Source organism: Labrus mixtus, chromosome 10, assembly GCF_963584025.1.
Source record: "Labrus mixtus chromosome 10, fLabMix1.1, whole genome shotgun sequence".
NCBI classification, from domain to species: Eukaryota; Metazoa; Chordata; class Actinopteri; order Labriformes; family Labridae; genus Labrus; species Labrus mixtus.
This window is the reverse complement of record NC_083621.1, coordinates 160,725-227,500: the sequence shown is the minus strand read 5'-3', so window position 1 is coordinate 227,500 and position 66,776 is coordinate 160,725. Positions and strand designations below refer to the sequence as shown.

General features: G+C 42.7%; 1 protein-coding gene across 3 annotated transcripts; it reads right to left on the bottom strand.

Annotated features, from left to right (window-relative positions):
• Positions 1 to 7,291: 7,291 nt before the first annotated feature.
• Positions 7,292 to 45,501, bottom strand: bod1l1 (biorientation of chromosomes in cell division 1-like 1). 3 transcript variants are annotated; one of them, XM_061047505.1, is made up of 28 exons: positions 45,239 to 45,501; positions 43,222 to 43,346; positions 42,949 to 43,139; positions 42,389 to 42,832; positions 40,695 to 40,844; positions 40,472 to 40,617; positions 38,860 to 38,956; positions 38,654 to 38,780; positions 38,503 to 38,563; positions 36,580 to 38,431; positions 36,442 to 36,509; positions 22,234 to 22,318; positions 22,072 to 22,134; positions 21,948 to 21,991; positions 21,807 to 21,852; positions 20,084 to 20,139; positions 19,507 to 19,714; positions 18,463 to 18,509; positions 17,916 to 18,057; positions 17,760 to 17,830; positions 17,580 to 17,682; positions 17,374 to 17,426; positions 15,475 to 15,544; positions 14,373 to 14,449; positions 12,730 to 12,808; positions 12,456 to 12,591; positions 7,907 to 7,978; positions 7,292 to 7,745 (listed from the first exon to the last, which is right to left on the bottom strand). In XM_061047505.1, the coding sequence occupies exons 1-28, from the start codon at positions 45,353 to 45,355 to the stop codon at positions 7,625 to 7,627; spliced, it is 4,851 nt and encodes a 1,616-aa protein (XP_060903488.1). In that variant the 5' UTR covers positions 45,356 to 45,501; the 3' UTR covers positions 7,292 to 7,624. The 3 variants fall into 3 exon arrangements, with proteins under 3 accessions (XP_060903488.1, XP_060903490.1, XP_060903491.1); XM_061047507.1 differs by having other exon boundaries at positions 12,730 to 12,805; XM_061047508.1 differs by having other exon boundaries at positions 17,380 to 17,426.
• Between the last annotated feature and the right edge of the window lie 21,275 nt (positions 45,502 to 66,776).

The following is a 66,776-nucleotide window of genomic DNA, read 5'->3' as shown; positions in this document are numbered from 1 at the left end:
GTAGAAGCACCCTTTTGAGCTAGTACAGCCATGAGTCTTCTTGGGAATGATGCAACAAGTTTTTCACACCTGGATTTGGGGATCCTCTGCCATTCTTCCTTGCAGATCCTCTCCAGTTCTGTCAGGTTGGATGATGAACGTTGGTGGACAGCCATTTTCAGGTCTCTCCAGAGATGCTCAATTGGGTTTAGGTCAGGGCTCTGGCTGGGCCAGTCAAGAATGGTCACAGAGTTGTTCTGAAGCCACTCCTTTGTTATTTTAGCTGTGTGCTTAGGGTCATTGTCTTGTTGGAAGGTGAACCTTCGGCCCAGTCTGAGGTCCTGAGCACTCTGGAAGAGGTTTTCTTCCAGGATATCTCTGTACTTGGCCGCATTCATCTTTCCTTCAATTGCAACCAGTCGTCCTGTCCCTGCAGCTGAAAAACACCCCCATAGCATGATGCTGCCACCACCATGTTTCACTGTTGGGATTGTATTGGGCAGGTGATGAGCAGTGCCTGGTTTTCTCCACACATACCGCTTAGAATTAAAGCCAAAAAGTTCAATCTTGGTCTCATCAGACCAGAGAATCTTCTGTCTCATAGTCTGGGAGTCCTTCATGTGTTTTTTGGCAAACTCTATGCGGGCTTTCATATGTCTTGCACTGAGGAGAGGCTTCCGTCGGGCCACTCTGCCATAAAGCCCCGACTGGTGGAGGGCTGCAGTGATAGTTGACTTTGTGGAACTTTCTCCCATCTCCCTACTGCATCTCTGGAGCTCAGCCACAGTGATCTTTGGGTTCTTCTTTACCTCTCTCACCAAGGCTCTTCTCCCACGATTGCTCAGTTTGGCTGGACGGCCAGGTCTAGGAAGAGTTCTGGTCGTCCCAAACTTCTTCCATTTAAGGATTATGGAGGCCACTGTGCTTTTAGGAACCTTGAGTGCTGCAGAAATTCTTTTGTAACCTTGGCCAGATCTGTGCCTTGCCACAATTCTGTCTCTGAGCTCCTTGGGCAGTTCCTTCGACCTCATGATTCTCATTTGCTCTGACATGCACTGTGAGCTGTAAGGTCTTATATAGACAGGTGTGTGCCTTTCCTAATCAAGTCCAATCAGTTTAATTAAACACAGCTGGACTCCAATGAAGGAGCAGAACCATCTCAAGGAGGATCAGAAGAAATGGACAGCATGTGAGTTAAATATGAGTGTCACAGCAAAGGGTCTGAATACTTATGACCATGTGATATTTCAGTTTTTCTTTTTTAATAAATTTGCAAAAATTTCTACATTTCTGTTTTTTTTCTGTCAAGATGGGGTGCTGAGTGTACATTAATGAGAAATAAAATGAACTTTTTTGATTTTAGCAAATGGCTGCAATGAAACAAAGAGTGAAAAATGTAAAGGGGTCTGAATACTTTCCGTACCCACTGTAATTAGGGAAACAAATCTGGTGCCGAATCCGAACCTTGACAAGGCCGAGAAGAGGTAGTCCCATTTGACCCTGTCGAAGGCCTTCTCCGCATCCAAAGATATTAGTATCTCGGGAAGCTGGTTGTTTGTTTCCTGGGTGTAAATTATATTAAATAACTTTCTGATATTGAAATACAACTGTCTATCTTTTATGAATCCAGTTTGATCATGAGAAATTATTGTTGGAAGGATATCTTCCAATCATGTAGCTAAAATTTTAGCAAGAATCTTATTATCAACGTCCAGTAAGCTCACTGGTCTGTATAAACCTGGTTCCAGTGGATCTTTATCTTTTTTATAAATTAAGGAGATGCTGGCATGATAGAAAGTAGGTGGTAGACAGCCTTTGATCAGTGCTTCATTAAATACTTCTAACAGTATCGGTGATAATTGGTTTTTAAATGCTTTATAAAATTCTGTAGTGTAGCCGTCTGGGCCTGGGGCTTTGGAGCTTTGCATGTTTTGTATTGCTTTTTCTATTTCCTCTTTTGTTATGGGTTTTTCTAACTGTTGTTCGTTTTCCGAGCTTATTGTTGGGATGTTCAATTTATCAAAGAAGTTATCAATTAATGTTGAGTCTTCTTTAGATTCTGTGGAGTATCATTTTATATAAAATTCTTTAAAGGTATTATTAATCTCTACAGGATCTATTGTAGTTTGTCCTGACTCTGTTCTTATTTCCGAAATTAATCTTGTTGCCGCTTGTTCTCTTATTTGATGTGCTAATATCTTTCCAGCCTTTTCTCCGTATTCATAATGTTTATGTCTTATTTGGGTAAGGAGTTTAGTTGTTTCTGTTGTATACAGTAAGTTGAGTTCTGATTGAAGATATAGTTTTCGTTTATGCAAGTCTGGTGAAGGGGAGATTGAGTATTTTTTATCTATTTCTGCTATTTCCTTTGTAAGTTTGTTTTCCTTGTCTCTACATTGTTTATTAATTAAGCTGCTCCATGAAATTATCTGTCCTCTCATATATGCTTTTAGAGCCTCCCACAGTGTAGATCTTGATATTGCTGGTGTATCATTAGTAAATAAATACAGATCCATTTGTTTTTTTATTTCCTCTACAGATTTTTTATCCGACAACAGCAATTATCATGTTTGTGTCCAAGAGCTAAATGGAGAGCTACAGGACTATGATCAGAGAGTACTATTGTTTCATATTCACAGCTTTTAACTGATGATAACAGTTTGGAGTCTATCAAGAAAAAATCTATTCTGGAGTAGGAATGGTGGACTGGAGAGAAGTAAGAGTATTTATGTGTATGAGAAAACAAAGCTCTCCATGGATCTGTTATTTTATATGTTTGCATAAAATTATGAATAACTTTTGTTGATTTTGATATAGCTATTGGCCTATGTGAAGACCGGTCCAAACTTGGGTCTAATACTAGGTTGAAGTCACCCCCAAGAATGAGCTGATGAGATTCCATATCCGGTAATTTGGAAAAGAAAGATTGTATAAACTGCTCATCATCTACATTGGGAGCATATATGTTTGCTAGTATTACTGGATTATTATACAAGTTCCCTGTTACTATGATATATCTTCCTTGAGGGTCTGATATGATTGTAGATGCCGTGAAAGGGATTGCTCTCTTAATTATTATTGCTGTGCCTCTACTTTTAACATAAAATTTGGAATGGAATACTTGTCCTACCCATTTGCAACGGAGTCTGTTATGATGTTGGTTTTTCAAATGTGTTTCTTGTAGAAACCCAATTTCTTTTTAGCGCATCTGGAATTCAGTTTTTCCAGATGCGCTAGAATATTGCCTCGCTTTACGGCCCCATTGAGTCCCTTACAGTTCCATGTAATGAATTTGACCAAGTTCTGCGACACTGCTTTGCTAAGGTTAGTGTTTTTAGCCATCATTATAGCACTTTATGGTAAATCAATCAATCAATCAATCAACTTTTATTTGTATAGCGTCAACTCATAACAAGTGTTATCTCGAGACACTTTACAAAAAGCAGGTAAAAGACCTTACTCTTTTTTATGTTACAAAAAGCAGGTAAAAGACCTTACTCTTTTTTATGTTACAAAAAGCAGGTAAAATACCTTACTCATTGTTATGTTACAAAAAGCAGGTAAAAGACCTTACTCATTGTTATGTTACAAAAAGCAGGTAAAAGACCTTACTCATTGTTATGTTACAAAAAGCAGGTAAAAGACCTTACTCATTGTTATGTTACAAAAAGCAGGTAAAAGACCTTACTCATTGTTATGTTACATAAAGCAGGTAAAAGACCTTACTCATTGTTATGTTATATAAAGCAGGTAAAAGACCTTACTCATTGTTATGTTACATAAAGCAGGTAAAAGACCTTACTTATTGCTATGTTACAAAGATCCGGTCTATCCATCATGAGCACTTTAGCAAAGCAGCAAAAGTTACAGTGGTAAGAAAAAACTGTCTTATTAAAAGGCAGAAATCTTCGGCCGGATCCCCGGCTCATGACGAAACAGTCTTCACAGGTCTAGACTGCACCGGGCTTGGAAAGGGATAGGGGGAGAGATGGGATAAGATGCAGGAAGAGGGATAGAGAGCAAGGGGGTGGGGGGAGGTAGACCGTCCATCAGCAATCCGGTGGGGAGGGGAGGGGGTGTGGGGGGGTTGTTCTGGCAGGCCGCCAACCCACGATCCGGTGGGGAGGGGGTAGTGGTGGGGTGGGGGTTGTTCTGGCAAGCCGTCAACCGACGATCTTGAGGAGCCTAGGAGAGCTCAAGAGCTCCCAGGAAAGTAGGTGGTTAGTGACTGAGATTTACAGATAGATACATGCAGTAATATGATGCACTGTATATGCAGAGAGAGAGAGAGAGAGAGAGAGAGAGAGAGAGGAGCTCAAGGTGCCAGTTCCCCCGGTAGTCTAAGCCTATAGCAGCATAACTAAGAGCTGGTCTACACCAGCACCAGCCCTAACTATAAGATTTATCAAAAAGGAAAGTTTTAAGTCTAATCTTAAAAATACAGACTGTGTCTGCCTCCCGGACCCCGGCTGGAAGGCGGTTCCAGAGGAGAGGAGCCCGATAACTGAAGGCTTTACCCCCCATAGTACACTTGGAGACTGTAGGTACCACCAGCAGGCCTGATAACTGAAGGCTTTACCCCCCATAGTACACTTAGAGACTGTAGGTACCACCAGCAGGCCTGATAACTGAAGGCTTTACCCCCCATAGTACACTTGGAGACTGTAGGTACCACCAGCAGGCCTGCACTCCGGGACCACAATGTTCTCGAGGGACAGTACGGCACTAGTAGCTCCTTAAGATAAGATGGTGCCTGGCCATTTAGAGCTTTGTAGGTGAGAAGAAGGATCTTGAATTCTATTCTAGACTGTATAGGGAGCCAGTGCAGAGAAGCCAGGACAGGAGTGATGTGGTCCCATTTCCTGGTTCTGGTCAGTACACGAGTTGCAGCGTTCTGGACTAGTTGAAGAGTCTTTAGAGATTTGCCAGAGCACCCTGACAAAAGAGAGTTACAGTAATCCAGTCTGGAGGTAACAAATGCATGAACTAGTTTTTCTGCATCACTTTGCGACAGGATATTCCTGATCTTGGATATATTACGAAGGTGAAAGTAGGCTGTTCTTGAAACTTGACTGATGTGAGAGCTAAAAGACATGCTCCCATGTTTATGGTTTTAAATGCTCCCATGTTTATGGTTTTTGTAGACACCCTCCATGGTAAAAGAAAAAAAAAAGCACATGAATAAAAATGAACAACAACACAAATACCCCCTTGAAACTTAACTTAGACCTCACTCTGTCTTTCCCCAAACGAAAGACATACCCGGCAAAACCAAAAAGAAAGTGCTTACCACACAAAACGTTGTCCAACTTTAACTTCAAGAGGTACATGGACATATGACTTACCACTTAGCTCCATTAAGTGTTTTATCTTTTGTTTCTAGACCAGCTTATGACTACAAACAATACTTTCTAAGAACCTTCTCCGCTTCATTCTCAACGAGAATGTATTTATGAGTGAGTACGAAAATTAAATTAAATTCCTTTACCCCAGTTTCCTATTTTGATCTTGACAAAAAGTAAATCTGGTATGTAAATTTAGTATTATTTCTAACATAATTAGTGACTTATCCCAAAGATAAATAATAGCATAATAAATTTAATTCTTCAATTCCTCCTTATTGGGAAAGGATAAGTGGGAAAAGGAAAGCAATAACGATTTGCAGAAACAAAAAAAATATTTTTGTCAACTAACCTGACAGGGACATCTGTCTGAAACTCACATGTCTGCAGGGAAATCCAACCTGTATGATGTTCATATATTCAGTCTGATAATTAACAAATTGGTTGGTCTCCTCTTACTCCGTTCCCTCAACAGGTGTAGTGGAGATGCTTTTGATGAATTTGTCGGCTACTTGTGGGTCGCTGAATGTGTGCCTGGTGCCGTCCACTGTTATTATCAGTCTCGCTGGATAGTACAGGCTGTATGGGACTCCAGCGGTCCGCAGCTTGGCTTTTACCTGGTTGAAGGATGCTCGCAGCCGGCCGACCTCAGGGCTCATATCGGGGAAGATGTGGACGGGGGAACCTTTATAATGAAGACGTCCTTTATTCCGGGATAACGTTAGGATCTTTTCCTTGTCGGAGTACTAGTGTAGGCGAATAATCATGGCTTGTGGGCGTTCGTCTTTCCGCGGCTTCGGTGTGAGGGTCCGGTGAGCCCGGTCTATGATGATAGGTGATGCAGTTTTCCTCACCGAGCACGTTGGCGAGAAACTCCGCTGCAAACCAGCTCGGGTTGCCGGCCTCAACGCCCTCCGCCATACCAATGATACGTAGATTTTGTCTGCGGCTTCTGTTCTCAAGATCTGTGCATTTATCCTGTAGCCTCTTTAACTCCTTCGTGCGAATCCTGCAGAGTTACAAGTCTGTCAGAGGCGTCGTTGAGTGATGTTTCCATTTCTTTTTACGTGTTTGCAGTCTCAGCGTGTTTTTTATAGCATTTGTATTTTCTGAGAGAGTTCATCTCGTAGCGCTTTGGTACCCGCTTTAGCTTCTTCTCAAAGAGATGACATATCTTTACATATCTCATGCTGCATGTTTTCGATTTGTGTCTTTATGTCTTTCATCATACCGTCTCGATAAGCCTGTAGCTCGTTCCGAAGAGTTCTCACAGAAATAGGCAAGTCATCTTCTTGTTCCCCGCCCGCCATCTTGCGACTTTCACCGTTGGGGGCCGAGGCCGGAGAAGAAGTTTTTTGCGTGAATCTTCGACTGCTCTCCTTTTTCATGGCAGAATATGTTTTGTCTCGTCGTCCGATGTCAGAATATGTTTTGTCTCGTCGTCCGATGTCAGAATATGTTTTGTCTCGTCGTCCGATGTCAGAATATGTTTTGTCTCGTCGTCCGATGTCAGAATATGTTTTGTCTCGTCGTCCGATGTCAGAATATGTTTTGTCTCGTCGTCCGATGTCAGAATATGTTTTGTCTCGTCGTCCGATGTTCTTAAATATGTTTTATAGTTGGTCTAGAAAGTTAAATGTTCTAAGGTTGTACGGAGCTGCTTCTACCTGCTGCTCACTCTGAGGGGAAAACACATTTGATATAAATAAAACTCAATAGACACAAGACAGAGAAGATAAGACACAAATAAAAACTGTTGTTTTATAGTGAACAGGTTTTTTTTTGATATTGTGGAGATTTCTTAGCGTACGACCGGTGGGTGAGACGAACTCCACGGTCATCAGTGACCTTTGGATCAGTTCAACGTGTTTGAGATTTTGGGGAAACTCTCCGAGAAGTTTTTTCCTGTTCTAAAAAAGAGACGTTATTTTAAAGTATCGGAAGAGGAGAATAAATGAAGCAGAGTTCAGTTTGTTTGTAAGAAAGATTTCTAACAGTTTATTCTAAAACAGTAAAAAACGACGACATCACCTCGCTGTAGGTACAAACAGTCGTTAGCGTGCAGCAGGTACGGCGCACCTCGCCGCCGCTCTCACATCAAAAAACACGTTTTAAAGAGTAAAACCAGCGACTCCTTTCATTCACAGAATGAAAACAACGATTCACCACGACCTCCTCGTGTGTGTGACGGCGGCGTCTGCCGAGAGGAAGGCGTTCCAGACGTCATCTCAGAGCTTCAGGCCTCTGATTGGCTCAGAGGAATGATGATGTCGTCTGCAGTCGGACGCCGTCTTCACGTTGTTTTAGCGTTTGGCTCTCTTGGGGGGGGGCTCGTCTGGTTTCCCCCCCCGCGTCCGCACAGCAGGGGGGCTGGCCTCCCTTTTGCGGCCCCCCTTGGCCGCTGCAGCCTGGCCCCTCGTCCCGCTGTGGGAAGAAAACAAGGAGGAAGTGTGAGATGTGACCTTTTGTCTCTGTGGATTCACGGCAAGCACGGCGAGGATCAAACACGAGACGGATTTCTAAACGTGACGACACACACGACGAGTTCCTGAAGTTCTGCTGAAACATCAAAGAGTCAAACTCACCGCGTGCCCGCTGCGGTCTCCTCTTTACCCGTCTGACGACTTGCCCGGGTCGACGGTTTGCTCGGCTTGTTTCTGAAAAACAACCAAAAATAAACATGAAACAACAGTCGCTGCTCGGTCTGGATCCCTAAAGGTCTCGGTCTTGGGGACTCTGGTCTCTGGTCTCTGTGTGGTCTGGTCTCTGGACTCTGGACTCTGGTCTCTGGTCTCTGGGTGGTCTGGTCTCTGGTCTTGGAGTCTCTGGACTCTGGTCTCTGGTCTCTGGGTGGTCTGGACTCTGGACTCTGGTCTCTGTGTGGTCTGGTCTCGGTCTTGGAGACTCTGGTCTCTGTGTGGTCTGGTCTCTGGACTCTGGTCTCTGTGTGGTCTGGGGTCTCTGTGTGGTCTGGTCTCTGTGTGGTCTGGTCTCTGGTCTCTGTGTGGTCTGGTCTCTGGTCTCGGTCTTGGAGACTCTGGTCTCTGTGTGGTCTGGTCTCTGGTCTCGGTCTTGAAGACTCTGGTCTCTGTGTGGTCTGGTCTCTGGTCTCGGTCTTGGAGACTCTGGTCTCTGGTCTCGGTCTTGGAGACTCTGGTTTCTGGTCTCTGGTCTCTGCGTGGTCTGGTCTCTGTGTGGTCTGGTCTCTGGACTCTGGTCTCTGTGTGGTCTGGTCTGTGGACTCTGGTCGCTGTGTGGTCTGGTCTCTGTGTGGTCTGGTCTCTGGTCTCGGTCTTGGAGACTCTGGTCTCTGTGTGGTCTGGTCTGTGGTCTCTGGTCTCTGTGTGGTCTGGTCTCTGGTCTCGGTCTTGGACTGGACTCTGGTCTCTGTGTGGTCTGGTCTCTGGTCTATGGTCTCTGTGTTGGTCTGGACTCTGGTCTCTGCTCTCTGTGTGGTCTGGACTCTGCTCTCTGTGTGGTCTGGTCTCTGGTCTCTGTGTGGTCTGGACTCTGGTCTCTGTGTGGTCTGGTCTCTGTTCTCTGTGTGGTCTGGTCTTTGGTCTCTGGTCTCAGTCTTGGAGACTCTGGTCTCTGTGTGGTCTGGTCTCTGGTCTCGGTCTTGGAGACTCTGGTCTCTGTGTGGTCTGGTCTCTGGTCTCGGTCTTGGAGACTCTGGTCTCTGATCTCGGTCTTGGAGACTCTGGTTTCTGGTCTCTGTGTGGTCTGGTCTCTGGTCTCTGTGTGGTCTGGTCTCTGTGTGGTCTGGTCTCTGGACTCTGGTCTCTGTGTGGTCTGGTCTGTGGTCTCTGGTTTCTGTGTGGTCTGGTCTCTGGTCTATGGTCTCTGTGTTGGTCTGGACTCTGGTCTCTGTGGTCTGGACTCTGGTCTCTGTTCTCTGTGTGGTCTGGTCTCTGGTCTCGGTCTTGGAGACTCTGGTCTTGGTCTTGGAGACTCTGGTCTCTGTGTGGTCTGGTCTCTGTGTCTCTGTGTGGTCTGGTCTCTGGTCTCTGTGTGGTCTGGTCTCGGTCTTGGAGACTCTGGTCTCTGTGTGGTCTGGTCTTTGTGTGGTCTGGTCTCTGGTCTCTGTGTGGTCTGGACTCTGGTCTCTGGGTGGTCTGGTCTCTGGTCTCTGTGTGGTCTGGTCTCTGGTCTCTGTGTGGTCTGGTCTCGGTCTTGGAGACTCTGGTCTCTGTGTGATCTGGTCTCTGGTCTCTGTGTGGTCTGGACTCTGGTCTCTGTGTGGTCTGGTCTCTGGACTCTGGTCTCTGTGTGGTCTGGTCTGTGGTCTCTGGTCTCTGTGTGGTCTGGTCTCTGGTCTCGGTCTTGGACTGGACTCTGGTCTCTGTGTGGTCTGGTCTCTGGTCTATGGTCTCTGTGTTGGTCTGGACTCTGGTCTCTGCTCTCTGTGTGGTCTGGACTCTGGTCTCTGTGTGGTCTGGACTCTGGTCTCTGGTCTCTGTGTGGTCTGGACTCTGGTCTCTGTGTGGTCTGGACTCTGGTCTCTGTTCTCTGTGTGGTCTGGTCTCTGGTCTCAGTCTTGGAGACTCTGGTCTCTGTGTGGTCTGGTCTCTGGTCTATGGTCTCTGTGTTGGTCTGGACTCTGGTCTCTGCTCTCTGCTCTCTGTGTGGTCTGGACTCTGGACTCTGGTCTCTGTGTGGTCTGGTCTGTGGTCTCTGGTCTCTGTGTGGTCTGGTCTCTGGTCTCGGTCTTGGACTAGACTCTGGTCTCTGTGTGGTCTGGTCTCTGGTCTATGGTCTCTGTGTTGGTCTGGACTCTGGTCTCTGTGTGGTCTGGTCTCTGGACTCTGGTCTCTGTGTGGTCTGGTCTGTGGTCTCTGGTCTCTGTGTGGTCTGGTCTCTGGTCTCGGTCTTGGACTGGACTCTGGTCTCTGTGTGGTCTGGTCTCTGGTCTATGGTCTCTGTGTTGGTCTGGACTCTGGTCTCTGCTCTCTGTGTGGTCTGGACTCTGGTCTCTGTGTGGTCTGGACTCTGGTCTCTGGTCTCTGTGTGGTCTGGACTCTGGTCTCTGTGTGGTCTGGACTCTGGTCTCAGTCTTGGAGACTCTGGTCTCTGTGTGGTCTGGTCTCTGGTCTATGGTCTCTGTGTTGGTCTGGACTCTGGTCTCTGCTCTCTGCTCTCTGTGTGGTCTGGACTCTGGTCTCTATGTGGTCTGGACTCTGGTCTCTGTGTGGTCTGGACTCTGGTCTCTGTGTGGTCTGGACTCTGGTCTCTGTTCTCTGTGTGGTCTGGTCTCTGGTCTCAGTCTTGGAGACTCTGGTCTCTGTGTGGTCTGGACTCTGGTCTCTGTGTGGTCTGGACTCTGGTCTCTGTTCTCTGTGTGGTCTGGTCTCTGGTCTCTGGTCTCAGTCTTGGAGAGTCTGGTCTCTGTGTGGTCTGGTCTCTGGTCTCGGTCTTGGAGACTCTGGTCTCTGTGTGGTCTGGTCTCTGGTCTCTGTGTGGTCTGGACTCTGGTCTCTGTGTGGTCTGGACTCTGGTCTCTGTGTGGTTTGGTCTCTGGTTTTTGTGTGGTCTGGTCTCTGGACTCTGGTCTCTGTGTGGTCTGGTCTCTGGTCTCGGTCTTGGAGACTCTGGTCCCTGTGTGGTCTGGTCTCTGGTCTCTGTGTGGTCTGGTCTCTGGACTCTGGTCTCTGTGTGGTCTGGTCTATGGTCTCTGGTCTCGGTCTTGGAGACTCTGGTCTCTGTGTGATCTGGTCTCTGGACTCTGGTCTGGTCTATGGTCTCTGGTCTCTGGTCTCTGTGTGGTCTGGTCTCTGGTCTGTGGTCTCGGTCTTGGAGACTCTGATCTCTGTGTGGTCTGGTCTCTGGTCTCTGTGTGGTCTGGTCTCTGTGTGGTCTGGTCTCTGTGTGGTCTGGTCTCTGGACTCTGGTCTCTGTGTGGTCTGGTCTGTGGACTCTGGTCGCTGTGTGGTCTGGTCTCGGTCTTGGAGACTCTGGTCTCTGTGTGGTCTGGTCTCTGGACTCTGGTCTCTGTGTGGTCTGGTCTGTGGTCTCTGGTCTCTGTGTGGTCTGGTCTCTGGACTCTGGTCTCTGTGTGGTCTGGTCTGTGGTCTCTGGTCTCTGTGTGGTCTGGTCTCTGGACTCTGGTCTCTGGTCTCTGTGTGGTCTGGTCTGTGGTCTCTGGTCTCTGTGTGGTCTGGACTCTGGTCTCTGTGTGGTCTGGTCTCTGGACTCTGGTCTCTGTGTGGTCTGGTCTGTGGACTCTGGTCTCTGTGTGGTCTGGTCTGTGGACTCTGGTCTCTGTGTGGTCTGGTCTCTGGTCTATGGTCTCTGTGTTGGTCTGGACTCTGGTCTCTGGTCTCTGTGTGGTCTGGACTCTGGTCTCTGTGTGGTCTGGACTCTGGTCTCTGTGTGGTCTGGACTCTGGTCTCTGGTCTCTGTGTGGTCTGGACTCTGGTCTCTGTTCTCTGTGTGGTCTGGTCTCTGGTCTCAGTCTTGGAGAGTCTGGTCTCTGTGTGGTCTGGTCTCTGGTCTCTGTTCTCTGTGTGGTCTGGTCTCTGGTCTCAGTCTTGGAGACTCTGGTCTCTGTGTGGTCTGGACTCTGGTCTCTGTTCTCTGTGTGGTCTGGTCTCTGGTCTCAGTCTTGGAGACTCTGGTCTCTGTGTGGTCTGGTCTCTGGTCTATGGTCTCTGTGTTGGTCTGGACTCTGGTCTCTGTGTGGTCTGGACTCTGGTCTCTGTGTGGTCTGGACTCTGGTCTCTGTGTGGTCTGGACTCTGGTCTCTGGTCTCTGTGTGGTCTGGACTCTGGTCTCTGTGTGGTCTGGACTCTGGTCTCTGTTCTCTGTGTGGTCTGGTCTCTGGTCTCAATCTTGGAGAGTCTGGTCTCTGTGTGGTCTGGTCTCTGGTCTCGGTCTTGGACTGGACTCTGGTCTCTGTGTGGTCTGGTCTCTGGTCTCAGTCTTGGAGAGTCTGGTCTCTGTGTGGTCTGGTCTCTGGTCTCGGTCTTGGACTGGACTCTGGTCTCTGTGTGGTCTGGTCTCTGGTCTCAGTCTTGGAGAGTCTGGTCTCTGTGTGGTCTGGTCTCTGGTCTCGGTCTTGGACTGGACTCTGGTCTCTGTGTGGTCTGGTCTCTGGGTAAACCGCGAACGTTTGAAATGTAAAATGTGAGCGGTGACCTTTCAGCCTCCAGACGAGACGCCGCCCGTGTGGTCGCTCTGGTAGCCTTTCCTTTTCCCTCCTCGTCCCTCTCGCCGTCGTCCTCGTCCTCGTCTTCGTTCTGCTCGCTGTCTTCGGCCTTTTTGTCTTTTTTATCTGGAGGACGGAGAGTTTGAATTCAAACATGACACGGTCTACTTTATCACCACTGTACTGGGCCAGCAGGATCAGCTGTTTCATTACTGGGAGTACTGGGAGGTCTGGGAGGTCTGGGAGGTTAGAGAACTTCCTCACCTGAGTCCTCTGCAGCTGATGCTCCCTTCGCCGGTCGTCCCCTCCGACCTGATCTCTTTGGAGTCGTCTCCTCCTGCTGCTGAAAAAACAACAAATATGAAAGTTCTTTAAATGTGAAGCTCTGAAGTCTGTCGTGTGTTTCAGTCTCTACAGAGAGACTTGGAGGTCAAGTCCATTATTACATCACATACACAGACTTCACAATGTTTAAACAATGAATCATCAGATCTCTATGTGAAGTGTAAAACACAATCACTGTGTATAATAATGAATCATCAGATCTCTATGTGAAGTGTAAAACACAATCACTGTGTATAATAATGAATCATCAGATCTCTATGTGAAGTGTAAAACACAATCACTGTGTATAATAATGAATCATCAGATCTCTATGTGAAGTGTAAAACACAATCACTGTGTATAATAATGAATCATCAGATCTCTATGTGAAGTGTAAAACACAATCACTGAGTATAATAATGAATCATCAGATCTCTATGTGAAGTGTAAAACACAATCACTGAGTATAATAATGAATCATCAGATCTCTATGTGAAGTGTAAAACACAATCACTGTGTATAATAATGAATCATCAGATCTCTATGTGAAGTGTAAAACACAATCACTGTGTATAATAATGAATCATCAGATCTCTATGTGAAGTGTAAAACACAATCACTGAGTATAATAATGAATCATCAGATCTCTATGTGAAGTGTAAAACACAATCACTGGCTGTTTTCGAAACCACATACTATACTACTAGTACATACTGATTTGGTCAAAATGCAGTAGGCAGTAGACAGTAGGCAGTAGGCAGTATGCAGTAGGCAGTAGGCAGTATGCAGTATGCAGTAGGCAGTATGCAGTAGGCAGTAGGCAGTATGCAGTAGGCAGTATGCAGTATGCAGTAGGCAGTATGCAGTATGCAGTATGCAGTAGGCAGTATGCAGTAGGCAGTAGGCAGTAGGCAGTATGCAGTAGACAGTAGGCAGTAGGCAGTATGCAGTAGGCAGTAGGCAGTATGCAGTAGGCAGTAGACAGTAGGCAGTATGCAGTATGCAGTAGGCAGTATGCAGTATGCAGTAGGCAGTAGGCAGTAGGCAGTAGGCAGTATGCAGTAGGCAGTAGGCAGTAGGCAGTAGGCAGTATGCAGTATGCAGTAGGCAGTAGGCAGTAGGCAGTATGCAGTAGGCAGTAGGCAGTAGGCAGTAGGCAGTATGCAGTAGGCAGTAGGCAGTAGGCAGTATGCAGTAGGCAGTAGGCAGTAGGCAGTAGGCAGTAGGCAGTAGGCAGTATGCAGTAGGCAGTAGGCAGTAGGCAGTAGGCAGTATGCAGTATGCAGTAGGCAGTATGCAGTAGGCAGTAGGCAGTAGGCAGTAGGCAGTAGGCAGTATGCAGTAGGCAGTAGGCAGTATGCAGTAGGCAGTAGGCAGTAGGCAGTAGGCAGTATGCAGTAGGCAGTAGGCAGTATGCAGTATGCAGTAGGCAGTATGCAGTAGGCAGTATGCAGTATGCGAACAACTGCGTATATATATATATATTTTTTTTTTCGTCTGTGCTGTCTTGTTCTGTGTTTGTTGTGTGAAAAATGAATAAAATATATATAAACCATTCAGAGCCACTTGTTTGTGAGTCACACCTCGTCTGGGGGCTTCTCGCTGCTCGTCTCCTCAACCTCCTCCTGACCTTCAGCCTGGACAGCAGACGGCGAGCAAACTAGAAGAAGATCAACATTAATGATAAAATCATTTTAAACTCGATGAGAAGAACACACACTGGAAGTTTTAAAAAATGTGTGTGTGTCTGTGTGTGTGTGTGTGTGTGTGTGTGTGTGTGTGTGTGTGTGTGTGTGTGTGTGTGTCTCTGTGTGTGTGTATGTGTCTCTGTGTGTGTGTATGTGTGTGTGGTCTCTGTGTGGTTTGGTCTCTGGTTTTTGTGTGGTCTGGTCTCTGGACTCTGGTCTCTGTGTGGTCTGGTCTCTGGTCTCGGTCTTGGAGACTCTGGTCCCTGTGTGGTCTGGTCTCTGGTCTCTGTGTGGTCTGGTCTCTGGACTCTGGTCTCTGTGTGGTCTGGTCTATGGTCTCTGGTCTCTGGTCTCGGTCTTGGAGACTCTGGTCTCTGTGTGATCTGGTCTCTGGACTCTGGTCTGGTCTATGGTCTCTGGTCTCTGTGTGGTCTGGTCTCTGGTCTGTGGTCTCGGTCTTGGAGACTCTGGTCTCTGTGTGGTCTGGTCTCTGGTCTCTGTGTGGTCTGGTCTCTGTGTGGTCTGGTCTCTGGACTCTGGTCTCTGTGTGGTCTGGTCTGTGGACTCTGGTCGCTGTGTGGTCTGGTCTCGGTCTTGGAGACTCTGGTCTCTGTGTGGTCTGGTCTCTGGACTCTGGTCTCTGTGTGGTCTGGTCTGTGGTCTCTGGTCTCTGTGTGGTCTGGTCTCTGGACTCTGGTCTCTGTGTGGTCTGGTCTGTGGTCTCTGGTCTCTGTGTGGTCTGGTCTCTGGACTCTGGTCTCTGGTCTCTGTGTGGTCTGGTCTGTGGTCTCTGGTCTCTGTGTGGTCTGGACTCTGGTCTCTGTGTGGTCTGGTCTCTGGACTCTGGTCTCTGTGTGGTCTGGTCTGTGGTCTCTGGTCTCTGTGTGGTCTGGTCTCTGGTCTCGGTCTTGGACTGGACTCTGGTCTCTGTGTGGTCTGGTCTCTGTGTGTGTGTGTGTGTGTGTCTCTGTGTGTGTGTGTGTGTGTGTTCTCTCACCTCTATCTTCATGAGGTCGTTGTTCACTTTGGTCCAGCTGTGTGTCTTCTTCTTCTTCAGTTTCTGTTTCCTGTTGTAAATATTTGAATGATTAAAGTGACTCAGGTTTATCTGGAGGATTAGAAAACAGGACTAACTCAGATCAATGTTCAGGCTGCAGTACCTGTTTCAACCACTAGGTGTCTGCACAGGATATTCAGCAGCACTTTGTTTAACACCTCCATGATACATTTTCTATCGCTCCCCCCCTCTGATACATTAGAGGGGGGGGCTGATACATTAGAGGGGGGGCTGATACATTAGAGGGGGGGCTGATACATTAGAGGGGGGCTGATACATTGGGGGGGGGGGGGGGGGGGGGGGCTGATACATTAGAGGGGGGGCTGATACATTGAGGGGGCTGATACATTAGAGGGGGGGCCTGATACATTGGGGGGGGCTGATACATTAGAGGGGGGGCCTGATACATTGGGGGGGGCTGATACATTAGAGGGGGGGCCTGATACATTGGGGGGGGCTGATACATTAGAGGGGGGGGCTGATACATTGGGGGGGGCTGATACATTGGGGGGGGGGCCTGATACATTGGGGGGGCTGATACATTGAGGGGGCTGATACATTAGAGGGGGGCCTGATACATTGGGGGGGGCTGATACATTAGAGGGGGGGCCTGATACATTGGGGGGGGCTGATACATTAGAGGGGGGGGCTGATACATTGGGGGGGCTGATACATTGGGGGGGGGGGGGGGGGCTGATACATTAGAGGGGGGGCTGATACATTGAGGGGGCTGATAAATTAGGGGGGGGGGCTGATACATTAGAGGGGGGGCTGATACATTGGGGGGGGCTGATACATTAGAGGGGGGGCTGATACATCAGGGGGGGCTGATACATTAGAGGGGGGGCTGATACATTGAGGGGGCTGATACATTAGAGGAGGGGGCTGATACATGGGGGGGCTGATACATTGGGGGGGCTGATACATTAGGGGGGGCTGATACATTAGAGGGGGGGCTGATACATTGGGGGGGGCTGATACATTGGGGGGGGGCTGATACATTGGGGGGCTGATACATTAGAGGGGGGGGCTGATAAATTAGAGGGGGGGCTGGGGGGCTGATACATTAGGGGGGGCTGATACATTAGAGGGGGGGCTGATACATTAGGGGGGGGCTGATACATTAGAGGGGGGGGGCTGATACATTAGAGGGGGGGCTGATACATTGGGGGGGCTGATACATTAGAGGGGGGGCTGATACATTAGGGGGGAGTTGATACATTAGAGGGGGGGCTGATACATTAGGGGGGGGCTGATACATTAGAGGGGGGGCTGATACATTGGGGGGAGTTGATACATTAGAGGGGGGGCTGATACATTGGGGGGGCTGATACATTAGAGGGGGGCTGATACATTAGGGGGGGGCTGATACATTAGAGGGGGGCTGATACATTAGAGGGGGGGCTGATACATTAGAGGGGGGGGCTGATACATTAGAGGGGGGGCTGATACATTAGAGGGGGGCTGATACATTAGAGGGGGGGGCTGATAAATTAGAGGGGGGGCTGATACATTAGGGGGGGGCTGATACATTAGAGGGGGGGCTGATACATTAGGGGGGGGCTGATACATTAGAGGGGGGGCTGATACATTAGAGGGGGGGGCTGATACATTAGAGGGGGGGCTGATACATTAGGGGGGGCTGATACATTAGAGGGGGGGCTGATACATTAGAGGGGGGGCTGATACATTAGGGGGGGGCTGATACATTAGAGGGGGGGCTGATACATTAGGGGGGGGCTGATACATTAGAGGGGGGGCTGATACATTAGAGGGGGGGCTGATACATTAGAGGGGGGGGGGGGCTGTGATCTGTTTCTCCACTTCTTAAATTCTCACCTCAACATTTTCCTCCTCTTCCTCCGACCGCTTCCTCTTCAGCGTTGGTCCACCTGGAATCAAAATATCATCGACATGTTAAACACAAGAACGACCTTTACAAACGTCTAACCAACGGGTCAGCAAGGGGCGGGGCTTAATATGCATACAGCAATGCATAAAGAAAGAGGACCACATGAGACCTGAACCTGGACTTTGTATCGTACCGGTCTCTGTGGCGTCCGCAGCTTCACTTCCTTCAGGAGCAGCAGACGACACGTTCACCTGACGGCGCCCGCTCGTCTCTGATGCGCTCTCGTCCTCCGCTCGCTGCAGGTCAGTAAACAAAAGGATTCAGAGTTCATGTCCTGCTCGTGACGACGTCACGTCTGTGTTTGTTTACATACCGCTTCGGTCGGCGCCGCTCGATTGGGTGAACCGTCTTCATCCTCGTCTTTATTCTCCGTCTTCTGATCGTCTGAGGTGAAAGAAAAGTGACATCACACTTCCTCATATCTGACCAATCACACCCCTTGTTCAGAGTCTAAAGGCACCAGTCTTACCCGGACTCTTACTCGCCGCTGCCGCTCCTGAACGTCTTCCCCAACGGCTCCGAGGCTCCTCCTTCTCCACCTCCTCTGTGGTTTTGGATGATCGCCCCCTGCGTGGCGTTCTCACTTCCACAGCGTTCCCCTCATCAGGTTCCTGGGAAGTTAAATGTTTTTAAAGCTCCGTCTCTCTTTACACATTTTGAACATTTGATTATTTGAATAGATCAATAAGAATCATGTAATCAAAGTGTCTTTTAAAGGGTTAAATTCAAATGATTGAATGTTTGATGGTTTTGAGCAGAGCTGAAGATGTTTCAGAGATTTATGCAGAAAAAAGTAGAAAGAAGTTTAGCAGTTTTCTAGAAGTGGACATGTTTGTCCTTGTTGACTTCAGAGGGTTAAGAAAGTTCAGCAGCTCACGCTGAGGCGTGATGGCGTGATGGCGTCTGGGGGGGTAACATGGTTGATGATATCTGCGGTCTGTTTAGTGAACATGTAGACAATAAAGAAAAAGACATGCTAACACTTAGCTTAGCATACGGAGACTGGCTGAACGTACCTCTGCAGGCGCCGTCTCTTTACTTCCCCTCTCGTCTTTCTCGTCACCTGGAGAACAGGAAACATGCAGCAGCAGGTTGATTAGAGCACGGAGATGGTAGAGGTGGCGTGCAGACAGTCTATGGTCGTGCAGCGATCACAGGGAATAAAGGTCACCACCCCCTCCCACTGGCCCCTCCCACTGGCTCCAGGTGAATTCTCCTGATTATATCCTGCTGCGTTGTCACATCAGATCACTCTCAGATCTGAATACGAGGAGGCTGGAGGAGAAACTCTGAGTGAAGAGATTAGTGACAGCGACCTTCTTGTTCAGTCTTGATTATGGGGACGTGCTTTATTTGAGTGCATCATCCAAATGTCTCAAGTCCTTGGACACTATTTTTCATTCAGCACTGAGATTTGTCACTGGCTGCAGTCGTCTCACCCTCCATTGTGAATTGTATTTGAAATCCAACTTGCCTCCTTTGAGTGCACGCAGATACACACATTGGTCTAATTGATAAGGCTTTTTTATATTTGTGTTCTTTATTACGGAGAACAAGCAGTCGCTATGCCCTGTGTTCTTGTACTACACTTGTTCTATCTGTTCCTCGGGTAAGGACTGAATCAGGAAAAAGAGCTTTCAGCTTTGCTGCCCCCTCGGCACGGAATACTCTACAGACTGAACTAAAACTACCTGAACTTATTCCACTTGGAGCCGTTCTGTCTTGAGGGTCAGACAGCGTGAGACCATTGAACAGTGCCTGTGTTTTTAAAATCTTAAATTGTTGTTTTATTGTTGTGTCACAGCTCCCACACTTTCTTTTTATTGAAAACACTATGTTGCTAATCTGTACTGTCACTTCATTGTAACTGTTCTTTTGACATGTGCTGCTGACCTCTTGGCCAGGTCTCCCTTATGAAAGAGATCCTGATCTCAATGGGTTCTTTATCTGGTTAAATAAAGGTTAATAAAAAAAAAAAGAGAGAAACATTCAGATGTTTGTGTTCATGACGCTCAGAGTGATAAACTTCAGGAAGTTTAGAGAGAAGCTATGAGACTCACTGATTTGTTTGAGAAGCTTCGTCTGACTCTGTGAAGCCTCCGCTCCTCTCTCTCTCAGCTTCTCCTCCTCCGCTCCTCTCTCTCTCAGCTTCTCCTCCTCCGCTCCTCTCTCTCTCAGCTTCTCCTCCTCCGCTCCTCTCTCTCTCAGCTTCTCCTCCTCCGCTCCTCTCTCTCTCAGCTTCTCCTCCTCCAGGATCAGCGACTCCGTCTGAACATAATAAATTCATCATGAAAACATGTTGGGAAAGATGAGATATGGGATCTGTTTTGTCAACATGTTAAACTAAGGTCTTAGAATGGACCTCTCTTATGTCTGTGGCAGTATTTTATTATCTCATGCTAGGAGATGACTTGCATGCTCTGCCTAAGTGCTTTTGGTATAAGATGTGCTGCTTTGTTTTAAAAACTATTAAAAGTTAATAAAAAATTAAGTTACACATTTTTTTTTTTTTAAATCATCACCACGGCAGAGACACAAAGTGAGTGTTTCATTCTCTACTTTCTTGATTCAGACTCGTTCAGATCTCTTTCTTTATCCTGAAATAAGATCCATATATCCTGACTTGTTAACACTCACAGTTTGATTTTCACTCGGAGTGGTTTCTTCCTCCTCCGTCTTCGTCTCAGCTTCACCTGAAAAAAAGAATCCAGCAGGTTCAGTTAATACAGGGTAAACATGTGATGTTATGGTGGGCGGAGTCACTGCACTGAGCTCGTACAGGAGTCGAGAATGAAGCGAGCAGTAAACGTCTTTATGACGTCTGTTCTCTGTGGGCGGTACGGATCCTCAGCTGGTACCGCTAAGCCACAGGAGGAGGAGGTTTATCAGACAGTCAAAGTAAACCTGGACACGATGAATTTACTTCATGACCACCGCTCCGGTGAGATCGAACGAACAAACAGATTCAACAAACAGACGACAGAAAGTGAAAAGAAGCAGAGAAACATCTGGATCTCTCCTCCCCGACTACAGAGAAACATCTGGATCTCTCCTCCCTGACTACAGACAAACATCTGGCTCTCTCCTCAGAGAAAGATCTGGATCTCTCCTCCCCAACTACAGAGAAACATCTGGAACCCCCCCCCCCCGAATAGAGAAACATCTGGATCTCTCCTCCCTGACTACAGACAAACATCTGGCTCTCTCCTCAGAGAAACATCTGGATCTCTCCTCCCTGACTACAGAGAAACATCTGGATCTCTCCTCCCCGACTATAAAGAAACATCTGGATCTCTGCTCCCTGACTACAAAGAAACATCTGGATCTCTGCTCCCTGACTACAGACAAACATCTGGATCTCTGCTCCCTGACTACAGAGAAACATCTGGATCTCTCCTCCCTGACTACAGAGAAACATCTGGATCTCTCCTCAGAGAAACATCTGGATCTCTCCTCCCTGACTACAGAGAAACATCTGGATCTCTCCTCAGAGAAACATCTGGATCTCTCCTCCCTGACTACAAAGAAACATCTGGATCTCTCCTCCCTGACTACAGACAAACATCTGGCTCTCTCCTCAGAGAAACATCTGGATCTCTCCTCCCTGACTACAGAGAAACATCTGGATCTCTCCTCCCCGACTATAAAGAAACATCTGGATCTCTGCTCCCTGACTACAGACAAACATCTGGATCTCTGCTCCCTGACTACAGAGAAACATCTGGATCTCTCCTCCCTGACTACAGATAAACATCTGGATCTCTCCTCAGAAACATCTGGATCTCTCCTCCCTGACTACAGAGAAACATCTGGATCTCTCCTCCCTGACTACAAAGAAACATCTGGATCTCTCCTCCCTGACTACAAACATCTGGATCTCTGCTCCCTTAATACAGAGAAACATCTGGATCTCTCCTCCCTGAATACAGACAAACATCTGGATCTCTCCTCCCTGACTACAGAGAAACATCTGGATATCTCCTCAGAGAAGCATCTGGATCTCTCCTCCCTGAATACAGAGAAACATCTGGATCTCTGCTCCCTGACTACAGAGAAACATCTGGATCTCTGCTCCCTGAATACAGAGAAACATCTGGATCTCTGCTCCCTGACTGAGACGTTTATTCAGCTTCACATCCAGAAGTGATGAAGGGGGTTCATGTGCTTCTTCATGCTGTGAAATCAGGTTCATATCAAAGTCAGAAGAAGAAATCTAAAAAGTCCTCTCTTCAGTAAACTGTGGAACGTCTTTAAGCAGATTATAATAATAATAATAATAAATGTAATATTTAATCGTCTGTTTGACTCCGGGCTCGATGCGTCTGCAGGACGCCGTGTTTCAGGATGTTTACAAACTTACTTTGTTCTGTGTCCGCCGCGTCGTCTTCAGCGTTAACTTCCTCCGTCTGCGAGTGGAAAAGATGAAATTCAACATTTAGTCTAAAAAATATAAAAACATTTCAGGATCATTTAAAGTTTGTAAAACGTTTTCATTCGTCACCTCGGGTCTCGTCTTTGTGTCCGTCACGTCCGGCGCACTTTGCTCTAAAGTGTTAAAAAAAAACAACGAGTTAAACTTCAAACAAAGAGACACTTGTTTGGAACATCAGGAACGTGTTTCTCACCTCGTTTACTGGAATCAGACACAACTAACGCTGTGGCCTCTCCCACCTCGTCTGACGCAGCTTCTAAACAGCAGAAGGTCATGAAGGACAATTAGGATGAAGACGTCTTACGAACACCACTCAGGAAATAACCACAGAGAGAGCTGAGCAGGAGGAGCTTACCATCTGGTTGTGATTCAGGAGGAGTCTCACAGGTCTCATCCTCCTTTGATTGGGTCTGAGCTTCATCTGAGGTGGTGTCAACTTCCTGTTGGAGAAATCACCTGTTTGAAACACGTTTTGTACCCAGAAGCAGCAGATCACAGCGTGTGTGAAAAACAACAAAGATGGAGATTCTCAACTCAACAAGAAACACAAAATAACACAAAAAAAGTCTCTTTCAAGAAGACCTGAGTGGTCGGACCAATCAGAGCCCACGGTGCAACACGGTCAATAAAAACAGCAGCAGACGTTTCACAGCACAGCTCGAGGGTTTGATCCCCAGCTAACAGGAACTCTAACCAGGAACTCAAACCAGGAAATCTTTAACCAGGAACTCTAACCAGGAACTCTAACCAGGAACTCAAACCAGGAACTCAAACCAGGAACTCTTTAATCAGGAACTCAAACCAGGAACTCTTTAACCAGGAACTCTAACCAGGAACTCAAACCAGGAACTCTTTAACCAGGAACACTAACCAGGAACTCTAACAAGGAACTCAAGCCAGGAACTCAAACCAGGAACTCAAACCAGGAACTCTAACCAGGAACTCTTTAACCAGGAACTCTAACCAGGAACTCAAACCAGGAACTCTAACCAGGAACTCTAACCAGGAACTCTAACCAGGAACTCTTTAACCAGGAACTCTAACCAGGAACTCAAACCAGGAAATCTAACCAGGAACTCAAACCAGGAACTCTTTAACCAGGAACTCTAACCAGGAACTCAAACCAGGAACTCTAACCAGGAACTTTAACCAGGAACTCTAACCAGGAACTCAAACCAGGAACTCTAACCAGGAACTCTAACCAGGAACTCAAGCCAGGAACTCTTTAATCAGGAACTCAAACCAGGAACTCAAACCAGGAACTCTTTAACCAGGAACTCAAACCAGGAACTCTAACCAGGAACTCTAACCAGGAACTCTAACCAGGAACTCTAACAAGGAACTCTAACAAGGAACTCAAGCCAGGAACTCTAACCAGGAACTCTTTAACCAGGAACTCTTTAACCAGGAACTCTAACCAGGATCTCTAACCAGGAACTCTAACCAGGAACTCAAACCAGGAACTCTAACCAGGAACTCTTTAACCAGGAACTCTAACCAGGAACTCTTTAACCAGGAACTTTAACCAGGAACTCAAACCAAGAACTCTAACCAGGAACTCTAACAAGGAACTCAAACCAGGAACTCTAACCAGGAACTCTAACCAGGAACTCTAACAAGGAACTCAAGCCAGGAACTCTAACCAGGAACTCTTTAACCAGGAACTCTTTAACCAGGAACTCTAACCAGGATCTCTAACCAGGAACTCTAACCAGGAACTCAAACCAGGAACTCTAACCAGGAACTCTTTAACCAGGAACTCTAACCAGGAACTCTTTAACCAGGAACTCTAACCAGGAACTCTTTAACCAGGAACTTTAACCAGGAACTCAAACCAAGAACTCTAACCAGGAACTCTAACAAGGAACTCAAACCAGGAACTCTAACCAGGAACTCTAACCAGGAACTCTAACAAGGAACTCAAACCAGGAACTCTAACCAGGAACTCTAACCAGGAACTCTAACAAGGAACTCAAGCCAGGAACTCTAACCAGGAACTCTTTAACCAGGAACTCTTTAACCAGGAACTCTAACCAGGATCTCTAACCAGGAACTCTAACCAGGAACTCAAACCAGGAACTCTAACCAGGAACTCTTTAACCAGGAACTCTAACCAGGAACTCTTTAACCAGGAACTTTAACCAGGAACTCAAACCAAGAACTCTAACCAGGAACTCTAACAAGGAACTCAAACCAGGAACTCAAACCAGGAACTCTAACCAGGAACTCAAGCCAGGAACTCAAACCAGGAACTCTTTAACCAGGAACTCTTTAACCAGGAACTCTAACCAGGATCTCTTTAACCAGTCTTTGACTAACTGTCCTGCATGCTAACAGGCTAACTGTCCTGCATGTTAACAGGCTAACTGTCCTGCATGCTAACATGCTAACTGTCCTGCATGCTAACATGCTAACAGTCCTGCATGTTAACAGGCTAACTGTCCTGCATGCTAACATGCTAACAGTCCTGCATGTTAACAGGCTAACTGTCCTGCATGTTAACAGGCTAACTGTCCTGCATGCTAACATGCTAACTGTCCTGCATGCTAACATGCTAACAGTCCTGCATGTTAACAGGCTAACTGTCCTGCATGCTAACATGCTAACAGTCCTGCATGTTAACAGGCTAACTGTCCTGCATGCTAACAGGCTAACAGACCTGCATATTAAAAGGCTAACTGTCCTGCATGCTAACATGCTAACAGTCCTGCATATTAACAGGCTAACTGTCATGCATGTTAACATGCTAACAGACCTGCATATTAACAGGCTAACTGTCCTGCATGCTAACATGCTAACAGGCTAACTGTCCTGCATGCTAACATGCTAACAGTCCTGCATATTAACAGGCTAACTGTCCTGCATGCTAACATGCTAACAGTATTGCATATTAACAGGCTAACTGTCCTGCATGCTAACATGCTAACAGGCTAACTGTCCTGCATGCTAACATGCTAACAGTCCTGCATATTAACAGGCTAACTGTCCTGCATGCTAACATGCTAACAGTACTGCATATTAACAGGCTAACTGTCCTGCATGCTAACATGCTAACAGTCCTGCATATTAACAGGCTAACTGTCCTGCATGCTAACATGCTAACAGACCCGCATGTTAACAGGCTAACTGTCCTGCATGCTAACATGCTAACAGTCCTGCATGTTAACATGCTAACAGTCCTGCATGTTAACAGGCTAACTGTCCTGCATGCTAACAGGCTAACTGTCCTGCATGCTAACATGCTAAGTGATTATCTCCTCTGACTTTTTGAAGATGTATTTTTGGGCTCTCTCTCTCGTTAATGGCGAGATAGGACAGTGGATAGAGTCAGAAATCAGAGAGAGAGATAGAGAGAGAGAGATAGGACAGTGGATAGAGTCAGAAATCAGAGAGAGAGAGAGAGAGAGAGAGAGATAGGACAGTGGATAGAGTCAGAAATCAGAGAGAGAGAGAGAGAGATAGGACAGTGGATAGAGTCAGAAATCAGAGAGAGAGATAGGACAGTGGATAGAATCAGAAATCAGGGAGAGAGAGAGAGAGAGAGATAGGACAGTGGATAGAGTCAGAAATCAGGGAGAGAGAGAGAGAGAGATAGATAGGACAGTGGATAGAGTCAGAAATCAGGGAGAGAGATAGAGAGAGAGAGATAGGACAGTGGATAGAGTCAGAAATCAGAGAGAGAGGTAGGACAGTGGATAGAGTCAGAAATCAGAGAGAGAGGGAGAGAGAGAGAGAGATAGGACAGTGGATATAGTCAGAAATCAGAGAGAGAGATAGGACAGTGGATAGAGTCAGAAATCGGGGGGAGAGAGAGAGAGAGATAGATAGGACAGTGGATAGAGTCAGAAATCAGAGAGAGAGATAGGACAGTGGATAGAGTCAGAAATCAGGGAGAGAGAGAGAGAGAGATAGGACAGTGGATAGAGTCAGAAATCAGAGAGAGATAGGACAGTGGATAGAGTCAGAAATCAGAGAGAGATAGGACAGTGGATAGAGTCAGAAATCAGGGAGAGAGAGAGAGAGAGAGGGAGAGAGATAGGACAGTGGATAGAGTCAGAAATCAGAGAGAGAGAGAGAGGGAGAGAGATAGGACAGTGGATAGAGTCAGAAATCAGGGAGAGAGATAGGACAGTGGATAGAGTCAGAAATCAGAGAGAGAGGGAGAGAGAGAGAGAGATAGGACAGTGGATAGACTCAGAAATCAGGGAGAGAGATAGGACAGTGGATAGAGTCAGAAATCAGTGAGAGAGAGAGAGGGATAGGACAGTGGATAGAGTCAGAAATCAGAGAGAGAGATAGGACAGTGGATAGAGTCAGAAATCAGGGAGAGAGATAGGACAGTGGATAGAGTCAGAAATCAGGGAGAGAGAGAGATAGGACAGTGGATAGAGTCAGAAATCAGGGAGAGAGAGAGAGATAGAGAGAGAGATAGGACAGTGGATAGAGTCAGAAATCAGGGAGAGAGAGAGAGAGAGAGATAGGACAGTGGATAGAGTCAGAAATCAGAGAGAGAGATAGGACAGTGGATAGAGTCAGAAATCAGGGAGAGAGAGAGAGAGAGAGATAGGACAGTGGATAGAGTCAGAAATCAGAGAGAGAGATAGGACAGTGGATAGAGTCAGAAACCAGAGAGAGAGAGAGAGAGATAGGACAGTGGATAGAGTCAGAAATCAGAGAGAGAGATAGGACAGTGGATAGAGTCAGAAACCAGAGAGAGAGAGAGAGAGAGAGATAGAGATAGGACAGTGGATAGAGTCAGAAATCAGGGAGAGAGAGAGAGAGAGATAGATAGGACAGTGGATAGAGTCAGAAATCAGAGAGAGAGATAGGACAGTGGATAGAGTCAGAAATCAGGGAGAGAGAGAGATAGGACAGTGGATAGAGTCAGAAATCAGAGAGAGATAGGACAGTGCATAGAGTCAGAAATCAGGGAGAGAGAGAGAGATAGGACAGTGGATAGAGTCAGAAATCAGGGAGAGAGATAGGACAGTGGATAGAGTCAGAAATCAGGGAGAGAGAGAGAGGGATAGGACAGTGGATAGAGTCAGAAATCAGAGAGAGAGATAGGACAGTGGATGGAGTCAGAAATCAGGGAGAGAGATAGGACAGTCGATAGAGTCAGAAATCAGGGAGAGAGAGAGATAGGACAGTGGATAGAGTCAGAAATCAGGGAGAGAGAGAGATAGAGAGAGAGAGATAGGACAGTGGATAGAGTCAGAAATCAGGGAGAGAGAGAGATAGGACAGTGGATAGAGTCAGAAATCAGAGAGAGAGATAGGACAGTGGATAGAGTCAGAAATCAGGGAGAGAGAGAGAGAGAGAGAGAGAGAGGACAGTGGATAGAGTCAGAAATCAGAGAGAGAGATAGGACAGTGGATAAAGTCAGAAATCAGGGAGAGAGAGAGATAGGACAGTGGATAGAGTCAGAAATCAGAGAGAGAGATAGGACAGCGGATAGAGTCAGAAACCAGAGAGAGAGAGAGAGAGAGATAGGACAGTGGATAGAGTCAGAAATCAGAGAGAGAGATAGGACAGTGGATAGAGTCAGAAACCAGAGAGAGAGAGAGAGAGAGAGATAGAGATAGGACAGTGGATAGAGTCAGAAATCAGGGAGAGAGAGAGAGAGAGATAGATAGGACAGTGGATAGAGTCAGAAATCAGAGAGAGAGATAGGACAGTGGATAGAGTCAGAAATCAGGGAGAGAGAGAGAGAGATAGGACAGTGGATAGAGTCAGAAATCAGAGAGAGATAGGACAGTGCATAGAGTCAGAAATCAGGGAGAGAGATAGAGAGAGAGATAGGACAGTGGATAGAGTCAGAAATCAGGGAGAGAGAGAGAGAGAGGGAGAGAGATAGGACAGTGGATAGAGTCAGAAATCAGAGAGAGATAGGACAGTGGATAGAGTCAGAAATCAGAGAGAGAGGGAGAGAGAGAGAGAGATAGGACAGTGGATAGAGTCAGAAATCAGGGAGAGAGAGATAGGACAGTGGTTAGAGTCAGAAATCAGAGAGAGCGATAGGACAGTGGATAGAGTCAGAAATCAGGGAGAGAGAGAGATAGGACAGTGAATAGAGTCAGAAATCAGAGAGAGAGATAGGACAGTGGATAGAGTCAGAAACCAGAGAGAGAGAGAGAGAGAGAGATAGGACAGTGGATAGAGTCAGAAATCAGAGAGAGAGATAGGACAGTGGATAGAGTCAGAAACCCCAGAGAGAGAGAGAGAGAGATAGAGATAGGACAGTGGATAGAGTCAGAAATCAGGGAGAGAGAGAGAGAGAGAGATAGATAGGACAGTGGATAGAGTCAGAAATCAGAGAGAGAGATAGGACAGTGGATAGAGTCAGAAATCAGGGAGAGAGAGAGAGAGAGATAGGACAGTGGATAGAGTCAGAAATCAGAGAGAGATAGGACAGTGGATAGAGTCAGAAATCAGAGAGAGATAGGACAGTGGATAGAGTCAGAAATCAGGGAGAGAGAGAGAGAGAGAGGGAGAGAGATAGGACAGTGGATAGAGTCAGAAATCAGAGAGAGAGAGAGAGGGAGAGAGATAGGACAGTGGATAGAGTCAGAAATCAGGGAGAGAGATAGGACAGTGGATAGAGTCAGAAATCAGAGAGAGAGGGAGAGAGAGAGAGAGATAGGACAGTGGATAGACTCAGAAATCAGGGAGAGAGATAGGACAGTGGATAGAGTCAGAAATCAGGGAGAGAGAGAGAGGGATAGGACAGTGGATAGAGTCAGAAATCAGAGAGAGAGATAGGACAGTGGATAGAGTCAGAAATCAGGGAGAGAGATAGGACAGTGGATAGAGTCAGAAATCAGGGAGAGAGAGAGATAGGACAGTGGATAGAGTCAGAAATCAGGGAGAGAGAGAGAGATAGAGAGAGAGATAGGACAGTGGATAGAGTCAGAAATCAGGGAGAGAGAGAGAGAGAGAGATAGGACAGTGGATAGAGTCAGAAATCAGAGAGAGAGATAGGACAGTGGATAGAGTCAGAAATCAGGGAGAGAGAGAGAGAGAGATAGGACAGTGGATAGAGTCAGAAATCAGAGAGAGAGATAGGACAGTGGATAGAGTCAGAAACCAGAGAGAGAGAGAGAGAGATAGGACAGTGGATAGAGTCAGAAATCAGAGAGAGAGATAGGACAGTGGATAGAGTCAGAAACCAGAGAGAGAGAGAGAGAGAGAGATAGAGATAGGACAGTGGATAGAGTCAGAAATCAGGGAGAGAGAGAGAGAGAGATAGATAGGACAGTGGATAGAGTCAGAAATCAGAGAGAGAGATAGGACAGTGGATAGAGTCAGAAATCAGGGAGAGAGAGAGATAGGACAGTGGATAGAGTCAGAAATCAGAGAGAGATAGGACAGTGCATAGAGTCAGAAATCAGGGAGAGAGAGAGAGATAGGACAGTGGATAGAGTCAGAAATCAGGGAGAGAGATAGGACAGTGGATAGAGTCAGAAATCAGGGAGAGAGAGAGAGGGATAGGACAGTGGATAGAGTCAGAAATCAGAGAGAGAGATAGGACAGTGGATAGAGTCAGAAATCAGGGAGAGAGATAGGACAGTCGATAGAGTCAGAAATCAGGGAGAGAGAGAGATAGGACAGTGGATAGAGTCAGAAATCAGGGAGAGAGAGAGAGATAGAGAGAGAGAGATAGGACAGTGGATAGAGTCAGAAATCAGGGAGAGAGAGAGATAGGACAGTGGATAGAGTCAGAAATCAGAGAGAGAGATAGGACAGTGGATAGAGTCAGAAATCAGGGAGAGAGAGAGAGAGAGAGAGAGAGAGGACAGTGGATAGAGTCAGAAATCAGAGAGAGAGATAGGACAGTGGATAAAGTCAGAAATCAGGGAGAGAGAGAGAGAGAGATAGGACAGTGGATAGAGTCAGAAATCAGAGAGAGAGATAGGACAGCGGATAGAGTCAGAAACCAGAGAGAGAGAGAGAGAGAGATAGGACAGTGGATAGAGTCAGAAATCAGAGAGAGAGATAGGACAGTGGATAGAGTCAGAAACCAGAGAGAGAGAGAGAGAGAGAGATAGAGATAGGACAGTGGATAGAGTCAGAAATCAGGGAGAGAGAGAGAGAGAGATAGATAGGACAGTGGATAGAGTCAGAAATCAGAGAGAGAGATAGGACAGTGGATAGAGTCAGAAATCAGGGAGAGAGAGAGAGAGATAGGACAGTGGATAGAGTCAGAAATCAGAGAGAGATAGGACAGTGCATAGAGTCAGAAATCAGGGAGAGAGATAGAGAGAGAGATAGGACAGTGGATAGAGTCAGAAATCAGGGGGAGAGAGAGAGAGAGAGAGGGAGAGAGATAGGACAGTGGATAGAGTCAGAAATCAGAGAGAGATAGGACAGTGGATAGAGTCAGAAATCAGAGAGAGAGAGATAGGACAGTGGATAGAGTCAGAAATCAGGGAGAGAGAGATAGGACAGTGGTTAGAGTCAGAAATCAGAGAGAGCGATAGGACAGTGGATAGAGTCAGAAATCAGGGAGAGAGAGAGATAGGACAGTGAATAGAGTCAGAAATCAGAGAGAGAGATAGGACAGTGGATAGAGTCAGAAACCAGAGAGAGAGAGAGAGAGAGAGATAGGACAGTGGATAGAGTCAGAAATCAGAGAGAGAGATAGGACAGTGGATAGAGTCAGAAACCCCAGAGAGAGAGAGAGAGAGATAGAGATAGGACAGTGGATAGAGTCAGAAATCAGGGAGAGAGAGAGAGAGAGAGATAGATAGGACAGTGGATAGAGTCAGAAATCAGAGAGAGAGATAGGACAGTGGATAGAGTCAGAAATCAGGGAGAGAGAGAGAGAGAGATAGGACAGTGGATAGAGTCAGAAATCAGAGAGAGATAGGACAGTGGATAGAGTCAGAAATCAGAGAGAGATAGGACAGTGGATAGAGTCAGAAATCAGGGAGAGAGAGAGAGAGAGAGGGAGAGAGATAGGACAGTGGATAGAGTCAGAAATCAGAGAGAGAGAGAGAGGGAGAGAGATAGGACAGTGGATAGAGTCAGAAATCAGGGAGAGAGATAGGACAGTGGATAGAGTCAGAAATCAGAGAGAGAGGGAGAGAGAGAGAGAGATAGGACAGTGGATAGACTCAGAAATCAGGGAGAGAGATAGGACAGTGGATAGAGTCAGAAATCAGGGAGAGAGAGAGAGGGATAGGACAGTGGATAGAGTCAGAAATCAGAGAGAGAGATAGGACAGTGGATAGAGTCAGAAATCAGGGAGAGAGATAGGACAGTGGATAGAGTCAGAAATCAGGGAGAGAGAGAGATAGGACAGTGGATAGAGTCAGAAATCAGGGAGAGAGAGAGAGATAGAGAGAGAGATAGGACAGTGGATAGAGTCAGAAATCAGGGAGAGAGAGAGAGAGAGAGATAGGACAGTGGATAGAGTCAGAAATCAGAGAGAGAGATAGGACAGTGGATAGAGTCAGAAATCAGGGAGAGAGAGAGAGAGAGATAGGACAGTGGATAGAGTCAGAAATCAGAGAGAGAGATAGGACAGTGGATAGAGTCAGAAACCAGAGAGAGAGAGAGAGAGATAGGACAGTGGATAGAGTCAGAAATCAGAGAGAGAGATAGGACAGTGGATAGAGTCAGAAACCAGAGAGAGAGAGAGAGAGAGAGATAGAGATAGGACAGTGGATAGAGTCAGAAATCAGGGAGAGAGAGAGAGAGAGATAGATAGGACAGTGGATAGAGTCAGAAATCAGAGAGAGAGATAGGACAGTGGATAGAGTCAGAAATCAGGGAGAGAGAGAGAGATAGGACAGTGGATAGAGTCAGAAATCAGAGAGAGATAGGACAGTGCATAGAGTCAGAAATCAGGGAGAGAGAGAGAGATAGGACAGTGGATAGAGTCAGAAATCAGGGAGAGAGATAGGACAGTGGATAGAGTCAGAAATCAGGGAGAGAGAGAGAGGGATAGGACAGTGGATAGAGTCAGAAATCAGAGAGAGAGATAGGACAGTGGATAGAGTCAGAAATCAGGGAGAGAGATAGGACAGTCGATAGAGTCAGAAATCAGGGAGAGAGAGAGATAGGACAGTGGATAGAGTCAGAAATCAGGGAGAGAGAGAGAGATAGAGAGAGAGAGATAGGACAGTGGATAGAGTCAGAAATCAGGGAGAGAGAGAGATAGGACAGTGGATAGAGTCAGAAATCAGAGAGAGAGATAGGACAGTGGATAGAGTCAGAAATCAGGGAGAGAGAGAGAGAGAGAGAGAGAGAGGACAGTGGATAGAGTCAGAAATCAGAGAGAGAGATAGGACAGTGGATAAAGTCAGAAATCAGGGAGAGAGAGAGAGAGAGATAGGACAGTGGATAGAGTCAGAAATCAGAGAGAGAGATAGGACAGTGGATAGAGTCAGAAACCAGAGAGAGAGAGAGAGAGAGAGATAGAGATAGGACAGTGGATAGAGTCAGAAATCAGGGAGAGAGAGAGAGAGAGATAGATAGGACAGTGGATAGAGTCAGAAATCAGAGAGAGAGATAGGACAGTGGATAGAGTCAGAAATCAGGGAGAGAGAGAGAGAGATAGGACAGTGGATAGAGTCAGAAATCAGAGAGAGATAGGACAGTGCATAGAGTCAGAAATCAGGGAGAGAGATAGAGAGAGAGATAGGACAGTGGATAGAGTCAGAAATCAGGGAGAGAGAGAGAGAGAGGGAGAGAGATAGGACAGTGGATAGAGTCAGAAATCAGAGAGAGATAGGACAGTGGATAGAGTCAGAAATCAGAGAGAGAGGGAGAGAGAGAGAGAGATAGGACAGTGGATAGAGTCAGAAATCAGGGAGAGAGAGATAGGACAGTGGTTAGAGTCAGAAATCAGAGAGAGCGATAGGACAGTGGATAGAGTCAGAAATCAGGGAGAGAGAGAGATAGGACAGTGAATAGAGTCAGAAATCAGAGAGAGAGATAGGACAGTGGATAGAGTCAGAAACCAGAGAGAGAGAGAGAGAGAGAGATAGGACAGTGGATAGAGTCAGAAATCAGAGAGAGAGATAGGACAGTGGATAGAGTCAGAAACCCCAGAGAGAGAGAGAGAGAGATAGAGATAGGACAGTGGATAGAGTCAGAAATCAGGGAGAGAGAGAGAGAGAGAGATAGATAGGACAGTGGATAGAGTCAGAAATCAGAGAGAGAGATAGGACAGTGGATAGAGTCAGAAATCAGGGAGAGAGAGAGAGAGAGAGAGAGAGAGAGATAGGACAGTGGATAGAGTCAGAAATCAGAGAGAGATAGGACAGTGCATAGAGTCAGAAATCAGGGAGAGAGATAGAGAGAGAGATAGGACAGTGGATAGAGTCAGAAATCAGGGAGAGAGAGAGAGAGAGGGAGAGAGATAGGACAGTGGATAGAGTCAGAAATCAGAGAGAGAGATAGGACAGTGGATAGAGTCAGAAATCAGAGAGAGAGGGAGAGAGAGAGAGAGATAGGACAGTGGATAGAGTCAGAAATCAGGGAGAGAGAGATAGGACAGTGGTTAGAGTCAGAAATCAGAGAGAGCGATAGGACAGTGGATAGAGTCAGAAATCAGGGAGAGAGAGAGAGAGAGATAGGACAGTGAATAGAGTCAGAAATCAGAGAGAGAGATAGGACAGTGGATAGAGTCAGAAACCAGAGAGAGAGAGAGAGATAGGACAGTGGATAGAGTCAGAAATCAGAGAGAGAGAGATAGGACAGTGGATAGAGTCAGAAACCAGAGAGAGAGAGAGATAGAGATAGGACAGTGGATAGAGTCAGAAACCAGAGAGAGAGAGAGAGAGAGAGAGAGATAGAGATAGGACAGTGGATAGAGTCAGAAATCAGGGAGAGAGAGAGAGAGAGAGATAGATAGGACAGTGGATAGAGTCAGAAATCAGAGAGAGAGATAGGACAGTGGATAGAGTCAGAAATCAGGGAGAGAGAGAGAGAGATAGGACAGTGGATAGAGTCAGAAATCAGAGAGAGATAGGACAGTGGATAGAGTCAGAAATCAGGGAGAGAGAGAGAGAGAGAGAGATAGGACAGTGGATAGAGTCAGAAATCAGGGAGAGAGATAGGACAGTGGATAGAGTCAGAAATCAGGGAGAGAGAGAGAGATAGAGAGAGAGAGATAGGACAGTGGATAGAGTCAGAAATCAGAGAGAGAGATAGGACAGTGCATAGAGTCAGAAATCAGAGAGAGATAGGACAGTGCATAGAGTCAGAAATCAGGGAGAGAGATAGAGAGAGAGATAGGACAGTGGATAGAGTCAGAAATCAGGGAGAGAGAGAGAGAGAGGGAGAGAGATAGGACAGTGGATAGAGTCAGAAATCAGAGAGAGAGATAGGACAGTGGATAGAGTCAGAAATCAGAGAGAGAGGGAGAGAGAGAGAGAGATAGGACAGTGGATAGAGTCAGAAATCAGGGAGAGAGATAGGACAGTGGATAGAGTCAGAAATCAGAGAGAGAGGGAGAGAGAGAGAGAGATAGGACAGTGGATAGAGTCAGAAATCAGGGAGAGAGAGATAGGACAGTGGTTAGAGTCAGAAATCAGAGAGAGCGATAGGACAGTGGATAGAGTCAGAAATCAGGGAGAGAGAGAGAGAGAGATAGGACAGTGAATAGAGTCAGAAATCAGAGAGAGAGATAGGACAGTGGATAGAGTCAGAAACCAGAGAGAGAGAGAGAGAGATAGGACAGTGGATAGAGTCAGAAATCAGAGAGAGAGAGATAGGACAGTGGATAGAGTCAGAAACCAGAGAGAGAGAGATAGAGATAGGACAGTGGATAGAGTCAGAAATCAGGGAGAGAGAGAGAGAGGGAGAGAGATAGGACAGTGGATAGAGTCAGAAATCAGAGAGAGAGATAGGACAGTGGATAGAGTCAGAAATCAGAGAGAGAGGGAGAGAGAGAGAGAGATAGGACAGTGGATAGAGTCAGAAATCAGGGAGAGAGAGATAGGACAGTGGATAGAGTCAGAAATCAGAGAGAGCGATAGGACAGTGGATAGAGTCAGAAATCAGGGAGAGAGAGAGAGAGAGAGAGGGAGAGAGATAGGACAGTGGATAGAGTCAGAAATCAGAGAGAGAGATAGGACAGTGGATAGAGTCAGAAATCAGAGAGAGAGGGAGAGAGCGAGAGAGATAGGACAGTGGATAGAGTCAGAAATCAGGGAGAGAGAGATAGGACAGTCGATAGAGTCAGAAATCAGAGAGAGCGATAGGACAGTGGATAGAGTCAGAAATCAGGGGGAGAGAGAGAGAGAGATAGGACAGTGGATAGGGTCAGAAATCAGAGAGAGCGATAGGACAGTGGATAGAGTCAGAAATCAGGGAGAGAGAGAGAGATAGGACAGTGGATAGAGTCAGAAATCAGAGAGAGCGATAGGACAGTGGATAGAGTCAGAAATCAGAGAGAGAGATAGGACAGTGGATAGAGTCAGAAATCAGGGAGAGAGATAGGACAGTGGATAGAGTCAGAAATCAGGGAGGGAGAGAGAGATAGGACAGTGGATAGAGTCAGAAATCAGGGAGAGAGAGAGAGAGAGAGAGAGAGAGAGATAGGACAGTGGATAGAGTCAGAAATCAGGGAGAGAGAGAGAGATAGGACAGTGGATAGAGTCAGAAATCAGGGAGAGAGAGAGAGATAGGACAGTGGATAGAGTCAGAAATCAGGGAGAGAGAGAGAGAGAGATAGAGAGAGAGAGATAGGACAGTGGATAGAGTCAGAAATCAGGGAGAGAGAGAGAGATAGGACAGTGGATAGAGTCAGAAATCAGAGAGAGATAGGACAGTGGATATAGTCAGAAATCAGAGAGAGATAGGACAGTGGATAGAGTCAGAAATCAGAGAGAGATAGGACAGTGGATAGAGTCAGAAATCAGAGAGAGATAGGACAGTGGATAGAGTCAGAAATCAGGGAGAGAGAGAGAGAGAGGGAGAGAGATAGGACAGTGGATAGAGTCAGAAATCAGAGAGAGAGATAGGACAGTGGATAGAGTCAGAAATCAGAGAGAGAGGGAGAGAGAGAGAGAGATAGGACAGTGGATAGAGTAAGAAATCAGGGAGAGAGAGAGAGAGAGAGAGATAGGATAGTGTATAGAGTCAGAAATCAGGGAGAGAGAGAGAGAGAGAGAGATAGGACAGTGGATAGAGTCAGAAATCAGGGAGAGAGAGAGAGAGAGAGAGATAGGACAGTGGATAGAGTCAGAAATCAGGGAGAGAGAGAGAGATAGGATAGTGTATAGAGTCAGAAATCAGGGAGAGAGAGAGAGAGAGAGATAGGACAGTGGAGAGAGTCAGAAATCAGGGAGAGAGAGAGATAGGACAGTGGATAGAGTCAGAAATCAGGGAGCGAGAGAGAGAGAGAGAGGGGAACAACATGCGGGAAAGAAGCAACAGGTGGGATTTGAACCCGGCCGACCGCTTGAGACGACAGCCTCCATACATGGGGCGTGCACACTAACCACTGAGCCACCAGCGCCCCTCCTCTGACAGTTTAACAGTTTATCTCTGATGAGTAGTGACAGCTTCACCTCGCTGTAAAAACATCAGATCGATCTTTATTTTGTACCTGCAGAGCCACAGACTGGGAATCGAACTCGCCAACGTCCATTTCTTTCTCTGTCGTTTCAGATAAATCTGTAAGAGAGAAGAATCTTTAGGGGAACATTTTGATGTCGTCAGCTTTTATAAAAAACACTTTCTCTACCTGCAGCTTCTTGTTTCTCTGTTTCCTGACATGTGACTGATGACGTCTCCTTTAAAGAATCAGCTGCTTCCACCTGAGGAGGAGGAGGAGCCTCTTCTTCTTCTCTTTCATCCTGGCACAAGGTGGAGGTCACTGTGCTGTCAGGATCCATGGAGAGCAGTGTCAGAGCTGCTTCTTTCATCTTCATGTCGGCGTCCTCCAGCTCGGGCGGTGCCTCCTCTTCGCCTCGCTCATGTGGAAGTCTCGCCTCCGCTGAGGTGCAAACGTCCATGAGAGCGAGCAGGGCGTCGGCCTCCGCTGGCATCTCGCTGAGCCGGGACTCAGTGTCGCCCTCTGGTGGCTCTGGGGTGATGTCGCTGAACGCATCGCAGGTGTCGTCAGAGAAGGAGGTGGTGACGGGGGCGGAGTCTGTCTTCAGCGCCTCCTCTGCATCGAGGCTCTGACAGGAAACAGACTTTGAGGGCCTCTCACATCTTTCTTTCTTCCCTCTCTTCTTTGTGCTCTTCACTTCTGGTTTCTCCTGGAGGGGTTCCTCAGTGACTTTCTCCTGGAGGGGTTCCTCAGGGACTTTCTCCTGGAGGGGTTCCTCAGGGACTTTCTTCTGGAGGGGTTCCTCAGGGACTTTCTTCTGGAGGGGTTCCTCAGGGACTTTCTTCTGGAGGAGTTCCTCAGGGACTTTCTTCTGGAGAAGTTCCTCAGGGACTTTCTTCTGGAGGGGTTCCTCAGGGACTTTCTCCTGGAGGGGTTCCTCAGGGACTTTCTCCTGGAGGGGTTCCTCAGGGACTTTCTCCTGGAGGAGTTCCTCATGGACTTTCTCCTGGAGGGGTTCCTCAGGGACTTTCTCCTGGAGGAGTTCCTCAGGGACTTTCTCCTGGAGGGGTTCCTCAGGGACTTTCTCCTGGAGGAGTTCCTCAGGGACTTTCTTCTGGAGGAGTTCCTCAGGGACTTTCTGTTCTTTCTTCTTCTCTGGTTTGCTCACCGCCGCCCCCCCCACACTTCTTACTTCTGAAGCTTTATTGTCCCCCTTTGATGATGACACCGTCTTAGCTTCCTCTTTGGATTTCGATTTGGATTTCTCAAAGTTTTTCCCTCTCTCTGTCGCCTTGAGCTTGTTTGACTTCACGATGTCTTGATCTTTAGGTTTGGCTTTTTCCCCGGCTCGCTCCTCGCTCTGGCTCTTGGACCTCTTCACAACTTCTTTGGAGTGTTTGTCTTTCTTCTTGCTGCTGTCGGATCCCGGCTCCAGGTCGGAGCGCTCCTCAGAGGAGCCTGTGGAGTCTGGGCGGAGCTTCAAGTCTCCTTTAGCTGAGCTCTTCTCTTTCTTCTCTTTCTTCTCTCTCTCTCTGAGTTTCTCTTTCTCTGCTCTGCCGGCCTCCACAGACGCAGCTTTCAGCTTCTTCACAGGAGCGTCTTTCGGACTCTCGTCTGCCTCAGACGACTTTCCTTCTCTCGGAGTCGACGCCGCCTTCTTCTCTGTTTTAACCTTGGCCTTTTTGTCCCCCTTCTCGTCAGAGGACGCTTTGACAGAAGCCCCGCCCCCCTGCGGAGCGTCGTCCACCTCAGGTTTCTTCTTGAGTTTGGCGCGCTCGTCGGTCGAGCTGCGCTCTCTCTCTTTGCGGTAGAGTCGATCAAACTTGCCCACAGAGCGCTGTCGGAGCGCCTCCTGGGCGCCCTGCTCCAGCTCCAGGATGAACGAGTGCGTGCGACCTTTCTCCGACAGCTTCTTGGCGTCGCTGGAGTCTTCGGATACGCTGCCGCTCGTTCGTCTGCGCCTCTCGTCAGACGACGCCGACTCGGACAGATTTCTGGATAGTTTTGGTTGCGTCGTCTTTGCTGCTGCAGATTTCACTTCCTGATTGAAAGACAGAGCAGAGTCAGGAAGGTGGTGTTACCCCTGATGAGATCCAGATCAGTTTGACTTACCCCCCCTCTCTTTGATCCTTCACAGTCTCCTCTCTTCTTATTGGACACATCGCCCTCTTTCCTGCAGCATGGAAACATCAAACACACGATGAACATCTGATCTACGGAGCGTTTCCAGTGTGACATGTGGTGGAGGCTCTGAGGTTCTTACCTTGAGTCCAGCTTCCTCTTCCTGCTGAGCGCCATCTTCTTCTCCAGCACCTTCCTCTCTTTGCGAGCCTCTTTGGCTCGGGGACCCTCGAGCCCCCCACAGTCCCCGCTCTTTTGTTTCTTGTGATCTGTGCAGAAAGTCAAGGAGGTGAATGATGCACACAAAACAGATTTCAACTGGAAGAAACAAACAGGAAGGAAACAGACCTTGTTCCTCAGCATGCAGAGCTTTCTGCTTCCTCTTATCTTCCATACGCTCTCGGTTCTGTTGTCTTTTGAGCAGACGTTCCTCTTTGTCCTTCGCCTGCCAGAAAAGAGACATTCACTTCATTCATCCAGCTCCTTTAAACACTCAGAAACACGACTTGAAATGTTGTTGAAGTCATGTTAACACAGAGAGATTTCACAGTTTGAGACTCTTATTTTGAAGGATTATCAGATTTTTACCTTTTAGTAAATTTAATGTTTTAAAATGTAAACTTTAAACTGTCACAGAGTACAGAGTTTTTATAAAACACGTAGGACACACGTAGGACACACCCCCCTACTAAGTGGTCCAGTTCTGAGCTGAAGCATGACCACCCCCCCCCCCCCCCCCCCCCCCGGAAAAGTCCCGGACCAGATATGATCACTGGAACATTTCTTAAAGAATGTGCAGATCAGTTATGAGATGTTTTTACAGATCTTTTCAACTTCTATTGTTGTACCTGTGGCTAAGAACAAATCTCCCAAAGAGCTAACTGACCTGAGGCCTGTGGCTCTGACTTCAGTAGTAATGAAGACTTAATCTCCCAAAGAGCTAACTGACCTGAGGCCTGTGGCTCTGACTTCAGTAGTAATGAAGACTTAATCTCCCAAAGAGCTAACTGACCTGAGGCCTGTGGCTCTGACTTCAGTAGTAATGAAGACTTAATCTCCCAAAGAGCTAACTGACCTGAGGCCTGTGGCTCTGACTTCAGTAGTAATGAAGACTTAATCTCCCAAAGAGCTAACTGACCTGAGGCCTGTGGCTCTGACTTCAGTAGTAATGAAGACTTAATCTCCCAAAGAGCTAACTGACCTGAGGCCTGTGGCTCTGACTTCAGTAGTAATGAAGACTTAATCTCCCAAAGAGCTAACTGACCTGAGGCCTGTGGCTCTGACTTCAGTAGTAATGAAGACTTAATCTCCCAAAGAGCTAACTGACCTGAGGCCTGTGGCTCTGACTTCAGTAGTAATGAAGACTTAATCTCCCAAAGAGCTAACTGACCTGAGGCCTGTGGCTCTGACTTCAGTAGTAATGAAGACTTAATCTCCCAAAGAGCTAACTGACCTGAGGCCTGTGGCTCTGACTTCAGTAGTAATGAAGACTTAATCTCCCAAAGAGCTAACTGACCTGAGGCCTGTGGCTCTGACTTCAGTAGTAATGAAGACTTTTGAACAATTGGTCAAAAGAGTTCTGACCAATCATGTTCGGGGGCCTGCTTGACCCGATGCAATTTGCATATCAGGCAAACAGAGGAGTTTTATATTTCATCAGGTTGTGTTTTTGTGTCCACTGCTGCAAATCTAATTTGACAATAAAGATCTGAACTGAACTGGTTATGGTCAGATACGAGACTCAGAATATTCGTGTCTGCACAAATTTCAAGTGAACACTCGACCGCCGCTTCACCGCCATCGTTTAAAATGATGGTCGAGATAAATGGTGGCATCGATTAGATGGTATGTACACGATGCGTTCCCGTAAGGAAGTCGACCTCTTCAAACCGAGCCGGGTCAGAGAACTCGTCTGGACTCGGGGTCAAGCTCCGCCTTCATTAATGTTGACAGAACTCACCGCAGATCTGCGCCGCTCCTCCACGGTGATCTCATCATCCGAGTCGCTATAGTAACGGGAGTACAGGAACGGCTTGTGGACGTAGGCTTTGCGGCGAGGTTTGCGCTCGTCTCCTGCGTCCCCGTGTTTGTTCTCTTCACCTTGATCTGCAGAGAGAGAGAACAAAGTTCACTTCCTGTTTACCTGACGGAGCAGTCTAAGTTTCATAAACACGGGGTCAGACCGTCTGATGGAAGCTCGCCCTCCTCTGAGGAATCCGACTGCAGCTCCTCGTCCTCGCTCTCCTCCTCGAAGGACGACAGGTCACTGGTGTGGACCGAGCTCACTGTGATGTCACTCAGACCGTCGAGGTCGGAATCCTCCAGAAAGTATTCTGAAAGAAGAACGACCACGTTTAAACATGGACGGGTTCCGGCAGGGCTCCAGAGTGAGACCAGTTTGATCCAACATGCAGTTTGAGTTAACCCCTCCTTAATGTTCTTTTACATTTCATGTGTTAACATGCAGTTTGAGTTAACCCCTCCTTAATGTTCTTTTACATTTCATGTGTTAACATGCAGTTTGAGTTAACCCCTCCTTAATGTACTTTTACATTTCATGTGTTAACATGCAGTTTGAGTTAACCCCTCCTTAATGTTCTTTTACATTTCATGTGTTAACATGCAGTTTGAGTTAACCCCTCCTTAATGTTCTTTTACATTTCATGTGTTAACATGCAGTTTGAGTTAACCCCTTCTTAATGTTCTTTTACATTTCATGTGTTAACATGCAGTTTGAGTTAACCCCTCCTTAATGTTCTTTTACATTTCATGTGTTAACATGCAGTTTGAGTTAACCCCTCCTTAATGTACTTTTACATTTCATGTGTTAACATGCAGTTTGAGTTAACCCCTCCTTAATGTACTTTTACATTTCATGTGTTAACATGCAGTTTGAGTTAACCCCTCCTTAATGTTCTTTTACATTTCATGTGTTAACATGCAGTTTGAGTTAACCCCTCCTTAATGTTCTTTTACATTTCATGTGTTAACATGCAGTTTGAGTTAACCCCTCCTTAATGTACTTTTACATTTCATGTGTTAACATGCAGTTTGAGTTAACCCCTCCTTAATGTTCTTTTACATTTCATGTGTTAACATGCAGTTTGAGTTAACCCCTCCTTAATGTACTTTTACATTTCATGTGTTAACATGCAGTTTGAGTTAACCCCTCCTTAATGTTCTTTTACATTTCATGTGTTAACATGCAGTTTGAGTTAACCCCTCCTTAATGTTCTTTTACATTTCATGTGTTAACATGCAGTTTGAGTTAACCCCTCCTTAATGTACTTTTACATTTCATGTGTTAACATGCAGTTTTCTATACAATCATACATCAGTCTATATATCCATGTGTTGAGTTATAGTGATGTCTGCAAAATTAGTCCGGCCCTGAGGTCTCATTTGAACAAATCCGGCCCCCCCAATAGGACTTTGACACCGCTGCTCTACACCTTATTCTTGTTTAAAAATCATTCTTAAGTTATGGAGAGTGATAAAAAGGTGATCTTATGGAGTTAAAGGCGGCACAATGAAAAATTTGAGTGCATATAAATATTGTGCTGGTGCACCTAAAAAAGAAAATTAGGAGCACCAGTGCAACCAGTGCAAAAAGTTATTCTGGAGCCCTGGCTAGAATTTAGACTGCAGTTTCCAACTTTTCAAAGTTACATAGTACTGAAAACAGCGAGCGGGGCGCTCCGTGGACCTGAGAGGAGCCCTGTAGGAAGTTGTTGCACGGCTTGATCTCGAGGTGTGAACGTTACAGATCGATGCTTTAAGAGGACGCTGCCTGTTTGACACCAAATGGCAAAAAGCCCAAAGATATAAACTGCTTAGCACTTAATGTGTGCATGATGCAGGTCACACTGACACTCACCTTCTTTGATCCTCTCTCTGGCTTTCTGCTTGGCCTGACTCGTAGATTTAAGTGGATCTTCATCCTGCTTGTCCTCGGCTGGTTTGCCACTCGCTCTGCTTGCAGTTTTATCTTTCTCCTCCTCTGTCGGCTCCTTCGCTCCCGACTCCTCTTCTTCTACTTTCACCTCCACTATTAACCCTTCTTTACCCAGATCCACATGTTCCTGAGCGTCCTCCGTCTTCACCTCAAACACTTGGACCTCAGACTCCCCTGACTGTTCTGGCGTCTTTCCGTCTCCTTCCTCAACCATTTCCATGTCCTGCTCTCCCTCCTCCAGCAGCTGCTCGTCTGGAGCTCTGCGTCCTTTGTCTGAGCTGGCCCTGACGCTGGCCTCCTGGTTCAGGGAGGAGATGGTTTCCAGGATGGACATGGCGTCGCTGGGGGGCGGAGCAGACGACGTGGCTGTAAAGAATGTCATGACGAATGTTAAATGAGCGATCAGTAGGATATTTAAATCATTAAATAACTGTATAATATTTCATCATTTCTCATAAACATGACTAAAGCATTCAGTGAACCTGGCTCCAGAAGGCTGCTGTCTGGTTTGGTCTCTGGCAGAGGCAGCGGGGGAGGCGGCTCCTCAGAGCAGCTGCCAGGTGACAGAAACTCCCGGACCACCCTCTCCACCTGCGGCCTGAAGATATGGTTGATTTTAGGATCCACCACCTGGGCCACGATCCTGTCCACGCCCTGCTCCAGCATCCCAGACCTGAGAGAAACAGACGGCTTTAATATGAAAAGAATCCTTTCTAAACTTTAAGTTAAAGAACATCTCTTTGTTCAGCACTCACTGGAGCACCAGCTGTCGGATGTTGTTTCTCAGCTGGTTCTTGTTCAAATGAGGGCTCCATGTGTGGTTAGAGAGGTGATTGGAGACAAAGTTATCCACTCTCTGTTTCAGGTTCAGGTAAGCAGGCTGCAAGAGAAAAAATTTTACTGAGCATTTGGACAGTTTCACCTGATAACAGGAATGTCTGAGCGGTGCTGCAAATCGCCCTGATGCCTGCTGGAGGTCCCATGAGATCTTTAGAGTTTCCCTCCTGTGCATACATTACCCACAAAGCAACTGAAAAGACATCAACAGTCATGTTTGTTGTGTATTTCTCACAGCCGCTAATTTAGCCTCGAACTGCTGACCTGCCAGCTCCACAGTTTCAAAGACCTCCTCTTTAACGACAAAGAGGTTTGAAGTTTTAATGTTGATGAAATGAAATGATAAACTTTATTGATCCCCCATGGGAACATCTGTACATCAGTGAAATAAAGGGAAAAGGGTTAGACAATAATAAAGTCTAATTTTGACTTCAGAAGCGTTCAGTTTCTACTGAGCTGCTCAAACATCCCTTTGTTCAGGATTAAAATCCTCAAAATGATTGAATGTTTGGCAGTTTTGAGCAGGCCGGAAGTTGTTTCAGAGATTTATGCAGAGAAGAATATAAATCTGTTTTATTTTTATATCAGTTTTGGGGAAGTGGACATGAAGCTGGCAGTAAATTAAACTGAAGCCTGAGAGTTAAACTAACTCAAACATTAAACACAGTTATAAGAACATTAAGTAAACATTTATTATCAGGTGATTTCATCTTCTTTAAACATTATCAGATGATTTAATCTTCTTTAAACATTATCAGGTGATTTCATCTTCTTTAAACATTATCAGGTGATTTCATCTTCTTTAAACATTATCAGGTGATTTCATCTTTAAACATTATCAGGTGATTTCATCTTCTTTAAACATTATCAGGTGATTTCATCTTCTTTAAACATTATCAGGTGATTTCATCTTTAAACATTATCAGGTGATTTCATCTTTAAACATTATCAGGTGATTTCATCTTTAAACATTATCAGGTGATTTCATCTTCTTTAAACATTATCAGGTGTATTAATATTCATACATTATCAGGTGTATTGGTCTTCTTTATACATTATCAGGTGTATTAATATTCATACATTATCAGGTGTATTAGTATTCATACATTATCAGGTGTATTGGTCTTCTTTATACATTATCAGGTGTATTAATATTCATACATTATCAGGTGTATTGGTCTTCTTTATACATTATCAGGTGTATTGGTCTTCTTTATACATTATCAGGTGTATTAATATTCATACATTATCAGGTGTATTAGTATTCATACATTATCAGGTGTATTAGTCTTCTTTATACATTATCAGGTGTATTAATATTCATACATTATCAGGTGTTTTGGTCTTCTTTATACATTATCAGGTGTATTAATATTCATACATTATCAGGTGTATTGGTCTTCTTTATACATTATCAGGTGTATTAATATTCATACATTATCAGGTGTATTAATATTCATACATTATCAGGTGTATTGGTCTTCTTTATACATTATCAGGTGTATTAGTCTTCTTTATACATTATCAGGTGTATTAATATTCATACATTATCAGGTGTATTGGTCTTCTTTATACAATATCAGGTGTATTAGTCTTCTTTATACATTATCAGGTGTATTAGTATTCATACATTATCAGGTGTATTGGTCTTCTTTATACATTATCAGGTGTATTGGTCTTCTTTATACATTATCAGGTGTATTAATATTCATACATTATCAGGTGTATTGGTCTTCTTTATACATTATCAGGTGTATTGGTCTTCTTTATACATTATCAGGTGTATTAATATTCATACATTATCAGGTGTATTAGTCTTCTTTATACATTATCAGGTGTATTAGTATTCATACATTATCAGGTGTATTAGTCTTCTTTATACATTATCAGGTGTATTAATATTCATACATTATCAGGTGTATTGGTCTTCTTTACCTTTGTATCGACGTCAGCCAGGCACTCCCTCCGGAACTGATCGAAGAGTCCCTGAGTTTTTAAATGATTCACGATCATAGAGACCAGCTGAGGGTCTCCGGGAGGTAAACCGGACATGGTCTGGTCTTCAGTTCGTGTCCTCTGTCTCTCTGGTGTTTAAAATCATTCAAACTTGAAACACATCAGCTGATATTCAACGTTAACGCGAGAGAGAGGCTACTGTTGTGTTTCTGCAGTTCGAAGCGGCGTTGACCCGGAAGAACAATTCCTCCAAGACAAGTTAACCGGAAGTAGTAAATACAAGTTTCTTTTAAATCATCATTTCTGATTTTATATTTAAAGTACGTCGAGCTTACTGTATGGCTTGAGGTTAATTTTTAATTCTTATTAATCTTTATTTTACTATTTAATATTACATACTGTATCTAACCGAAAACGAACGAGAATCTCCGAGAATTTCCGTGTGGTCTGAAGCATAGACTGTAAATATTACAGTATATATATATAATAATATATATAATATATTATAATATTATAATAATAATATAATATATATATTACATAAGCTGTGTTCGTAGGGCGACCTCTAGCGGCGAGGAGCATCAAACATATTCAGACTTCTTTATCCATTTAGTCTCATATTTATTTTATTAAAGATATATCACAGAAATAATATCCACAGAGTAACATACAGCAGCAGCCACTTTGAATGTTTTATTACACAAATTTAAGCATTTAATCTGCTTCTTGTTTTCAGATTTATTTATCAGTTTTCAGAATCAGAAATACTTCATCAATTCAGTTTTTACATTTTGCTCTTACACACAAGTTTACAGACGGAATATAGTAAAAGAAATAGAATATGAATAAAATAAGGAATATAAATAAGAGATAAAGCGACAAGAAAGCGATACTAGTGAATAATAATATATGTATAAAGCACAGGTTATTAACTAATTAAGCTATGTACAAACGCACAAAGAGTAAATATGAAAATAAGCAGTATAAACGATCATTTGTGAGGATTTTCAGGATTTACAGAAATCGATCTACATATTTGTAGATCTTTTTACACATTTGTGGATCTTTGTACACATATTCAAACACAATAATAGCTCTAATAACTCTCCCTTTTATAGGTTGTTCTGCAGTTATTAAAATAGTAATCAACTAAAACTCCTAAATGATAAAATCTAGTTGCTGTTCCGGTGATGCAAACACCTGAGTAGCCCTGCTCGGCACATTATTCTGCAACATTGGTTTCACTATTCCTTTTGGCGAGAAACTTTGAAGCAAAGCGGAGTAACTACTCCAGGTGATGTCCTTGGACCAATTCTGGAGCAAAATGCCTCCCAAACAGCTTTCTAAGAAGAAAGATACACCTGCAGCCTCACCTGCAGCCTCCCCCCAGCAGCTAAAGCGTGTGATGCTAACTCGAGGCTGACCAAAGCTCTGGAGACAATGACAGCAAATATTGCCGCTATGATGGATGAAAAGCTAGAAAAGATGGTGCATGATATTAACGCCAATATCTCCCAGAGTTTAAAAGAAGTCACCGACCGAGTTAACGAGGCAGAGCAGCGGATACTAGCTGTGGAAAACATGTCAATCGGCGCCCAGCAACGTCTGGTGGTTATGGAAACAAAAATACACAAGCTAACTGAACGGCTTAACGACTATGAAAATAGAGGTCGACGTAAAAACTTAAAGATCATGGGCCTGCCGGAGAAGTTGGAGGGTACGAACGCATCTCTTTTTATGGAATCCTGGATCCCAAAAGTCCTTCACCTGGACACCAAAGCGGGCCGCGTCAAGCTGGGAAGGGCGCACAGGCTCCCAGGTCCCGTGATGTCAAGGTTTCCTCGAGCCATGATAGTGAGGTTTAACAACATGATAGTGAGGTTTAACAACAGAGAGCCGTGATAGTGAGGTTTAACAACATGATAGTGAGGTTTAACAACAGAGAGCCGTGATAGTGAGGTTTAACAACAGAGAGCCATGATAGTGAGGTTTAACAACATGATAGTGAGGTTTAACAACAGAGAGCCGTGATAGTGAGGTTTCACAACAGAGAGCCATGATAGTGAGGTTTAACAACATGATAGTGAGGTTTAACAACAGAGAGCCGTGATAGTGAGGTTTAACAACATGATAGTGAGGTTTAACAACAGAGAGCCGTGATAGTGAGGTTTAACAACAGAGAGCCATGATAGTGAGGTTTAACAACAGAGAGCCATGATAGTGAGGTTTAACAACATGATAGTGAGGTTTAACAACAGAGAGCCATGATAGTGAGGTTTAACAACATGATAGTGAGGTTTCACAACAGAGAGCCATGATAGTGAGGTTTAACAACATGATAGTGAGGTTTAACAACAGAGAGCCGTGATAGTGAGGTTTAACAACAGAGAGCCATGATAGTGAGGTTTAACAACAGAGAGCCATGATAGTGAGGTTTAACAACATGATAGTGAGGTTTAACAACAGAGAGCCGTGATAGTGAGGTTTCACAACAGAGAGCCATGATAGTGAGGTTTAACAACAGAGAGCCGTGATAGTGAGGTTTAACAACAAAGAGCCATGATAGTGAGGTTTAACAACATGATAGTGAGGTTTCACAACAGAGAGCCATGATAGTGAGGTTTAACAACATGATATTGAGGTTTAACAACAGAGAGCCGTGATAGTGAGGTTTAACAACAGAGAGCCGTGATAGTGAGGTTTAACAACAGAGAGCCATGATAGTGAGGTTTAACAACATGATAGTGAGGTTTCACAACAGAGAGCCATGATAGTGAGGTTTAACAACAGAGAGCCATGATAGTGAGGTTTAACAACAGAGAGCCGTGATAGTGAGGTTTAACAACAGAGAGCCATGATAGTGAGGTTTAACAACAGAGAGCCATGATAGTGAGGTTTCACAACAGAGAGCCATGATAGTGAGGTTTAACAACAGAGAGCCGTGATAGTGAGGTTTAACAACAAAGAGCCATGATAGTGAGGTTTAACAACATGATAGTGAGGTTTCACAACAGAGAGCCATGATAGTGAGGTTTAACAACATGATAGTGAGGTTTCACAACAGAGAGCCATGATAGTGAGGTTTAACAACATGATAGTGAGGTTTCACAACAGAGAGCCATGATAGTGAGGTTTAACAACATGATAGTGAGGTTTAACAACATGATAGTGAGGTTTAACAACAGAGAGCCATGATAGTGAGGTTTAACAACATGATAGTGAGGTTTCACAACAGAGAACATGATAGTGAGGTTTAACAACATGATAGTGAGGTTTAACAACAGAGAGCCGTGATAGTGAGGTTTCACAACAGAGAACCATGATAGTGAGGTTTAACAACATGATAGTGAGGTTTAACAACAGAGAGCCATGATAGTGAGGTTTCACAACAGAGAGCCGTGATAGTGAGGTTTAACAACAGAGAGCCGTGATAGTGAGGTTTAACAACATGATAGTGAGGTTTAACAACAGAGAGCCGTGATAGTGAGGTTTAACAACATGATAGTGAGGTTTCACAACAGAGAGCCGTGATAGTGAGGTTTAACAACAGAGAGCCGTGATAGTGAGGTTTCACAACAGAGAGCCGTGATAGTGAGGTTTCACAACAGAGAGCCGTGATAGTGAGGTTTCACAACAGAGAGCCGTGATAGTGAGGTTTAACAACAGACCCTTCAATCGGGAAAGGCCCCGGGCCCTGATGGCCTTAGTTGTGAATTTTATAAAGAATTTAAGTCAGTACTTATGGGTCCTTTTTTAGAGATGCTACAAGAATCATTTGAAAAGGGGGTCTTGCCTAGATCTTTGACTGAAGCCAGTATTAGCCTCATCCTTAAAAAAGGGAAGCCGGCTGATGAATGTCCATCATATCGTCCCATTAGCTTGTTAAATGTTGATTTTAAAATATTATCTAAAATTTTGGCGCAACGTCATGAGAAGGTACTCCCCTTTATTGTTGAATGATCAGACTGGGTTTATTATTGGTAGAAAGTCCTGCTACAATATGAGGAGGTTGTTAAAAGTGATTCAGTTATCACATCAGGAAAAATTGGACAGTATGGTAATAATTTTAGACGCAGAAAAAGCCTTCGACCGAGTCGAATGGCACTTTCTTTTTTCAGTGTTAAACAGTCTTGGGCTTGGGGACATATTCTGCAGATGGGTTAGGTTGCTATATAACAAAGCACTTGCTGCTGTTCGGATTAATGGCCAATCCTCCTCCTTTTTCCACTTGGGGAGAGGGACTAGACAGGGGTCCCCTTTGTCACCGCTGTTATTTGCAGTTTTAATCGAGCCCCTAGCAGAAGCTATAAGAAACAGCCCAAACATCACAGGAATCTCTGTCGGGGATAGAGAGCACAAAATAGCTCTGTATGCGGATGATGTCCTACTTTTTATAACTAACCCAAAGACCGCTATACCAGCATTATTGGAGTTAATAAATCAATTTAGTGAATTTTTCAGGATACAAAATACATTTTTCAAAGTCTGAAATTATGCCCTTAGGCAATTCTCAGTTTCAACCATCATCGCCTTTTAAATGGACACCCAAAGGCTTTACTTACCTGGGGATCTCAATTACTCCTTCTGTGGAAGAAATGTACAAGGCCAACTTTGAACCTCTCTTAAAACGTATAAGCGATGATCTAGATAGGTGGGTTTCCCTTCCATTATCTATGCTGGGTAGGATAGCATTACTGAAAATGAACATCCTTCCTAGACTCCTTTACTATTTTCAAATGATCCCGATCCTACTTGGTACTAAAACTATCAAAAAGTTGAATAGCTGGTTCAGTAAATTTATCTGAAATAAAAAGAAGCCACGATTAAAAATGGCTAAATTACAGATGCCTGCTGAGGAAGGAGGCTTAGATGTTCCAAATATTAGACTTTATCAGTTAGCTGCACAATTTCATTACATAGCTGAGTGGATTAACAATGACCCAGAATCAGTATGGATAGACTTAGAATCGTTTAATGCAAGAAACTCGCTGCCGGCTCTTTTATTTGCTCTAGACTTAAAGAAGGTTCAGCCTGATGTGAACAGCAATATAATGATTAGAACTACCCTGCAAACTTGGCAGACAATAAGAAAGGTGGAGGGCCGCTCAAAGTCATTATCCTCCCTGACTCCTATACAAGGTAACACTGATTTTGCTCCGGCTTTGTCTGATCAGGGATTTAACATCTGGAAAGACAGGGGGATTTTGACACTTGGACCTTTATATGACAGAGGAGTTATGCTAACATTTGAGCAAATAAAACACAAATTTTCCCTCCCCAGAAGCCATTTTTTTTAGATTTTTACAAATCTGTAGCTTTTTTAGAAAACAAAGTGGTAATCTTTTTGATTGCCAAACTTCACAGATTGAATCTTTACTTCTTCACAGAGGCAAGAAATCTATTCTTGGTCAGGGTTATGTGAAACTCCACCTTGCTGGTAGCATGTCCTCAGATGACTTGAGGCGGATGTGGAATACTGATCTGAACCTAACAATGGATGAAGCAACATGGGCTCAAATATGGAGCTCTGCAAAGGAGATCTCCATATGTAATAGAACTAGAGAAACTCAGTTTAGAATACTACATCGCTTACAGATTACCCCCCAGCTAAGACACAGGATGAATCCAAGTCTGTCAGAAATGTGCTCAAAATGTATTGTGGAGGTGGGAAGCTATAGACACTGTATGTGGTTATGTACCCACATTGAAGATTACTGGGGTAAAATTGCTGGTAAACTAAATTTGATTTTTAATGTTCTATTTAATATTGAGCCTCAAACTTTGCTCCTTGGTTTACCCAGTCCTCAGCTAAAGGGCTTTTATAGAAGAAGGCTATTCAGTATCCTCACGTTTGCTGCCCAGAAAAACATATTACTAAAATGGATTGATAATACTCCTCCTTCAGTATTAGGATGGCATAAAATAATATTTGACCTCATACCAATGGAGTATTTAACATGTAGGTTCAAGTGTAAAGGTGAGGATTTTTTGGAAATTTGGACACCCTTCTTTAGATATAGTGGTAAAAGACTTGCAAATTCTGTACTAAAGGGAATGATGGATTACAGCCCAGAAAACAGACAAAGGGATATTTTGGGGTCATAGGGCAGAACTTTTTTTTTTTTTTGTATTTAAATGTATTTTAATTTTTTATTTGATGCCCTTTATTTTATGCGTTATTTTCTAATCTTGCTTAAAAGACATTGCTTTTAATGTTAAAACATTTTCAATGTAAAAGAAAAAGAGGTGCTGCCTCACTGTCAACTGTGGTTATTAAACACTGTTTCCTGCACAAGCTTGGATGCCGTGGCTTTCTTCGTGCCATACTTTGTGGTTACAGGCATAACTATTTTGTCTATAATGTATGGGGTGTGCCATGTGTCTGAGATATAAATGAGAAATGTAATTGGTGGCCAATGTGTGTTGTTTGTTCTGTTGTACTGTTTGATTTGTCTGTATGTGTGTTTAAAAGTTAAAAGTACAATAAAAATATTTTTCAAAAAAAGAAATCTAGTTGCTGCTCTGTGTGACAGGATGATCAAACATCTTTGGTTTCTGTAATATGTTGAAAAGCTCAGAAACACTTCAGCATGTGCACAGTGATAGAGCTGTATGCCTAACACTCTGCAGAAACTATTAGTGAGTTTAAAAGTTTTAATAAACTGATGGTTTAAATGTGCTGCAGAGCCGTCTGAATGAGACATTTGTAGTACCACTGGAAAGCTGGGAATTTCTACTTTCTCCCACTTTTTACATTTTTATTTGAGCGTGGAAGTTAGTCTTTACAGGTTAGGACGTATGTTCAACACGTCATTGGTCACGACAATGCTAGAGACGACTGTCACGTTTGTCTGCTCACTTTCCACGCCCCATACACACACACACACACACACACACACACACACACACACACAGACACACACACACACACACACACACACACACACACACTTGCGCGCACACAGTGGAGGTCTGGGTGTGTGTGGTTGTCTGACAGACTCAATAATAAAAAGTCCTTAATAGTAGAGGAACTTGGGCCCCTAAAAGTTGAGATACCCCTACCCGAGGTAGAACAAAGCACAACCATATTTTTTCATAACTTGAACATGTCTAGTTTATGAAACGGATAGTTGTATAAAAATATTTTACTGCAAAATAACTTTTTTTGGATGTTTTATGCATCTTACCAAAAAACGAAAATAGGTCAAATTAGGGCTTCTCCAAAAGTGACAGCTCTAGCCTTATCACATGTATCTCTGGGAAACAGAATCAGAATGTCACCAAATTTGGACAGGATGTTCACAGATAGTTATTAGTTACAATTATGCAAAGTTTTTATCAATACCATTTCCAATTTTTGAATTTTTCACACTTAAACACACATGTAGTTTAGGCGGGAATTGAAAATTTTAACAAAAATTCAAAAGGTATGTATATCAAAGTCTGTCATTTTTTAAGTACGGACACCAAACATTAAAATATGTCATTTTTATCTTCTTTAGACTGTTATCTCAACATAAAAGCAAGTTATTTGACTTTTCACTTGACCCTATGCTGTCACCAGCCCCTAACAGGAAACTAGTGCAGCCAGGATTTCAGGGCGACCTGGTACAATGGGGCCCTATGGATGTGTATGTGGGAGGAGGTGGCCACAAACAATAGATTAAGACTTAACAACAAGACACTATATAATTGTATTCTGTAATATATATATAATTAAACATTTTATAGTTATTCCTAATACATTTTGTCTCACATTTTCTATCTTACATATGATTTATATGATGACACTCAGAGTCAACTCGCTGCTTTCAACAATATTGTCACCTATGACATTGTTTCTATTTCATTCTAAAAAGTTGTGAAATATTAATGAACTAAAAAACAGTATTGATATATATAACCTTGAGTTCTTAGAAATTAAATATACTTCATATAGTCTATTTGTATATCGGCTATACAGCCTGTTGTAGTTTTTTTAATGTATTTCAGTCATATAAAGATGGTGTGTAGTCACCATATCTCCTGCTTTTAAGAAGAACCCTAGTTACTCCAGAGGATACACTGGATGAAGGGATAGTTTCTATAATACCATAAGTATGATAAAGTGTTAAAAAAAGCTACAATAGCTATTTTTGTTGAATGATTTATCAGGCAACCAATGGAGCTGGGATACAAAACAATTCTAATGATGGCGTAAATGTGTGTAAGGTAAATTAGGATAACAATCATGCAAACATGTTTATAAGAAACTTCTTTATTAACTTATTTTACCTCATTATATATAATGACATTTGATTTTAAATGCTAATTACAAAGGATGATTTCCACTTTTAGACAAAATGACTGTGAACCTGAGAGCTTAACACCGTACAACTAAAAACATTTTTGTCACACTAAACATCCTCTGGGGACAAAGTTTGACCTCTTACCTCACAGGAGCTTTAAGAAAACAATTATTGAAGAAAATAAACATCAACAAAGTCAACCAACCAAACATCACAAACAAATCAAGACACCACAAATAATCAAGACACCACAACTAAATCAAGACACCACAACTAAATAAAGACATCATAACCACATCAAGACACCACAACCAAATTAAGACACCACAACCAAATGAATACACCACAACTAAATCAAGACATCACAACCAAATCAAGACACCAAAAATAATCAAGACACCACAACTAAATCAAGACACCACAACTAAATGAAGACATCATAACCACATCAAGACACCACAACCAAATTAAGACACCACAACCAAATGAATACACCACAACTAAATCAAGACATCACAACCAAATCAAGACATCACAACTAAATCAAGACATCACAACCAAATCAAGACACCATAACTAAATCAAGACATCATAACCATATCAAGACACCACAACTAAATCAAGATACCACAACTAAATCAAGACATCACAACCAAATCAAGACACCATAACTAAATCAAGACATCATAACCATATCAAGACACCACAACTAAATCAAGACATCACAACCAAATCAAGACATCATAACCATATCAAGACACCACAACTAAATCAAGATACCACAACTAAATCAAGACATCACAACCAAATCAAGACACCATAACTAAATCAAGACACCACAACCAAATAAAGACATCACAACTGAATCAAGACATCACAACCAAATCAAGACACCATAACTAAATCAAGATACCACAACCAAATCAAGACATCACAACTAAATCAAGACATCACAACCAAATCAAGACACCATAACTAAATCAAGACACCACAACCAAATCAAGACATCACAACTAAATCAAGACATCACAACCAAATCAAGACACCATAACTAAATCAAGACACCACAACCAAATCAAGACATCAGAACCAAATGAAGACATCACAACCAAATCAAGACACAATAACTAAATCAATACATCACAACCAAATCAAGACATCAGAACCAAATCAAGACATCACAACCAAATCAAGACACAATAACTAAATCAATACATCACAACCAAATCAAGACACCATAATTAAATCAAGACATCACAACCAAATGAAGACACCATAACTAAATCAAGACACCATAACTAAATCAAGACACCACAACCAAATTAAGACACATAACTAAATCAAGACATCACAGCTAAATCAAGACACCACAACCAATTCAAGACATCACAACCAAATCAAGACACCACAAACAAATCAAGACATCACAACCAAATCAAGACACCATGACTAAATCAAGACACCACAACCAAATCAAGACATCACAACCAAATCAAGACACCATAACTAAATCAAGACATCACAACTAAATCAAGACATCACAACCAAATCAAGACACCATAACTAAATCAAGACATCACAACTAAATCAAAACATCACAACCAAATCAAGACATCACAACTAAATCAAGACACCACAACCAAATCAAGACACCATAACTAAATCAAGACATCACAACTAAATCAAGACATCACAACCAAATCAAGACACATAACTAAATCAAGACATCACAACTAAATCAAGACATCACAACTAAATCAAAACATCACAACCAAATCAAGACATCACAACTAAATCAAGACATCACAACTAAATCAAGACACCATAACTAAATCAAGACATCACAACTAAATCAAGACGTCACAACTAAATTAAGACATCACAACCGAATCAAGACATCCAAAACCGAATCAAGACATCACAACCAAATCAAGACATCACAACTAAATCAAGACATCAGAACCAAATTAAGACACCATAACTAAATCAAGACATCACAACTAAATCAAGACATCAGAACCAAATTAAGACTTCACAACTAAATCAAGACATCACAACCAAATCAAGACACCATAACTAAATCAAGACATCACAACCAAATCAAGACATCAGAACCAAATGAAGACATCACAACCAAATCAAGACACAATAACTAAATCAATACATCACAACCAAATCAAGACATCAGAACCAAATGAAGACATCACAACCAAATCAAGACACAATAACTAAATCAATACATCACAACCAAATCAAGACATCAGAACCAAATCAAGACATCACAACCAAATCAAGACACAATAACTAAATCAATACATCACAACCAAATCAAGACACCATAATTAAATCAAGACATCACAACCAAATGAAGACACCATAACTAAATCAAGACACCACAACCAAATCAAGACACCATAACCAAATCAAGACATCACAACCAAATCAAGACACCATAACTAAATCAAGACACCACAACCAAATCAAGACATCACAACTAAATCAAGACACCATAATTAAATCAAGACATCACAACCAAATGAAGACACCATAACCAAATCAAGAAACCACAACTAAATCAAGACATCACAACTAAATCAAGACACCATAACTAAATCAAGACATCACAACTAAATTAAGACATCACAACCGAATCAAGACATCCAAAACCGAATCAAGACATCACAACCAAATCAAGACATCACAACTAAATCAAGACATCAGAACCAAATTAAGACACCATAACTAAATCAAGACAACACAACTAAATCAAGACATCACAACTAAATCAAGACATCACAACCAAATCAAGACACCATAACTAAATCAAGACACCATAACTAAATCAAGACACCACAACCAAATTAAGACACATAACTAAATCAAGACATCACAACTAAATCAAGACACCACAACCAATTCAAGACATCACAACCAAATCAAGACACCACAAACAAATCAAGACATCACAACCAAATCAAGACACCATAACTAAATCAAGACACCACAACCAAATCAAGACATCACAACCAAATCAAGACACCATAACTAAATCAAGACATCACAACTAAATCAAGACATCACAACCAAATCAAGACACCATAACTAAATCAAGACATCACAACCAAATCAAGACATCACAACTAAATCAAGACATCACAACCAAATCAAGACACCATAACTAAATCAAGACATCACAACTAAATCAAGACATCAGAACCAAATGAAGACACCATGACTAAATCAAGACATCACAACTAAATCAAGACATCACAACTAAATCAAAACATCACAACCAAATCAAGACATCACAACTAAATCAAGACACCACAACCAAATCAAGACACCATAACTAAATCAAGACATCACAACTAAATCAAGACATCACAACCAAATCAAGACACCATAACTAAATCAAGACATCACAACTAAATCAAGACATCACAACTAAATCAAGACATCACAACCAAATCAAGACACCATAACTAAATTAAGACACCATAACTAAATCAAGACACCACAACCAAATTAAGACACCATAACTAAATTAAGACATCACAACCGAATCAAGACATCCAAAACCGAATCAAGACATCACAACCGAATCAAGACATCACAACTAAATCAAGACATCAGAACCAAATTAAGACACCGTAACTAAATCAAGACAACACAACTAAATCAAGACATCACAACTAAATCAAGACATCACAACCAAATCAAGACACCATAACTAAATCAAGACACCATAACTAAATCAAGACACCACAACCAAATTAAGACACATAACTAAATCAAGACATCACAACTAAATCAAGACACCACAACCAATTCAAGACATCACAACCAAATCAAGACACCACAAACAAATCAAGACATCACAACCAAATCAAGACACCATGACTAAATCAAGACACCACAACCAAATCAAGACATCACAACCAAATCAAGACACCATAACTAAATCAAGACATCACAACTAAATCAAGACATCACAACCAAATCAAGACACCATAACTAAATCATGACATCACAACTAAATCAAGACATCACAACCAAATCAAGACATCACAACTAAATTAAGACATCACAACCGAATCAAGACATCCAAAACCGAATCAAGACAACACAACTAAATCAAGACATCACAACTAAATCAAGACATCACAACCAAATTAAGACATCACAACTAAATCAAGACATCACAACCAAATCAAGACACCATAACTAAATCAAGACATCACAACCAAATCAAGACATCAGAACCAAATGAAGACATCACAACCAAATCAAGACACAATAACTAAATCAATACATCACAACCAAATCAAGACATCAGAACCAAATGAAGACATCACAACCAAATCAAGACACAATAACTAAATCAATACATCACAACCAAATCAAGACATCAGAACCAAATCAAGACATCACAACCAAATCAAGACACAATAACTAAATCAATACATCACAACCAAATCAAGACACCATAATTAAATCAAGACATCACAACCAAATGAAGACACCATAACTAAATCAAGACACCACAACCAAATCAAGACACCATAACCAAATCAAGACATCACAACCAAATCAAGACACCATAACTAAATCAAGACACCACAACCAAATCAAGACATCACAACTAAATCAAGACACCATAATTAAATCAAGACATCACAACCAAATGAAGACACCACAACTAAATCAAGACATCACAACTAAATCAAGACACATAACCAAATCAAGAAACCACAACTAAATCAAGACATCACAACTAAATCAAGACACCATAACTAAATCAAGACATCACAACTAAATTAAGACATCACAACCGAATCAAGACATCCAAAACCGAATCAAGACATCACAACCAAATCAAGACATCACAACTAAATCAAGACATCAGAACCAAATTAAGACACCATAACTAAATCAAGACAACACAACTAAATCAAGACATCACAACTAAATCAAGACATCACAACCAAATCAAGACACCATGACTAAATCAAGACACCATAACTAAATCAAGACACCACAACCAAATTAAGACACATAACTAAATCAAGACATCACAACTAAATCAAGACACCACAACCAATTCAAGACATCACAACCAAATCAAGACACCACAAACAAATCAAGACATCACAACCAAATCAAGACACCATAACCAAATCAAGAAACCACAACTAAATCAAGACATCACAACTAAATCAAGACACCATAACTAAATCAAGACATCACAACTAAATTAAGACATCACAACCAATTCAAGACATCACAACCAAATCAAGACACCACAACTAAATCAAGACATCACAACCAAATCAAGACATCACAACTAAATCAAGACATCACAACCAAATCAAGACACCATAACTAAATCAAGACATCACAACTAAATCAAGACATCAGAACCAAATGAAGACACCATGACTAAATCAAGACATCACAACTAAATCAAGACATCACAACTAAATCAAAACATCACAACCAAAATAAAAACACCACAACCAAATCAAGACATCACAACCAAATTAAGACACCATAACTAAATCAAGACACCACAACCAAATCAAGACATCACAACCAAATCAAGACACCATAACTAAATCAAGACATCACAACTAAATCAAGACATCACAACCAAATCAAGACATCACAACTAAATCAAGACATCACAACCAAATCAAGACACCATAACTAAATCAAGACATCACAACTAAATCAAGACATCAGAACCAAATGAAGACACCATGACTAAATCAAGACATCACAACGAAATCAAGACATCACAACTAAATCAAAACATCACAACCAAATCAAGACATCACAACTAAATCAAGACACCACAACCAAATCAAGACACCATAACTAAATCAAGACATCACAACTAAATCAAGACATCACAACCAAATCAAGACACATAACTAAATCAAGACATCACAACTAAATCAAGACATCACAACTAAATCAAAACATCACAACCAAATCAAGACATCACAACTAAATCAAGACATCACAACTAAATCAAGACATCACAACCAAATCAAGACACCATAACTAAATCAAGACATCACAACTAAATTAAGACATCACAACCGAATCAAGACATCCAAAACCGAATCAAGACATCACAACCAAATCAAGACATCACAACTAAATCAAGACATCAGAACCAAATTAAGACACCATAACTAAATCAAGACAACACAACTAAATCAAGACATCACAACTAAATCAAGACATCACAACCAAATCAAGACACCATAACTAAATCAAGACACCATAACCAAATCAAGACACCACAACCAAATTAAGACACCATAACTAAATCAAGACACCATAACTAAATCAAGACACCACAACCAAATTAAGACACATAACTAAATCAAGACATCACAACTAAATCAAGACACCACAACCAATTCAAGACATCACAACCAAATCAAGACACCACAAACAAATCAAGACATCACAACCAAATCAAGACACCATAACTAAATCAAGACACCACAACCAAATCAAGACATCACAACCAAATCAAGACACCATAACTAAATCAAGACATCACAACTAAATCAAGACATCACAACCAAATCAAGACACCATAACTAAATCAAGACATCACAACTAAATCAAGACATCACAACCAAATCAAGACATCACAACTAAATTAAGACATCACAACCGAATCAAGACATCCAAAACCGAATCAAGAAAACACAACTAAATCAAGACATCACAACTAAATCAAGACATCACAACCAAATCAAGACACCATAACTAAATCAAGACACCATAACTAAATCAAGACACCACAACCAAATTAAGACACATAACTAAATCAAGACATCACAACTAAATCAAGACACCACAACCAATTCAAGACATCACAACCAAATCAAGACACCACAAACAAATCAAGACATCACAACCAAATCAAGACACCATAACTAAATCAAGACACCACAACCAAATCAAGACATCACAACCAAATCAAGACACCATAACTAAATCAAGACATCACAACTAAATCAAGACATCACAACCAAATCAAGACACCATAACTAAATCAAGACATCACAACTAAATCAAGACATCACAACCAAATCAAGACATCACAACTAAATCAAGACATCACAACCAAATCAAGACACCATAACTAAATCAAGACATCACAACTAAATCAAGACATCAGAACCAAATGAAGACACCATGACTAAATCAAGACATCACAACTAAATCAAGACATCACAACTAAATCAAAACATCACAACCAAATCAAGACATCACAACTAAATCAAGACACCACAACCAAATCAAGACACCATAACTAAATCAAGACATCACAACTAAATCAAGACATCACAACTAAATCAAGACATCACAACTAAATCAAGACATCACAACCAAATCAAGACACCATAACTAAATCAAGACATCACAACTAAATCAAGACATCAGAACCAAATTAAGACATCACAACTAAATCAAGACATCACAACCAAATCAAGACACCATAACTAAATCATGACATCACAACCAAATCAAGACATCAGAACCAAATGAAGACATCACAACCAAATCAAGACACAATAACTAAATCAATACATCACAACCAAATCAAGACATCAGAACCAAATCAAGACATCACAACCAAATCAAGACACAATAACTAAATCAATACATCACAACCAAATCAAGACACCATAATTAAATCAAGACATCACAACCAAATGAAGACACCATAACTAAATCAAGACACCATAACTAAATCAAGACACCACAACCAAATTAAGACACATAACTAAATCAAGACATCACAACTAAATCAAGACACCACAACCAATTCAAGACATCACAACCAAATCAAGACACCACAAACAAATCAAGACATCACAACCAAATCAAGACACCATGACTAAATCAAGACACCACAACCAAATCAAGACATCACAACCAAATCAAGACACCATAACTAAATCAAGACATCACAACTAAATCAAGACATCACAACCAAATCAAGACACCATAACTAAATCAAGACATCACAACTAAATCAAAACATCACAACCAAATCAAGACATCACAACTAAATCAAGACACCACAACCAAATCAAGACACCATAACTAAATCAAGACATCACAACTAAATCAAGACATCACAACCAAATCAAGACACATAACTAAATCAAGACATCACAACTAAATCAAGACATCACAACTAAATCAAAACATCACAACCAAATCAAGACATCACAACTAAATCAAGACATCACAACTAAATCAAGACACCATAACTAAATCAAGACATCACAACTAAATCAAGACGTCACAACTAAATTAAGACATCACAACCGAATCAAGACATCCAAAACCGAATCAAGACATCACAACCAAATCAAGACATCACAACTAAATCAAGACATCAGAACCAAATTAAGACACCATAACTAAATCAAGACATCACAACTAAATCAAGACATCAGAACCAAATTAAGACTTCACAACTAAATCAAGACATCACAACCAAATCAAGACACCATAACTAAATCAAGACATCACAACCAAATCAAGACATCAGAACCAAATGAAGACATCACAACCAAATCAAGACACAATAACTAAATCAATACATCACAACCAAATCAAGACATCAGAACCAAATGAAGACATCACAACCAAATCAAGACACAATAACTAAATCAATACATCACAACCAAATCAAGACATCAGAACCAAATCAAGACATCACAACCAAATCAAGACACAATAACTAAATCAATACATCACAACCAAATCAAGACACCATAATTAAATCAAGACATCACAACCAAATGAAGACACCATAACTAAATCAAGACACCACAACCAAATCAAGACACCATAACCAAATCAAGACATCACAACCAAATCAAGACACCATAACTAAATCAAGACACCACAACCAAATCAAGACATCACAACTAAATCAAGACACCATAATTAAATCAAGACATCACAACCAAATGAAGACACCATAACCAAATCAAGAAACCACAACTAAATCAAGACATCACAACTAAATCAAGACACCATAACTAAATCAAGACATCACAACTAAATTAAGACATCACAACCGAATCAAGACATCCAAAACCGAATCAAGACATCACAACCAAATCAAGACATCACAACTAAATCAAGACATCAGAACCAAATTAAGACACCATAACTAAATCAAGACAACACAACTAAATCAAGACATCACAACTAAATCAAGACATCACAACCAAATCAAGACACCATAACTAAATCAAGACACCATAACTAAATCAAGACACCACAACCAAATTAAGACACATAACTAAATCAAGACATCACAACTAAATCAAGACACCACAACCAATTCAAGACATCACAACCAAATCAAGACACCACAAACAAATCAAGACATCACAACCAAATCAAGACACCATAACTAAATCAAGACACCACAACCAAATCAAGACATCACAACCAAATCAAGACACCATAACTAAATCAAGACATCACAACTAAATCAAGACATCACAACCAAATCAAGACACCATAACTAAATCAAGACATCACAACCAAATCAAGACATCACAACTAAATCAAGACATCACAACCAAATCAAGACACCATAACTAAATCAAGACATCACAACTAAATCAAGACATCAGAACCAAATGAAGACACCATGACTAAATCAAGACATCACAACTAAATCAAGACATCACAACTAAATCAAAACATCACAACCAAATCAAGACATCACAACTAAATCAAGACACCACAACCAAATCAAGACACCATAACTAAATCAAGACATCACAACTAAATCAAGACATCACAACCAAATCAAGACACCATAACTAAATCAAGACATCACAACTAAATCAAGACATCACAACTAAATCAAGACATCACAACCAAATCAAGACACCATAACTAAATTAAGACACCATAACTAAATCAAGACACCACAACCAAATTAAGACACCATAACTAAATTAAGACATCACAACCGAATCAAGACATCCAAAACCGAATCAAGACATCACAACCGAATCAAGACATCACAACTAAATCAAGACATCAGAACCAAATTAAGACACCGTAACTAAATCAAGACAACACAACTAAATCAAGACATCACAACTAAATCAAGACATCACAACCAAATCAAGACACCATAACTAAATCAAGACACCATAACTAAATCAAGACACCACAACCAAATTAAGACACATAACTAAATCAAGACATCACAACTAAATCAAGACACCACAACCAATTCAAGACATCACAACCAAATCAAGACACCACAAACAAATCAAGACATCACAACCAAATCAAGACACCATGACTAAATCAAGACACCACAACCAAATCAAGACATCACAACCAAATCAAGACACCATAACTAAATCAAGACATCACAACTAAATCAAGACATCACAACCAAATCAAGACACCATAACTAAATCATGACATCACAACTAAATCAAGACATCACAACCAAATCAAGACATCACAACTAAATTAAGACATCACAACCGAATCAAGACATCCAAAACCGAATCAAGACAACACAACTAAATCAAGACATCACAACTAAATCAAGACATCACAACCAAATCAAGACACCATAACTAAATCAAGACATCACAACTAAATCAAGACATCACAACCAAATCAAGACATCACAACTAAATCAAGACATCACAACCAAATCAAGACACCATAACTAAATCAAGACATCACAACTAAATCAAGACATCAGAACCAAATGAAGACACCATGACTAAATCAAGACATCACAACTAAATCAAGACATCACAACTAAATCAAAACATCACAACCAAATCAAGACATCACAACTAAATCAAGACACCACAACCAAATCAAGACACCATAACTAAATCAAGACATCACAACTAAATCAAGACATCACAACCAAATCAAGACACATAACTAAATCAAGACATCACAACTAAATCAAGACATCACAACTAAATCAAAACATCACAACCAAATCAAGACATCACAACTAAATCAAGACATCACAACTAAATCAAGACATCACAACCAAATCAAGACACCATAACTAAATCAAGACATCACAACTAAATCAAGACATCAGAACCAAATTAAGACATCACAACTAAATCAAGACATCACAACCAAATCAAGACACCATAACTAAATCAAGACATCACAACCAAATCAAGACATCAGAACCAAATGAAGACATCACAACCAAATCAAGACACAATAACTAAATCAATACATCACAACCAAATCAAGACATCAGAACCAAATGAAGACATCACAACCAAATCAAGACACAATAACTAAATCAATACATCACAACCAAATCAAGACATCAGAACCAAATCAAGACATCACAACCAAATCAAGACACAATAACTAAATCAATACATCACAACCAAATCAAGACACCATAATTAAATCAAGACATCACAACCAAATGAAGACACCATAACTAAATCAAGACACCACAACCAAATCAAGACACCATAACCAAATCAAGACATCACAACCAAATCAAGACACCATAACTAAATCAAGACACCACAACCAAATCAAGACATCACAACTAAATCAAGACACCATAATTAAATCAAGACATCACAACCAAATGAAGACACCACAACTAAATCAAGACATCACAACTAAATCAAGACACATAACCAAATCAAGAAACCACAACTAAATCAAGACATCACAACTAAATCAAGACACCATAACTAAATCAAGACATCACAACTAAATTAAGACATCACAACCGAATCAAGACATCCAAAACCGAATCAAGACATCACAACCAAATCAAGACATCACAACTAAATCAAGACATCAGAACCAAATTAAGACACCATAACTAAATCAAGACAACACAACTAAATCAAGACATCACAACTAAATCAAGACATCACAACCAAATCAAGACACCATGACTAAATCAAGACACCATAACTAAATCAAGACACCACAACCAAATTAAGACACATAACTAAATCAAGACATCACAACTAAATCAAGACACCACAACCAATTCAAGACATCACAACCAAATCAAGACACCACAAACAAATCAAGACATCACAACCAAATCAAGACACCATAACCAAATCAAGAAACCACAACTAAATCAAGACATCACAACTAAATCAAGACACCATAACTAAATCAAGACATCACAACTAAATTAAGACATCACAACCAATTCAAGACATCACAACCAAATCAAGACACCACAACTAAATCAAGACATCACAACCAAATCAAGACATCACAACTAAATCAAGACATCACAACCAAATCAAGACACCATAACTAAATCAAGACATCACAACTAAATCAAGACATCAGAACCAAATGAAGACACCATGACTAAATCAAGACATCACAACTAAATCAAGACATCACAACTAAATCAAAACATCACAACCAAAATAAAAACACCACAACCAAATCAAGACATCACAACCAAATTAAGACACCATAACTAAATCAAGACACCACAACCAAATCAAGACATCACAACCAAATCAAGACACCATAACTAAATCAAGACATCACAACTAAATCAAGACATCACAACCAAATCAAGACATCACAACTAAATCAAGACATCACAACCAAATCAAGACACCATAACTAAATCAAGACATCACAACTAAATCAAGACATCAGAACCAAATGAAGACACCATGACTAAATCAAGACATCACAACGAAATCAAGACATCACAACTAAATCAAAACATCACAACCAAATCAAGACATCACAACTAAATCAAGACACCACAACCAAATCAAGACACCATAACTAAATCAAGACATCACAACTAAATCAAGACATCACAACCAAATCAAGACACATAACTAAATCAAGACATCACAACTAAATCAAGACATCACAACTAAATCAAAACATCACAACCAAATCAAGACATCACAACTAAATCAAGACATCACAACTAAATCAAGACATCACAACCAAATCAAGACACCATAACTAAATCAAGACATCACAACTAAATTAAGACATCACAACCGAATCAAGACATCCAAAACCGAATCAAGACATCACAACCAAATCAAGACATCACAACTAAATCAAGACATCAGAACCAAATTAAGACACCATAACTAAATCAAGACAACACAACTAAATCAAGACATCACAAC

Bases quoted from the DNA above. Each gene is read 5' to 3' on its own strand.
- bod1l1 (XM_061047505.1), bottom strand. From the start codon at position 45,355: ATGTCCGGTTTACCTCCCGGAGACCCTCAGCTGGTCTCTATGATCGTG. The intron at 22,319-36,441 runs GTACAAAATAAA...TTTCTCCAACAG, and splicing joins CCCAGTCTGTGGCTCTGCAG to GAAGTTGACACCACCTCAGA. The intron at 17,683-17,759 runs GTATGTAAACAA...ACTGACCTGCAG, and splicing joins GAGCGGCGCCGACCGAAGCG to CGAGCGGAGGACGAGAGCGC.